We start from the raw sequence: 72,089 nt of genomic DNA on the forward strand, positions 1-72,089 counted from the left end.
CATTTCATTTTATCTAAAATTCCTTGACTAGCTATACTGTCAAGAGACCTAGGTGACCCGTTTTTACACAGTAGACATCTCTGTTTATATTCCGGTTTTTTTTTTTTTTTGAGTTGCAGTCAGTTTACAACGTTGTGTCAATTTCTGGTGCACAGCACAGTGCTCCAGTCACACATGAACACGCATAGATTCATTTGCATATTCTTTTTCACCAGGAGCTACTACAAGGTTGTTGAATATATTTCCCTGTGCTGTACAGTATAAACTTGCTTATCTAGTTTATATATATACCGGTCAGTATCTGCAAATCTCGAGCTCCCAATTTGTCCCTTCCCAACCCCTTTTCCCCTTGCAAACACAAGTCTGTACTCTATGTCTCTGAGTGTGGTCCTGTTTTATATATAAGTTCATTTGTCTTTTTTTTTTCAGATTCCACATATGAGTGATAGCATATATATTGCAGTTTTATTGAGATATAATTGGCATATAACACTCTGTTAGTTCAAGGTGCTCAGTGAAATTAGCCAGTCACACACACACACACACACAAAACCAAAACCCCAAATACTATGATTCCATTCACGTAAGTTCCCAAGAGTCATCAAATTCATAGAGACAGAAAATAGCTGGAGGTGGGAGGTGCCCGGGGTGGGTGGGGTGGGGCAGAGGGCTGGGGAGCTGCTGTTTAATGGGGACCGAGTTTCAGGTTTGCAAGATGAGGAGTTGTGGCCATGGCTGGTGATGGTGGCTGCCCGGTAATGTTTATGTCCTTACGTGTTACTGAACCATCCACCAAAAAATGGTTAAGATGGTAAATTGCACGAGTCCTTTAAAAAATAAAACCCACAATTAAAAATAAAACCTTAAGAAAGAAAATAAACAAAAGTAATATGTAAATAATACACACATAATCCTATAAAAATATCAGTAAATACAGACTATTTAATGCAACCATTCAAGGAATCAAAGCAAATTTAAAAAAACAAAGAGATCCATGATGGAAACGGTGTCAAAATGCTGAGTAAGGCAGCAGCCGGGTTATTGTCTTTCCAAAGGCTTTAGGTTCCAGGAGGACCCAGGATAATCTCCAGTTGCATCTCTGCTGGCCTCCAAGGACAGCTTGGCTTCATTTTAACTCAGCGATCCCAGAGTGGGAGCAGTTTTGTCCCCTGGGGGACACCTGGCAACTTCTGAGGGTATTTTCAGCTCTGGGAAGGATGCTCCAGGCATGTGGTGGGTGGAGACCAGGGACGCAGCTCCACACCCCATGGGGCACAGGACGCCCCCAACAGAGCAAGTCCTCCAGCTCCAGTGTCAGCAGTGCCAGGGCTTAGAAGCCCTGGACCAGCCTGAGGGATCCAATCTGTCTCTCTCTGTCTCTATCAGTCATCTATTATAATTCTATTATTGATCATTTATCCATTATCTATCTATCTATCTATCTATCTATCTACCTACCTACCTATCTATCCATCCATCCATTCTACCTGTTTGTCTGTCTGTCTGTCTGTCTGTCTATCCATCCATCCATCCATCCACTCTACCTGTCTGTCTGTCTGTCTGTCTGTCTGTCTGTCTGTCTATCTATCTATCTATCTATCTATCTATCTATCTATCTATCTATCTACCTATCCATCCACTCTACCTGTCTGTCTGTCTGTCTGTCTGTCTGTCTGTCTATCTATCTATCTATCTATCTATCTATCTATCTATCTATCTATCTACCTATCTATCCATCCATTCTACCTGTCTGTCTGTCTATCTATCCATCCATCCATCCACTCTACCTGTCTGTCTATCTATCTATCTATCTATCTATCTATCTATCTATCCATCCATCCATCCACCCACTTTGTCTGTCTGTCTGTCTATGTATCTATATATCCATCCATCCACTCTACCTGTCTGTCTGTCTATCTGTCTGTCTGTCTGTCTGTCTATCTATGTATCTATCTATCCATCCATCCATCCACTCTACCTGTCTGTCTGTCTGTCTGTCTGTCTATCTATGTATCTATCTATCCATCCATCCATCCACTCTACCTGTGTCTGTCTGTCTGTCTGTCTATCTATCTATCTATCTATCTATCTATCTATCTATCTATCTATCTATATCTGAATGATAGTGGTTAGAAAATGAAGAGGACTCTGCCCCTAGGAGACACTTGTCACTGTCTGGGGGCATTTCTGGTTGTTCACCACTGGGGGAAGGGATTGCTCCTGGCACGTGGTGGGTGGAGACCAGGGATGTAGTGCCACACCCCACGGAGCACAGGATGCACCCCATCAGAGAGTCCTCCAGCCCCGGGGTCAGCAGTGCTGGGATGATCCCATTACATTCAAGGTTTTACTTCTGCAGCAGTTTCCCCATCCGGCTTGGAATCTCTGGCATGTTAGGTCTCTGCCTCATTTGTCTCCAGACCCCACCCTTCCCACCTGCGCTGCCTGGAGCACATGACTTGCTTGTGGGGTCCTGATCGCTCACAGCCAGATCAATCCGCAGGACACAGAAATGGCCAGCTACCACGGAGCAAAACCTCCAGCCCACCAGTCAATATTTACATTTCTTATTCCTGTTTTCAGAAAATATGTATCTTACCACATGATGTCACTTGTATGTGGAATGTTAAACAAACAGAAAAGACAAATGAACTTAGCCATAAAACAGAAACAGACTCACAGATACAGAAAACAAACTTATGGTTACCAGCGGGGGAAAGAGGGTGGGAAGGGATAAACTGGGAGTTCGAGATTTGTAGATACCAACTACTATATATAAAATAGATAAACAACATGTTACACTGTACAGCACAGGGAACTAAGAATATTCAATATCTTGTAGTAGCTTACGGTGGAAAAGAATATGAAAATGAATACATGTCTGTTCCTCTATGACTGAAGCATTGTGCTGTGCACCGAAAATTTACACAACATTGTACACTGACTACTTCAATAAAAATATATATATATATATATATCTTGCCATCTGATAATGTCTATGCATGATACACATTCACTAGACTCCACGCAGGGAGGGCAGTCCATTTCATGGGCTCCTGCTGTTCCCTGCAGCGGTTTATAGAGGTAAAACCTTAGAAGACTGGGTCATTTGGATAGAAATACCCCAGAGGCACTGGTGAGGCAAAGTCTGCCACGCCTTTCTGCTCCTGTTGTAATCCTGCAGGAGCGGGTGAGAACACACCGTTTAAATGCTAACCGTGTTTACCGTAAAGTTCAGCGTCAATGTTGTTAAGGCATGTCACCCTGAATCAGATTTTGCCCTCCTGGGGAGAAACACACACACAGAAGAAAGTCTGTGTGTGAATTCTCTGCCTTAGAAAGCACGGCTCGGTGAAGGAATCGCACCTTGAGCTCCCAGGTTTGTATCACCTCCAGGTCACAGACGGCTGATCCTGTTAGATCTCTTGTGTGGTTTCGAAACAGAAGAGATGGAGTGTCTGTACCCTTGAAATAACCCACGTGCGCGTGTGCCCTTGAGAGCTCTGCTGTCGTTCACAGCACGGCAGAGCGTCATCTTTATGAGTCATCGGCGTAACCTGCAAACTGACGATCCCAAATTAAATGATTGGTTTCTGGTACCTGAGTAATTTGCAGTACAAATTCACTACACCGTGAACAGTGAAAACGTTTGTTATATGTCATGTCAAGAAAAAAATTACATTGCAAAACGTTGGTTGGAAATTTTAATTAGTTTTATATTGGACTATCATTTTAAACCAAGACAATCTAGCCAAGCCATACTTGCGACCTTTGAGTCCTTAATAGTAGACATAGACAGTTTATTTAGTACAGCTAATTGCTTTTTTTTTTTTTGAAGGAGGGTAATTAGGCTTTTAATTATGTATTTGTTTGTTTTTGGTGGAGGTACCGGGGATTGAACCTGGAACCTTGTGCGTGCTAAGTACGCAGCAGTCTTCCACTGAGCTCTACCCTCCTCCCCACAGCTAATTTCTCAGAAGGATCAAATGATGAAAGAGATAAGTAAGACCCTCAAAGAAGGCAAGAAGCAACGTCTCTTGAAAGCTTCTATTAAATCATTGTCGACCTGGGCATCGTGGTGAATTTCAGGCTCCCAAGCGAAACTTCCCAATGGGCATCCAAGGCTCCCCCAACATGAACTTGGGGTTGGGCTGTTCTTTGATTCTCACCCAGAACCTACAGGCCCATCAGGAGTCAGGAACCAGCCTTGAATCAGAAGCCCAGCATGGAGAAGGTGGTTCACACAACACCTGGCCAAAGGTCAAACAGCTACGGCACAGTGATGAAAGGTGTCATCGTCGACAGGTCAAGGACAAAGACCGAGAGGATGCCAACAGCACCGGACGCACTCAGGGAACTCGGGTTTGAGTAGCCGTGGTCCTAGGGTGCTCCAGAGAAACAGAACCAATAAATCTCTACGTTCAGAGAAGGAGGATTATTATGGGGACTGGCTCATGTCGTCATGGAGCCTGAGGGAGTCCATGACCTGCCCTCTGGAGCTGAAGGACCTGGCCAATCAGAGGGGTCAATTCTCATCTGACTCCAAAAGCCTGAGATTCCAGTCTGAAAGCAGGAGAAAATGGCTGTCCCACCTCAACGAGGGAGGCAGAAGGAGAAAGAGATAGAGACAGACTGATCAATGGATGAATAGGTGATAGCTAGAGAGACAGATAATAGATAGATAGATAAGTAGCTAGTAGATAGATAATAGCTAGATAGCTGGATAGGATGGATGGATAGATAGATAATTCTCCCTCCAAGTTTTTGTTATATTCTCGTCTTCCTCTGATTAGATGAGGCCCACCCACATGGAAAGGGCCACCTGCTTTTTTCAGTCCATCAACTCAAACCCTCACCTCCTCCAGAAACACCCTTTCAGACAAACCCATAAGTAATGTTTAGCCAACTTTCAGAGCACCCTGGGACCCAGTCATGTTGACTCATAAAATTAACCATCAGAACTATTTATCAAAACATCTACCCCTCATCATGGTCGATCTGAAATAGGTCCCCAACACTGTCAAACCCATGTGTATACATCAGGGTTTCTCAGCCTCAGTGCTGTGGGCACTTGGGGGCCAGAAACTCCTTTGTGGCGGAGGCTGTCCTGTGTATTGTGGGAGGGTGAGCAGCAGCCCTGGTCTCCACCAACCGAATGCCAGGAGCACCCTCTCCTCTCCAATGCAGCATCCAGAAATGTCTCCAGACCCTGAGGTTTGCACATGGGTTTGACCACTGGAGGTCAGAATCATTCCTGGTTGAGAACCTCTGGCACTGATGAAGAATAGAACATCAGTGAAAAACATTAAACATAATATCACTGATAGTTGGAATCTAAAAAAAAATGACACAAATGAACTCACTTACAAAACAGAAACAGACTCACAGACACAGAGAACAAATTTATGGTCACAGGGGGAGGGATAAATTAGGAGTTTGGGATTAGCAGATACAAACTACTATATATAAACAACAAGGTCCTACTGTAGAGCACAGGGAACTATATTCAATACCTTGTAACAATCTATAATGGAACTGAATATGGAAAGGAATATATAAATACACACATGACCGAATTACTGTGCTGCGCACCATAAAGTTAACACCGACACTGTAAATCAAACACACACACAAAAAAGGTAAACAAAGTTACGTCTGCATGGTAGGCTTATTTTTAATTTTATTCTCTATTTCTTTGAGGAACTCATAACATGTTATTTTTTAATGAATACATACACCTTTAATTATATAATCACCTAGAGGCAATTATGTAATATAATAATATAATCACGGAATGTGTGCAGCATCTCTGAATGAGTATTAAACAATTGCTTAACTGTTTCACAGCCAGTCTGAGTAGGACAGGCGTTCATTCTTTTAGCTTTCCGCGGAACGCTCTCAGTTTCCGCAGACTGAGGGCTGAGATCCTGCTGGTCCCCAAACCGCTTGCTTTGATTGGGTTTTCCCTACTCAGGTGTGTCCGCCTGGCTGACCCTGAAGCCCCAGCAGCATTGCCCAGCACACTCACAAAGCGTTCTGGGGGCGGCCCGGACCCGGAGCACGACGCTTTCTAACCTAAACATAGTGAGTACCCTCATGCGTGCTACGCCTTACCGTTCAGGGCAGCTTCCAGAAGCTTCTTTCCTGGCCAGAAACGCAGAAAAAGGAACACATTTGATTTTGCAGTCCGCAGGTCTGCCAGTTACACTTCTCTCTCGAAACGCAATCCGTTTACCCCGTGGCTTCATTAACCCACCCGAGCCTCCTTCCTCGCTCGCAATCGGTATTTTGACTGGGTCAGCGTGAAATGAACTGCTCTTTGAATCATTTCTAGAGCGGCCACTCGAAGGAGGGGACTGCTATTAAAAGGCTTCACTCTTTTTTTTTTTTTTAAAGAAAAAGAGGAAACAAAAGAGCATCGTTCTGTCATGATGTTCTCTGTTCTCATGCCGGTGGCCACAGAGGAATGGACACGTGGACGTCAGGAGACCCATGGACCCCCTGAGATGGTCAGCAGTGCTTGGCGATATATGTCTAAAGTGGTTTTTGCTTGGAAGACGGGCTTCATCTTTCATCACATTCTCAAAGGAGTCAAAGACCTTAAAGTGTTAAGCTTCATCCATCCATGCATCTGCACACTCATTTGCTGAGAAGTCACTGTTATGCTGCAGACGGTGTGGAGAAATGGGAACCCACCTCCAGTGTTGCTGAGAATTTTACTTGGTGTAGCTACTATGAAAAACAGTATGAGCTTCCTTAAAAAACTGAAAAAGAATTACCATATGAGCCAGCAATCCCACTCCTGGGCAAATATCCAGAGGAAACTGTACTTCAAAAAGATACATGCACCCCAGTGTTCATAACAACACTATTTATAATAACCAGGACATGGAAACAAGTTAAATGTCCATCAACAGATAACTGCATATAAAGTTCTGGTATATTTATACAATGGAATACTACTCAGGTATAAAAAAGAATAAAATAATGCCATTTGCAGCAACATGGATGGACTTAGAGATGATCATACTAAGTGAAGTAAGTCAGACTGAGAAAGAAAAATATCATATGATATCACTTATATATGGAATCTAAAAAAAAAAAAAATGACACAATTGAACTTATTTACAAAACAGAAAGAGATTCACACACATTGAAAACAAACTATGGTTACCAAAGGGGAAAGTGGGAGGAAGGATAAATTAGGAGTTTGGGATTAACAGATACAACTACAATATATAAAACAGATAAACCACAAGGTCCTACTGTAGAGCACAGGGGACTCCATTCAATATTCTGTAATAACCTTTAATGAAAAAGAATATGCAAACTAATATGTCTGTGTATGACTGAATCATTTTGCTGTCCATCTGAAACTAACACAATATTGTAAATCAACTCCACTTCAATTAAAAAAAAAAATCTGGAACCTGGGTTAAAAGATTTTTTTTTTAACCCATGATTCACCAGCTGTCACGTGCGCAGCAGAAAATGGAGCACAATCAGATGCTAGAAGACCCTCAGTGTTGTAGGAAATAAACAGTTAAGCATGGCTAGGGCATATGGTTCCAGCTGGAGGGGGGTGGTGGGAGCAGAAGATGAGGGACGGGGAGAGCTTGGACCAGACCATGAAGACCCTTGGCTGCTGCATGAAAGTGTCTGCACTTGGTCTTCAACGCCCTGTGAAAGTTACTAAACATACTAAGACCTCCGATAAATGAAGCAGGCATGGTCTTTCTAAAGACAGTCAGGCCACGGGCAGACAGCTTCCGAGGCAGCTCTGCTGTTGCCATCCAACCTTGGCTGTGGGACAAGTGTTGCTGGCTGTCTTCTCTTCCTATGCCCCACCCCCTTTATAAACATAGCCACACACATGTCTTGCAACATGAGGCTTCCTATGCAGCTAATTCTGTTACTGATGTAATTTCTGGTGCACAGCATAGTAATTCAGCTATACATATATATTCTTTTTCATTATAGTTTATTACAAAGTGTTGAGGATCGTTCCCTGTGCTACACAGCAGGTCCTTGTTGTTTATCTATTTTATATACAGTAGTGTGTATCTGCGAATCTCGGAGTCCTAATTTATCCCTTCCCACCCCCTTGCCCCTTTCGCAACCATAAGTTTGTTGTCTATGTCTGTGAGTCTGTTTCTGTTTTGTATGTAGATTCATCTGTATCTTTTTTTTTTTTTTTAAGATTCCACGTATGAGTACTTTCGGACAGTATTTGTCTTTCTCTGACCGACTTCACTCAGTATGATCGCCTCGAGGTCCATCCATGTTGCTGTGCAGGGCAGCATTCCATTTTAGGAACGCTCTTAAGCAGCGCTGAATGGCAAAGCCCAGAAGTCAGCATTTCCACAGGCACCCACGGACAAGGTGTGAAAGCACATATTTTTCACACACATTAAAAGGCCCTTTGTGAGAAATGCAGGCGCCACCTTCCGCACCGCCTTCTACCGACCAGGTAGTTAAACTCTTCCAGTGCTTTTAACTAAACTCAGGACGGGACATCTTCTTTATTCACCTGGAAAAATTTTTCAAAAGTCTGCAGTTGTGCTTAATAATAATTTGCACCCCCAGGGGTGTCGACCTCCAGACAGTCATGTTTACTCCTTTACAAAACAAGTCCTTCTTTCAAGTTTCTAATAAAAAAGAAGCTCCATCAACTCCCGTCTTAATGAAGGTGGATTTCAACAACGCAGCAAATCGATCATTTTCAAGTGTTCCATTCCCAGGGCTGTGCAACCACCACTCCCAACCTGATCGCAAAACATTTTCATCAGTTGATGCTCTCTGGACACCATGCGTTCTTGCACGAGTAGGTAACCACATAAAATTGCATACATTTTTGAACCGCAAAAAAAAAAAAAAAAAAAAAAAAAAAAGAGCATTGAAAACTCAGAAAAGACACTGTGCCTTAAATCTCTTCCACAAAGACACAGGAGAGGAGCGTTAACATTCCCGCCCCCTCCTCTGTCCCACGTGTCCGCACGCTCCTGTGCGGAAACCAGAAGGCCTGCTGCACAAATGTCACAGAGGCCACGGGGAGCCCCGGGCCCGCGCCAGCTGAGAGCTCTCTGTTATTCAGCACTGCTCCGAGATCATCTTTTCAACTGCTGTTTTCTAGGGAGAACCCTCAACGCCGAACCTGAAAAGCACACAGGCCACCTTTACTCGCCGAGGACCACTCTCAGTTAAGTGACTTTGACCTTCATCCGATGGGACCCTGGTGCAGAGTCTGAACCACAGGAAACAGAAATATTTTCCTGCTGAGAACTTTCAAAGGGTACCTCTCCCCGGCCATACAAGGCCCTAGAATCCATGCAGAAAAGGAGAAAGACAAAAGCCTCCTGGCATCAAACTCACGCCTCGACTGGGTCAGAAACCCTGGGGGTGGGTCCAACAACCTGCAGCATCCTGAGCCCTCCAGGTGGTCCAACACGTGCTGAATGTTGAGAACAGTCACTCCAGAATGTGGGTCTCTTTCATTTTCTTAAGTGTATAAATGAATCCATCGCCCTGTCTCCATTGCACTTAATCTCCACAGGTTTCAGGCTGTAGGAGCTTTCTGCAATTACACTAGCAAATGGTCAATAACTTATTGGTTTAAAACAACAGGAACTCATCCTCCCCCGTCCTGGAGACCAGACGTCGGAGGTCAAGGTGTCCCAGGGCCACGCTCCCTCCGGAGGCTCCAGGGGAGGGTCCCTCCTGCCTCTTCCAGCTTCTGGGGGCTCCAGGCATCCATCCCTGGGCTGCTGGCTGCCTCCCTCCCGTCTCTGCCTCCGTCTCCACGTGGCTTCTCCTCTGTGTCTGTGTCTCTCCTCTCCTGTCTCTTCTGAGGACACTGTTCTTGGATGCAGGGCCATCTCCTCCAGGAGGCCCTCCTCTGAGATCCTCCACTTACATCTGCAAAGACTCTATTTCCAAATAAGATCTCATTCAGAGGTTCTGGGTAGACAAGAATTTTGGAGGGGACACTGTTCAATCCATCACAGATAAGGCTGATTCGATGATTTGATTCATACTTACTAGGAAGACAATAGCCAAGAGAAATTGGGAATGGGCCCAAAATAGCCACCTTTTAAGACTCGGACGCCATGGTCAACTGAGTCCACCTGCAACACAAGAGATCCTCGTCCTCCCCGGGAGATCCCTTCCACAGGGGCAAACTTCCACAACCAGCTGAGGAACGTCACCTGCTTCTCTTGCTACCTCAGCGCAGACGGGGTCCACCCATGCGTGGTACATGACGTCAAGTGATGCTCACAGCTACTAAATGTCTTTAAGGCAAACAGAACAGGCAAAGGATGGAGGAATTCCATATGAGGGAGCTCAAAAATTCTGGTGTCTTCCAGTCAGAATGGCCGTCATTCAAAAATCCACAAATGACAAATGCTGGAGAGGCTGTGGAGAGAGGGGAACCCTCCTGCACTGCTGGTGGGAAGGCAGTTTGGTGCACCCACTGTGGAAAAGAGTATGGAGATTCCTCAAAAGACTAGGAATAGACTTACCATGGGACCCAGGAATCCCACTCCTGGCCTTATATCCAGAAGGAACCCTACTTCAAAAAGATACCTGCACCCCAGTGTTCATAGCAGCACTATTTACAATTGCCAAGACATGGAAACAGCCTAAATGTCCATCAACAGATGACTGGATAAAGAAGATGTGGTGTATTTATACAATGGAATACTACTTGGCCATAAAAAAGAATAAAATAATGCCATTTACAGCAACATGGATGGACCTGGAGAATGTCATTCTAAGTGAAGTAAGCCAGAAAGAGAAAGAAAAATACTAAATGAGATTGCTCATATGTGGAATCTAAAAAAAAAAAACAAAAACAGAAAACATAAACAAAGCATAAATACAAAACAGAAATAGACTCATAGACATAGAATACAAACGTGTGGTTGCCAAGTGGGCGGGGGGTGGGAAGGGACAGACTGGGATTTCAAAATTGTAGAATAGATAAACAAGATTATACTGTATAGCAGAGGGAAATATACACAAGATCTTATGGTAGCTCACAGAGAAAAAAATGTCTCAATGAATATATGTTCATGTATGACTGAAAAATTGTGCTCTACACTGGAATTTGACACAACATTGTAAAATGATTATAAATCAATAAAAAATTAAAAAAAAAAGTTTTGGTGTCTGGATGTCAGGTTCTAGAGAAAGAGAAAAAAACAAACAAACAAAAAAAAACAAGTGATTTCCACAGTCTTCCATCTCCCGCTGGCTTTACAGGAACGCTTGTACACCAAACATGCGACGGCACGTTAATATTTACTGTTTCTTAACGGCTTCAGTGTGCGTGGCTCGACGGGAAATGGGGGTCTCCCTCCTGCCCTGCGTAACACCGAGGTCGGAAAGTGATTCCTCCTCACTGGTCCTCTGCAAAATTTGTACAACTGGATTTAGTCACCGAGGACCGTGCGGCAGGCGTGCCTGGTGTCCAGCTGGCAGCAGTGGACAGAATCCATCCCTTAAACCACAGGGGATCGGGTGCCTGTCCTCTGTTGGTTTTGTCAGGCAAGGCTGGATGCCACACCTGGTTTGACTTAAAAAGAAAGTAAGCCTTTCTTAAAAATATATATATTTTTATTGAAGTCTAGTCAGTTTACAATGTGTCAATTTCTGGTGCACAGCATATGCTTCGGTCATATACGAAATACATAAATTAACACTTGTCCTTCATGGCAGGCGTATTATGAGCCACCTCTTGAGATAACAGAATTACCTTCAGGAAAATGGACAAATAATCAGACTATATTCTCAGTCCAGAATAAGCATTTTTTTTTAAATCTTTTTCTTAAGATCATTCACAACAATCGTTTTAATTCAGAGAGAGGAGCACTTGCGTTTAGTTTGACATGGTTCCTCATATAATTAACTAATTTAATCTCCTGTTTTCCCTCTGCCTCCTGAAAAAAAAAGTTCTTTAATATTCGCTTGAGAATGAAAGCAGTGAATAATCATTGCACTTCTTAGCATCAGTCTAACACGAAAACAACAGAACCGGGAACTTCTTTGATCTTCGATATCCTATTAGGACACTCAAGAAAGGATTAAGTTACGAATAATCAGAATATTATTTTTTTTAAAAAACCCTCTGATTTGGAATCGACGATAAAGATACAACATCTCACCCAGCTCTGTGAAGGAGAAAGGTGGTGAGGAATAAAGGCAGTTGGAAGAAATGAAGTGCTGATCCTAGGACCCAAAACGGACCAGTCGTTTCGGAAACCAATTTGACATCGTCTGTTAAGTCGGAAGAGACATGACAGCCCAGCCGCTCTGAAGGCTTTGGGAGACTCGCCGGACAGTTTGCCCAGTAGCTCTATCTGTAATAACAACGTAACAGGAACGGTCCAGGTGTCCACGGATGGCAGGGTAGGCAAGCACACTGTACACATATAGATTCATTGTATAGATATTGTATAGAGAGATAATTTATAACTGAAAAATTGTGCTCTACACCAGAATTTGATACATTGTAAAATGATTATAAATCAATAAAAAATGTTAAAAAAAAAGAATATTAAAGACAAAACTCAATACACTGTTATGTACCTAAAAGTAACATTCATTGCAATCATGCAGACGTGATAAATGAAAACATTAACGTTTGTTCTGAACATGGTATATTAGGGGTTTGGGCGGGGAAGGCTGGGGAGAAGGTTGAATTCAGCGGGAGCCCAGAAAAGAGGTCTGAGCTGGCTGTAAAAATTTGACAGGCATCTACTGAGCTTAATTTTTAAGGCCATGGGGCTATCTGAGACCACCCAGACAGAGAAAAGAAAAAAAAATTCCTTCAGGTTAAAAAAAAAAAAAATGGGGGATGAAAGAAAAATAAAACGGAAAAAAGTTTGCCTTAGGATAAATCCCTTGGCACCCCCCTCATAGAAACTTTTTATAGTTGCAATCATTCCTTTTTGAGGAAAAAAACCTTTCAGTAATCAACATTTTACTCCAGCAGCAGAGTCAGGCACAAAGGAATGTGGAAGACTTCTTGAGGGCGGGTGAAACCGTATTTTTAAGTGACCATTACATTCGAAGATGATTAAGCAAAACTCTTTTTCTTCCCTTTTGCACGTCAGCGTTTAGACTCCGTGTGAAGACCTTTACCGTTTCAGCTGCCGTGAAAATGCATTTTTTTTTCACAATTTACACCCAAACCCAAAGCTAAAAGGAAAAGGGAGGTATATCTCACGTAAAAGAAAGTTTTCTCTGGGGAAAAAGGCAATATTTAAAGTCGTAGGAGGAGAAAAATCAAAATGTTCAAGACTAATGTGGTCACCAAGGAAACTCTTCAGGGCCAGTTCTCAATGTCTTTACATCAACAGGACGTCCAACCACTGTTATTTTGCATTTGAAGATGTTTCTCTTCTGGGACAGATGTGGGGATATTTGCAGTCATTTACTGAGGTTCCAAGCATTTCCCATATTTATTTCTGCCATCAAAACGCTTCATGCAGACATGAAACCAGCTCTACTCATGGACTTGGATTTAACAGTGTTTTTTTTCTTTTCTTTTGAGTTTTTCAAAGTTCACCATACTATAGAAGGATTTAAAAAAATAACCAAAGAAATGCAGAATGCAAAACGCAAAAGTTTAAAATTCCCCAAGTAGTGCGATGGAGGTAAACTACACTTTAGCGAGTCCGTCCTCACCAGGTCAGCTGGAGCGGTGATGTCTCTGCCTGAAAATGAAGTAAGAACTCCTTTGCATCTCACATTTAATGACTGCATAGCTTGTCTCAGTTTCTGATTTGGATTTTTTTTTTTCAGCTGTCCTCCTAAGTATGATAGAATATTCTAGGCTTTTTGTTTAAAAAAAAAAAAAAGTAAACTATACTATACTAAAAAAATGAAGCAATTAGAAAAATCATTTTGAGTCACAACTTTTGCTTTTGAGCAAATTGCTCAGCGTGATTGGACCCCAATAATTTAATGCATACAAGGAATAAATAGATCTGTATGTAGAATCTCTTGGGTCACTGTTATGCTTAATACGATATAATTCTAATATTAAGAAAAAGTTTAGAGTGGAAGGAAGACAGAGAGGAGCCAAAATATCTTTATATTTAATACTTGAATCCATGCTCCTTCTATTGGTTGAGATCTTTCTCATTCTCTGTGTGTGTGTTTTTAGTAACAATATGAAATTTAATTGTGTCTGTACCTTAGTTTCATCTTTAGCTCAGTGGTTCTGAGACGGGCTAACTTTTGCCCTCCCTGCCTCCCTCCAGGACACCCTGAGTCACTTCTAGAAACACGGTTTGAGTATCTGAGATCGAAACTCCGTGGGATGCTACTGGCACCTAGCGGGGAGTGCAAACCTGGGGGCTGCAAACCTCCTACAGTAACCAGACAGCCCCCACGCCCTCCTCCATCCCTAAATCTCATTTGTGCCAAGCTTGAGAAACTCTGGCTTGAGCGAGATAAAATTAAAAACGTACGCTGAAAAATGGGGACCAATTAGCTCCCAGAGACAGTCAGGTAGACCTCTCAGTCTTGGTTAAGATGGACTCACTTTGCTTAAAATCTTGCTTGGCGTCTTCCTTCAATAATTTCTCGATGGCTTGGAAGGTGACTACACCCATGTGAGCACGTGGTAAAGATGTTAAGTTTAAATCCGTCGTTAAGCAAATTGTTAAGCAGAAAATGAGTGGGGAACGGAGGACCAGGATGTGAGTCAGTCTGAAACCACATTGTGAGCGTCATCCATGACCGTAGAGACGGTGAACATGCGGGGATGTGGCTGTTCTTAGCCTAAACAATGTTCCTGCGGGAGGAACCTTGAAGACATGGTGCTCAGAGAAGCCAGAGACTGAAGGCCACATGGTATTTGATTCCATTCATGTGAAATTCTCAGAACAGGCAAATCCACAGAGAAAAAAAGCAGGTTAGAGGTTGCCAGTGGCTGGAGCAGATGATGGGGGGTAGCTAATAGGTACAGGGTCTCCTTTTGGGGTGACAAAAATACTCTGGGACTAGAATATTTGCACACTATTGCAAATATAATCAACGGCCGTGAATTGCATGCTTTAAAATGACTAAAATGGTAACTTTTACGTTATGTGTATCTTTCCCCAATTAAAAAGGAAATGAATGAATGGTGGTTACTGGTGGCTGGCAGGTGGGAAGTTTGCGGAGGGGTTATTTACAGTCAGAACATGAATAACTTCTGGAAATAGATCGAATGCAAAACATTGTGATTCTAGTTGACCGTACTGTGTGATGCGTCGCTAAGGAAGTAGATGTTAAATGTGTTCATCACACAGAAAAAGAAATTATAATTACGTGCACCCCAGATACGGTAGCAATCCAGCTTTAAGCCAGATTAGAATTAATTTTTAGGACATAATGGGGTTTCATTCTGAATAAACAACATGTTATGAGAAAAAATATACACATTAATCTCATGCAGTCAGTCTCCTTATAATAATATTTTAACTGAAATGAAGTGGAACTAAATACCGGATTTATTTTTAAAAAATGTATGAATCTCCTGGACGTCACGTCATTGCAAAAAGATTTAAGGTGGTTCGTTCACTGGCTAGCGGCCAATTCTGCGCATGAACATGTTGTGAACGTGTGATCTTCCTGTGTGTTTTTCTTTCCCGGAGGTAAAATTGTTCATGCCTTTCCCTGAGTCACACCGGGTACCGTGTGACTGCACACTGCATGACAAATGTGTGAGAAATAAGACCAGGACAACCAATGCATATGTTTTTATACTGTGGAAGTAAAATCTTGTCTGCATTTGGTGTTCCCATAGAAAGTAAGAAGCTTTGGGGTGAAATTCTGGCCACTTTCCCCCTGAATTGAGAAGATTCAAGGCAACTAGTTTTGTTTTGTTTTTAATTCCAAGGCTTAACCTATCATGGCATTGATGGACAGGTGGTCTGCATGACAATGACATGGTCACAGCTGAAGGTGAGACTCAGGGTGGGGCCAGGGGGCAGACAGCCTTCCCTCCAGGTAGAGCTCCCGCCTAGGTGCTGTGTTCCTTGGAATAAGGGAGATGATTCTTTGTATCACGGGAATGAGGGTGGGATTTATCAAAGTATCTGGGAGGGAGCCGGGGTGGCTGGTCCAACCTCCAGGGAGTTGACCTTTGGGTCTCTCTTATCAGAGAAGAAGGATGGGATGTCCAGAGCAGGGAGCACCATCTCTTTCTACAGCTCATTTTACTCCTGGGGAATCTTAAAGTCACGTTAAGACAACCCACCCTCGAATTTATTTGGTGCAGCCACCATGAAGGTGCCCTTAAAAAACTAAACATAAACTTACTCTATGATCCAGCAATCCCACTCCTGGGCATATATCCAGAAAAAAAAAACCCTCTAATTTTAAAAGACACCTGCACCCCAATATTCAGAGCAGCACTATTTACAATAGCCAAGACATGGAAACAACCTAGATGTCCATCAGCAGGTGACTGCATAAAGAAGCTGTGGTCTATTTATACAATGGAATACGACTCAGCCATGAAAAAGAATAAAACAATGCCATTTGTAGCAACATACTAAGTGAAGTAAGTCAGACAAAAACAGATATCATATGATATCACTTGTATGTGGAATCTATAAAAATGACACAAATGAACTTATTTACAAAACAGAAACAGACTCACAGACATAGAAAACAAACTTATGGTTACCGGGGGGGGGGGGGAAGAAGGTGGGGAAGTGATAAATTAAGAGTTTGGGATGAGCAGATACACACGACTATATATAAAATAGGTAAACAGCAAGGATCAACTGTATAGCACAGGGAATTATATTCATTATCTTTTAATAACTTACAATGGAAAAGAATGAATATATATATATATATATATATATATATATCTGAATCACTTCGCTCCATGCACACCAGAAACTAACACAACAGGTTATATCAACTATACGCAATAATAATGAAAAAAGAAAGAAAACTTGCATTCCTTTGCTTCTGTCCTCAATCATTTTAAAGCGTACGACTACAAACTTTGCCCAAAAGGTGTCATAGCCATAATCCAGTTTGGGCTGGGAATCTACCTAAATGCCAAGGTCAGATATTAGCAAGAATCCCATGTGATCCAGCTAACAATGAGAGAGAGGCTCACGCCTGTGGGACATAAGGAAACATAAAAAAAAAAAATGAAGGATGCCAAATCTAACTCACTTGTTCGACGCATTTGCTGAGGGCTGTGTCGTCCTGAAAAGATTGCATTACAGACAATTACCCCAAGTACTTTTTACTCCCGGAAGGTTTCATACCCGCAATCTCCCAATATTCAAATGCTGTGATGTGGATAGCTTACAATTTCTTCTCCTAGTTGAAGCATCCAAAAGTCTGCGCGTATTTTAATTTTTGAACTTATGTATGTACCTTCCAGTCTTAATCTATCTTTTAAATTCCATATTGTGTCCTTAAACACAGCGCACATGAAATCCTTTCGCGTATCTGATAAACCCATTGCGTATTTTACTTTTAACGTGCAAGAAGTTATTCAACGACGTTCTTTTTAATACTGGAGGAAAGAAGACCTTGACAAATTTATTAACAAACATAAGTTCATTAAAACAGTCCTGTGGCTGCATAATTTATGAAGTAATTAATTCCGACTTAAACAATTATTTACTTGAAACTCAAATTTGCGCCGAAACTCAAAGCAGTGTTTTCTTGGCACGACATGATAAAGTTCGTATGTAATTACTAATTAGTCTCAAGCATGACAGATATTTTAATTAAAGCCACCAAAACTATTAAGCATTCATCATTCTTTTTTTTCCCATCTCTCCAATTTTTTTTTTTTCTTTTGATTAACTGTGCAACAGTCACCGAAAGCCTGGATGGATGGAACACGGACATCCAGGCAGCAACGGCAGGATTTTTCTGGTAACTGGGAAACGGGGAACAAAACCTTCTTATTTCAAGATATTTTTACAAAGCATTTCTGGAGCTCATAATGAGGGCTGAGTCGGTCACTCCATTTCAGAGAGGCATGGCGCACCTGTGCCGTTAAAGATGAATAGCGCCCGGAAGGTCAACCCAAGGAGACTGAGGCACCGAGAGTCGCTGAGAAGTTGTCTTGCATAATCTGCAACTCTTGCATTCGAGATCTCCTCTTGTGCCTGCAGAGCCTGCGTGTCCCACCCCAGTCTGGCGTGGCGTGAATTCTCTCTGGTCGGCCACCTCTGCCCTGGCTTGGGAATGGACGGGTCACCAAAGGTCCTCAGCTGTTGGGCAGTGTTTGTGCCCTCGTGTGGGTCAATTATGAAATCATTGAAGGCTTAGAACATCCTTGGCTGAATCTACCGTGGTGGATTCTGGGCGATGTTCTGTGCACGGCTCCCAGGTGGGTCCTCGTGGCATGCCAGCCTCCACTCCAATGGCAAGTGGAGCTTCCTTGCAGCTCCCCACATCCCTCTCTGGTTCCTTTCCTTTTTATTTTATTTTTTTTTCTTCCACTTGTGATAGTTCTCCTCCCTCCACTTGAAAATGGATAGCGTAAATCTGTACCTATTCTAGTCTGTCTGATTTCACTGTATTCTGTCAGGACACCTGTCTCGCCCTCCCAAAACACATGGGAAAAAAAAGATGGTAAGCATGTATCTTAATTGCAGTATTCACAGGGAGGGAAAAAACACTAGCATTTGCTTTGGGTTGTTGGATTATTTTGTTTTGTTTTGTTGTTTTCTCTTCTGGGTTTCTTAACTCACTGACAGAAATGCTGCCTCTAAGTGATGATCTCAACATCACGTTTCACATTTGGGGCAGTTTGCACAGCAGAACTGTTTTGCTTGATTTTTTTTCCCATTTTTTTTTTCTCCTGAGTATCTCCCTTGATGCATATGTAATTTCCTTGAAAATCCTAAGCTGATTAAAGCCACGGAAGGATGCTTTTATTTTTTTTCCCCTCTTCATTGGGGCAGGAGGCCATGACCTCAGGACCTGGGGACTTCAGCTCACCTCCGAATCAGACACAGACCACGGTTAACCCTTCGCATCCTGCTTTTAACTTTTACGTGTTTCCACCTCATATCCTGGAATTCGTGTGGCACCCTGTGGCCACTTTTGGAGTTCAAAAATAGTTTGCCTTTTGGAAATTTATGTTTGTTTAAATGTTGGAAGTGTTAACAACGGAAAAAGAAACTAAGGTATTTTGCAGTCAAGATTTCACAATTTGGTGATTACATCCTGAGAAGGGGAGTCATGCAACAAGCAGATAACGTGCGTTTTCGGTGCAGAGAACAGAGGCCCAACAGCACCAAGTCTTTACTTAACCACCGGTCGTAACTTCTAAGCATGTATTTGTGGTTTTCCTTTACCATACATCAACTCTCTGGATGGTCCAACTCCTTGAACTGCTTTTTTTTTTTTTAATTTCTCCTCCGTCTATGCTGTTTACAGAATTGGCCAGCAGGAAAGAGGGAGAGGAAGAGGAGGTAAAATAATGGGAGAAGAACCAGGAAGAAGAGAATCAGAGAATCAAATGGATACCACAATGGCAGAAAAACTCCACATGTCAAATTTAACCCAAAACATTAATAAAAGTGGAATTTAATCTGAATTCTTGCCAAATTTCTGGAGAAGGGCATATATTTTTTTCTCCCTGCTATTGGGTAAGTTTGTTTGAAACTTGGATTCGCCTTAACTCTGAGAAGATTCATGAGTGTTTCCTTTTTTATTCTTTTTCCAAACTCATTCACCGGAGATTTTTAGTCCTTGCCCAACAAGTTCATCTAAATTTCCCAGAGGAAATTAGAGCTTTAATTAAGCTTACAAGAGCCTGCAGTCCTATAAAAACTGAATAATTAAACGGTCTTGAGAACCAGACACGGCAAGGATGCAATTGTAGGAACACGCACCTGTCCGTTTTACAGGCCAACGTAACACGTCCCCGTTCTGCAGGGAATAGGTGTAACTGGGAAGGAGAGAGAGAACCTGGAAACTGCAAGATAATGGCCAACATTAATAGCTCAGTTCTTTTAAAAGTACATCTCTTTTACCGGTTAATCTCATCAATCACCTGTTAGCGTCGCCTGAGGCTGACCCAGCACAACACCAAAGGGAACACAAACTCAGCCGTCAGACCTCCCCTTTGCTTTGCCTTCCAATGTCCTGTCTGCTCCCTGCTCCGCCCGCGTCGCTCCTCTGCAGACAGACCCAGGATGTCCTTACTTCCAACTGACTCTGAACGTGTGACTCATGTCCCCCTTTTTCTGTGATTTCGGTCTCACAATTTGAGCGTGAAAAAAAATCCTTCAGTTTCACCTCTTCCTGCATAAAACCACACAGTAACAAACACCCCAGACAGGGCAGTTTAAACACCAGACATTATCCGTCCCGGTCCTGGAGGCTGGGATCTGAGATCAGGGCGTGAGCAGGGCTGGGGTCTCCTGAGCCCTCTCCCCTTGGTGTGCGGACGGCCGTCTCCTCCCTGTGTCCTCCCGTGGGCGTCCCTCTGTGTGTGTCTGGGTCCTCATCTCCTCTTCTTATAAGGACCCCAGTCCTCGGATCAGGACCCACCTAGTGGCCTCATTTACCTTAATTATCTCTTAAAGACTCTAGCCCCAGATACAGCACATTCTGAGGCTTGCGGGGTCAGGACTTCAGCACAGGGATGTTTGAAGGGGCATAAACATTTCTCATCACAGACTCAGGAACATGTGTGCCTTCCTTTGTGGGCACTCACTGCAGTAAAAGTGGCCCAGCTGGAAAAAGAAATGTGTGGCTCAATAAGGAAGAGATTTACATTTCTCTGCTTCCAGTCAAATAAGAGGAAATGATAAGGAACAATCCTTGAAACAATCTTCTCAAATCATCTCACCTCAGCTGCTGCTGACCTCAGGTCTCTGCCCTGAGATTAAGATTTTCCAACTTTGCAGGAGGTTCCAACCTGTGTTCAGTCCCAGGGTTATAAGATATGGTCCAAAATGACATTCTTTTTGGAACCATCCTCCTGCCATCTTCCTCAAGTTTTTAGTTTCGAAAATTTTGCCAAAAAGATGTTATGCAGAGCCATTTGTTCACATAAATGTTTCCATAACCTCATTCTAATTTGCATATAATCTAAACAAGCATCCAGTGTCGGTACACGGATCCTGTTCAAAGTCAGCCATAAAAAAAAGAATGAAATACGCCATTGGCAGCAACATGGATGGACCTGGAGGTGATCATGCTAAGTGAAGTAAGCCAGAGAAAGACAAATATTGTATGATATCACTTATATGTGGAATCTACAAAGATGATATAGATGAAATTACTTACAAAACAGAAACATACAGACGTAGAAAGCAAACTTGTGGTTGCCAAAGGGGAAAGGAGGGGGAGGGATAAATTGGGAGTTCAGGATTTACAGATACACACTACTATGTATAAAGTAGATAAACAACAAGGACCTACTGTACAGCACAGGGAACTATATTCAATAGCTTGTAATAACCCATAACGAAAAGAATATGAAAAGAAATTATATGTATACAACTGAATCACCATGCTGTGCACCAGAATCTAACACATTGTAAATCAACTATCCTTCAATAAAATAAATAAATAAAAGTGCCCTACACTTTACATTTTTACATACTACATTTCTGAGACATTTTCCTTTTCCCATAGCAGGAGAAAATGAGCCTAACAAAACTAAGACACAGACACACACAACACACAGACCTGAAACCGCTCAGTACAGAAGGCGTCCACCGACGGGACGGAGAGCTGACCTGAAAGGTCAGGGTTGTGCCTGCAGCTTTAATTACCGCCTGCAGCAATCACGCAATTATGCCCGCAGGAAGCCCGAGTTAATATATTAGAGATGTTCTGAAACACTTGAAATGTTGAGTCCTCGCAGCAGTTTTCCAAGGCGCAGGTACAAGCCCTAGTTTTAGAACAAACGTGCGGTGGCACCTCCACGCCATCTCACGCCACCTGCCCGTTGTGACAAACGTATCCGTCCCTCCCAGTAAACAGCTGAGTCATTCTCCACGCATTCCAGCACCCCTCTTGACCTGCTTAATCATCTCAGATCCTTCCTGACCTTTCAAGTCAGCATTCCCTCGCCTCACATCTCTTATTTTCTCAGGGCCAACAGTCTATGAAACCAGAGTTCAAGAGGATATTGCAGGAGGGGACGGTCTAGCTTACAGGTAGAGTGCATGCTTAGCATACATGAGGTCCTGGGTTCAATCCCCAGTGCCTCCATTTAAAAAATAAATAAATAAAGAGTACTAGCATTGTAAATCGACTACACTTCAGTAAAAAAAGGAGAAGAAAATCAATTAAGATTTAAAAGTCAAACAAACAAAAGGGTAGGAGAGATTTATCATCACCCAGGCTTGAATGTTGTTCCTACAACTACCATTGCCGGTTTTAGGGCTATCTCAGCCCCAGGGTGAAGGATAGAACTTTTAAATTGCAAAGGAGGCTCAGGAATGCAGATCAAGTCCTCGGATCAGCCAGAATGCCCCATGCCTCCTTATAAATGATAGTTTAGGAAATCTGACGCCAGCCCTGGCTGACAAGAGCAATTAAGAAAATATAAAAGTTGTATTTACCTGAGACTCCGAGGGACCAACAGATCAAAGACGCCATGCTAATCTCCGTTCTTTTGAAACCAGACTTGAACAAGGTTTTGAAGGAAAAAAATAATAATAATTAAGCCTGAAGAGAGAATGGGAGTGTTTTGCCTGCTCGGAAGACAAGGCTCCCCTTCAGCCTGGGTGAGCAGGATCATGTTTCAGCACCTTGTGCACAGGTTCGAAGAATAAATGAAAAGAAACGTGTCCCTCTGAGCCATGGGGGTGGGAGGGGCTTCAGATGGCAAGGGAACAGCTATATTCAATGTCGTGCTTGGAATAAATTTACAGAAACAGCATTGCTAGGTTGCTAGGAAGTTCTGGAGGGAAGGAAGAGGAAGGATGCAATTTGGCAGGTGGGGGTCATTGACTGCTGCTGTGTGACACCTTCTCGCCTCGTTTATCCATCTGTATAATGGAGCCAACTCTCTTACTTTCTCCATAGGAATTTTCTCAGGAGCTACATGGAAAGTTCTTTGTAAAGCAAAGCATTGTCTACACACATGTATAATGTCTACACGTTTTCATTTGAGATGCTTAATTTTTGAAGCAGCTGTGGTGGCTGGGGTGTGTGTGTGTGTGTGTGTGTGTGTGTGTGTGTGTGTGTTCAGACGAAACATGATTTCTAAATGTGTCTGTGAGGGGGTTTCCAGATAAAATTAGCATTTGAACCAGTGGACCAGGTAAAGCAGATTGCTCTCCCCCACGTGGGGTGGGCCTCGTCTAACCAGTCGAGGGTCTGAATAGACCCAAAGGTGGAGGCGGGGGGAGAATTCACCTTTTTGTCTCTGCCTCATTGCTGAGCTTCTCCTGACCTCAGACTGGGGTTTACACCTTCAGCTTCCCTCGTTTCTCATACCTTTGGGTTCAAACTGAATGACACAACTGGTCTTCCTGGGTCTCCAGCTTACAGAGGGTAGGTTGTGGGACTAGCCAGCCTCCAGAACTGTATAAACCAGTTCCACATAATAAATGTCTCTGTCCGCCAACCCAACTCATGTATAAATCCTTACTATTATAAATAACACCCTATAGTATACTTTTCCATAATACTCATAAAACTTATGTCCCCATCCATCCTAAATTGGAGGCATGGGATGGTCAGGGGCATGACAGAACCCTGCTTAGAATTCCTCTCCGTGTAACCAAGTCCGTCCTAGCCCCCAGGTCCACGTGCAGCTGATGGTGGGAAGCTTCATGCTTGAGTTCCCACTGGGCCTCCTGCATTGCAACCCAGTTATAACTCTATCTGGTGCCCAGACACATTTTCTAGTCTTTCCCTCAGGCCTTTGCTGAAAACCTCCGACCCCATCAGCCTCTTCCTCCTTCCAATGCTCATAATCCTCATTTCTGCACCAGGAAATTGCCACGTAAATATATGCGGGGTTGCCCAGTCCTTTAGTACATCTTGTGCGTATCCTATTTTTGAAGGGAAGACTCGAAATCTTATTCCACCCTTTGCGACGCATCAAAGAACTTGATGTGTGACTTTGAAATCGAACCCAATGGCCATTAGGTCTGAAAAAATAATCATTAAAATGGCAGATTATCGGACATCTAAAGTCTGCCCTATCATTCTGTTTCATGCATGCTTTGTGACTCGGTTGGAGACGGTCCCGCGGGAAATTAATGAAGCCTGTTTATTATGAACTTTCAGACTTGGAAAGCCCACGGTTCTATTTTTCATGCTGCTGAATGTCTGTAATCACTGTTCTGCCTGTTTACATAAATAAACTACTCCTTATAATTACAGAATGGTCTGCTTCACTATTCTATTCATTATCTTCCTCGTTTCTTCCATGAGAAATTATGCTTTCAAAATTTTTATATGCCCTATCATGTATATTTGATTATTTTCTTTTAGAGTCAGAGAGATGAACAACAAGGTCCTACTGTAGAGCACAGGGTACTATATTTAATACTTTGTAATAGCCTATAATGAGGAAGAGTATTAAAAGGGATATATACATATATAAATGCATAACTGAATTGCTACCCTGTACACCAGAAATAAACACAACACTGTAAACCGACTTTACTTCAATTAAAAAAAAAATAAAGGCAGAGAGTAAGCTTTCCCAAACCCTATGTCATTAACCCAGAATCTAACACCGTATCCTACTGAAGATGGAAATAGAAACGTTTTATTAAATCACTCAGTATTATTTTGTGTAACAATCCACTAAACTGGAAAGGAAACTAAAAATGTCCTATACAACCCCATTGTCCTGAAATCTGAGCTCAACTTCTAAAAAACTTTAAGGTAATTCATCCTTGAAGAAATGATATTCAAACAGGTGTCTTATTCATTCAATACTTGTTGAAGCCTCAAAGCGAGCAAGACAGGACATCCTTCTAAATTATTGGGAAAGCATATTTGATAACCTCAGGTATGGGGCTGAATTCTTGATTAGAACAAGTATTTCCAGGGAGAGAATGAAGACATTTGGGTAGACAATTGCTCCAAGATTCTCATGCAAAACAAGGGGGGAAGAAAAAACCAGGTAGAATTATAGAGAAAGAATGAAGGGAAACCAATAAAATTAGTTATCAAAAACATAACAATATCTGCCTTACAATATATGCTCTACACCCATAGATTTGAGAATCCTCTAGAAGATTTTTAGCTATCTACCTGAATGGAAAAGTGATAAAGAATGTGTATTTCTTTTTTTTTTTTAATTCTTATTTTTTATTGAATTATAGTCGACTTACAATGTTTCAGGTGTACAGCAAAGTGATTCAGTTATACATATGCATGTATATATTTTTTTCTGTTTCTTTTTCGGTATATGTCATTACAAAGTATTGAATATAGTTCCCGGTGCTGTACAGTAGGACCTTGTCGTTTATCTATTTTATATATAGTAGTCTGTGTCTATTAATTCCAAATTCCAAATCTATCCGTCCCCACCCCGTTTCCCGCCTGGTAACAAGAATATGCATTTCTGCTATAAATCAGAAGCTGACACAATATTGTAAACTGACTATACCTCCATAAAAATATAAAGATAAATAATAAATATAAAAAAAAAGAATGTGCATTTCTTATTCAATTATGCCCGATTGTCTGCAAGATCTTCCTTCAAATTGCTCCCTTCCCCTGAGCCTCAAGTCACACTCAAGTACGTGGTTGAGAACCTACTGGGATCTTAGGGAGACCTTATAATATGGGAACAGGTGAGATGCCATGTGGACGTGTGGACCTGAAGGGGACCGGAGATTCACAGAAAACTGGTACTTCTCTTCAGTTTCATCATGAGATGTTCAAGTCCAGGGGGAGAGGCTGTCTCCTTCCGGCTCAAATCATTCAAGCTTAGAGTCGAGCTTTCGAAAACCTTTGGGTTTCACTGAAAGCACTGAAGTCCTGCGTTTTATCCGTGTCTTATTCCAAGTCTGTCTTTCAAGTTGTACGTGTGCTCCACATCTCCATTTTAATCATTCAGTTATTTGGTCATTTAAGGCAATGTCCTTGTTACGATGCTGATGAAATCACGATGAAGTTATGGAATGCAGCGATGTATTTACAAGTTAAGGAATACAATGTCTTCGGTGTACACGGATGGCTCAGAAGAAGATATGTGTGTATGTGTGTCGTTGGGGGACATACAGAGGAAAAGGAGAGACAGAGGGTTTCATAAAACAATCAGGACAAAATGTGGGTAATTACTAAATATGCATATAGAAATCTCCTCTTGTTTTCTTGCAGTTCTTATTAGAAGTTCAAATCTATATGCATATAAACAGTGACAACCACAACAGAAAAACTCAGAAACTATTTTGCTGGCTTTCACCTCATTTAGAAGTTCCAGTGCATTTTATTTATTTTGTTCTTGGGTGCCATGCCTTCACATCTGGGAATAACTGTCCACTCCAAGAATTTAATTCTCTGAGCATCCGTGCGTCAAAAAAGCCAACCGGAGCTTTAACCGGTAACCCTTGCAACGTCTTTGTCGTCCAGATTTCGCAAAGGATTTCTGGAGAAGCACAGAGCTTTAACTCTCGAGAATATTTCATGCACTAGAGCACAAAGTATCGCCCTTAAAATTGACCTTAAGCATCTGGGTAACCCAGTATTTTTAAAAGGAGAGAGATGCTAGGAACAGAACTCTATTTAACTGGCCATTAATGATAAATGCTGTTTTCCTAAAGAGAGAAGTGTCCTTATGTTTTCATCATGACCGCTTAAAACGGACATCACTTAAAATAGAAATTTCTAATTTCCCCAAAGTTCGGTTTCCTGAATTTTTTTTTTTTGTCCCCATGTGACATAGACTTCTGTCTTTCCCACCCCCCACCCCTTGTTCAATTCTGTGAGTACAAGTCACATTTTTAATCCAGAGAAAGTGACAGTGCTGATTTGGTGAGCTTTTAGCTTTTATCATATACCAAATCATACAGCCTACGGTAAATTCCCCTTTTTTTTTCCCAAATGGAGTTAAATCTTTTTTTTTTTTTTCCAAAGCAATCAGAAAGAATTTCCAGAGGAAATTTCAAGGAGCACTTTAGTGCATTAAAAAGTAAAATTACAAAACCCATTCCTACACTGAAAAGAGCCGAAGTGTTTTTAATACAGGAAGTCTTGCTGTCTTATTTCCTACAATGTCCGGGTTGCCTTTGAAAAGAAAGAAAGAAGGAAGGGAGGGAGGGAGGGAGGGAGGAAGGAAGGAAAGAAAAAGAAAGAAAGAAAGAAAGAAAGAAAGAAAGAAAGAAAGAAAGAAAGAAAGAAAGAAAGAAAGAAAGAAAGAAAGAAAGAAAGAAAGAAAGAAAGAGAAAAAAAGGGAGAGAGAAAGAAAGAAAGAAAGAAAGAAAGAAAGAAAGAAAGAAAGAAAGAAAGAAAGAAAGAAAGAAAGAAAGAGAAAGAAAGAAAGAAAGAAAAGAAAGAGAGGAGGGAGGGAGGAAGGAAGGAAGGAAAGAGGAAGGAAAGGAAGGAAGGAAGGAAAGAAAGAAAGAAAGAAAATGCTTTTGCTATTTAGGTAAGTGTGTTCCAGGAAATGGAGTACGATTGCCAAATCCTTGCTGTTTAGAGACCATGATTTTTGTGCAGGATTTCAAGCCTCTAGAGAGAAGTCCGATCTTTATGCCCCTTCTGACCCTTCCAACGTTAGAAATTAGCCTTTCTGGTCATTTCTCAATACATCCGTCCAAGCTGTTACTGAGGAAATAGCCATCAGACTTGGACACGTGGCCCGAGGTCTTGGGGTAACAGGATGAACTGAGGCATAACATTCATCACCAGATGCGAGCGCGGCACAGGAGAGGGGACGCCTGCAGCCAGCGTGCTGCTTCTCAATTTGCGGCAATGGCCCGAAGACACAATGTCCTTGAGGCTGAGCTCCTCGTTACTTTTCCCTTCCTCCAACTCTGTAGCAGCTCTTGGAGAAGAACACACTGAGTTCGTGTGTGTGTGTGTGTGTGTGTGTGTGTGTGTGTTTCCAACCTATATGTACAACGTAGGCACGTTGAGCTGAACCCAAGTGAACTGCCGGGTGCCAAATACACACCCAAGACAGCGGAAAGGGTCCAAAAGTTAGAATCCGATTCCCTGGGGGTGGGACAGTGTCTCCGTAGTAGAGCCATAGAGAAGGAATGGAAGAGGCTCCTTTGCAAGCCCCGATGATCCACCTGGCAGGGTCTTGGTTCAGTGGAGCCCTGGGCAAGTTGGAAAAAAAATTAAAAAGCTAAAGTACCAATGCAGGTGGTTCCACTGGCACATCCGTGTGAAGGGCTGTCCTGCTGATGGAAGATGTAACAGGGCACCCTAAGTGCTCAGTGGGAACACGCTTGAGTCCCACGCGGGGAGGTACCCGAGACCCAAAACACCATGCCGCCATCAGGAAAGGTCTAGGAGCATCCGCCCTCCTGGCCAGCGCTAGACCAGTGCGAGAAGCAGAGCACGTTTTCAAGGGGGGTGGCCGAAAGGCTGCTCTCGTGCCTTCCGAGAGAGGGGGCACGCCAGAGGCTCAAAGTCATCGGCCCCCCCGCCCCCGACCCCCTAACGAAGATCACTGCCCACGCACCAGCCCCGCCACGGACCTGACGAACCCCATCTTCCAAATCCCATGAGGACAGGAAATCTAATTCAAACCCATCGACATAAGCACTTAGGAATGAAACAGCAGGGCTGGAAAACCTGATTCGCGGACTGCGGAGGTGACAAAGGAAAAGTCCAGGGTTACCTGAGCAAGAAACTGCAAGCAAAATGAGGAGACGCCGTCTTTATGGGGGAAGACGTCACGGGAGAGAAAGGCAGACCCCTTTACTGCAGCTATACAGACAGTCAATACAGCTCTCTTTTTATTTGGCTGTGGAGAGCGTCAGACTATTCTTTTCTTGAATTCTCATCTTTTTTTAAAAAAAAAGGAAATGGAAGCTCCCCTGGGAGGTATTAACATCCAACCGTATGAAATGCATACAATACGTACCGCCTCTCGATTTGCAAAATCTGAGTTACAGTTCCTTTTAATATTCTTGGAAGGGTCACGAGAAGGAGCTTGTGGGGTTTACTGAAAGCGAGGTTTTAGGAACTGGTTCAGAATTTCAGTCCCCACGGAAAGCGGAGGCTTAGTGCTCGACGTGACTCCCTTTTTAATCTGGGGAAACGGTGCGCTCTGCTAGAAAAAGGCAAGGGAAAAAAAAAAAGGTGGCGTCCAGCGCCCTGCCAGGACTCCTCCGAGCATTCTCATCTCAGCTCCCTTGGAATCAGGGTAAATCCAGCCTCCTGGGTCCTAGTCAGAAGGAGCTTTAGAGATCTCAAAGCCTGAGACCCCAAGCTCATGGAGGATTTGAGATCGCATATAAAGACCTCTTTACAAGCCATTTTACGAGCTGTTCTATTTTGTGCTGGGGCGGGAGCTGTTTTACACACATCATGCAAGTTCTGGTTTCAACCCAGAAGCATCAAGATTGGGTTGGTGGCAATTCTAACCAGTTTACACCAGCGGAGTTGGGGTGAAGATCTGAAACCAACACAGTCTGATCAGACAAGGGGGCGGGAGGGAGGGGAATGCAACTGTCCTTACCAAGTGTGTGTCCTGGGCATTATCCTAAGTTCATCATCCCTTTCCTCCTTGGCTCCAAAACCCACCACCACAACCACATTGGCTAACAGTCCCGGTGGCTCTCCGTGTACCCGAGATGAGGTCTCCATGTTATACCTCCTCCTCCAGCTGTGTTCACTGCTCCAACCTTCCTGGGACTCAGAGCTTCTTCTAGAAAAGTCACTGACAGCCAAGTATATCCCCCTTGACCAGTCCAAGAGCCTTGCCAAGTCATGAATCACATCATGGCACTGACAAAACCCAGGTGAGCCTTTGCTACCTGCCTTTTAACCTACTGCCTTGAAGCAGGTGTGTCCCCACCTCCATCACCCTATTGGAACACATCACTATCTCTTACAAACACCTCGACCCATCTGACCTGCACAGCCACAAACATGTGTTCTCACGATGCCCACGTGCAGAAAAGAATTAACTCAGCAGGCTGGGAGTCGCTGTCCTTAGCAAGGTCAACGTGCAAGTTTGGTTCCTGGCTGGTGTCTTAATCAGCTTGGGCTGACTCTGTATTCCACTTGGGTGCAATGATGTACCAAAACATCTCTCCATAGGAAGCAGGATGTCATTAATGGTCTGAGGGACACCTGCTTCCCACAGTGGAATGAGAGTATCTTCATGGATGAAGATAGATAGAGAGATGATGGATAGGTAGGTGTTGATAGATAGATAAGTGATTGATAGATAGACAGACAGACAGACAATAGATAAATAGATAGATGGATAAACGATAGATATATAGATAATAGATAGATATGGTATGGTATGGTATGATAGGTAGATAGATGATAGATACATGATAGGTGATTAGATAGATAGATAGATAGATAGATAGATAGATTAGATGGATGGATGGATAGATAGATAGATAGATAGATAGATAGATAGATAGATAGATAGATAGATAATTAACAGATAGACAGGAAGCTGAGAGAGAGAGAAACCCCATCTAGGAATGCACTATACATCAGCTGAGGAAATATCAGTTAAAACTATGGCAGGAACATACTTGACACAAAGTAGGTTACCCATGTTCTGTCTGTCATCTTTCCTCCCTCTGCTTCTCATAACCTGAATAATCTGGTGAATCATGTTGGCAATCCATGTCTGTTTTTGAGGAGTCAACCTACCACACACACGACCTCACTCTTTAAATGGTGCTAATAACATGAGTTTAAAATTTATCCTTAATAAACAAGAACTCAGAATATTCTTACCTCCAAGAGGTGACTCCATTCTGCAAGGTAGTAGGTGTTTATTTTTTTCTGCCATGTATCATTCCCAAAAGTGAGCTAAAGGAAATGGCACTATAAGCTCAAGAGAGTTACAAAAGGCAGTAGTGCATTGATAAAGCTTTACAATGTAACAGCTAGTCACAGATGCCATGTAACAACCATCCTCCAGGACTAGGAGTTTCAAAGCAGAATGGTTTTAAAGACATTCCTTGCAGCCATGGACTCTACTCATCCTCTAGTGTTTAGGTGAGAACCTGCTTCCTGGTGTGCTGAGACATCCTCCATTAAAAAATTGCAAATGACCTGTTTTGTGAGTATTACACATGTTCTATCAGGTGCTGCTCTTAGGGGGACAAAAAAATATTTGCCTAAACTCTCAGGTAGATACTAGAAGAGATACTTGCTCACTCAGATTCATAGCAACATTATTCACAGTAGCCAAGAGGTTGAAGCAACCCAAGTGTCCATTGATGGATCAATACACAAACCAACTGTAGTCCATCCACACAGTGGAATATTACTCAGCCATGAAAAGGAGTGAAGCACTGAAACACGCTACAATGTGGATGAACCCTGAGGACATGATGCTGAGTGAAATCAACCAGACACAAAAGGAATGTGGGACTGCATTCAATGAGGTCCTTTGAGGAGTCAGATCCATAGAGACAGAGGGTAGGGTGGTGGGTCCAGGGGTGGAGAAGGGAGATGGGGAAGTCAGTGTTTTGGTTTTTGCCAGATAAAAAAGTTCTGGAGATAAATGGTGATGATGGCTGCCCAACAATGCAAATTCTGAACTCTGCACTTAAAAATGGTAAACATAGTACATTGTATGGCGTGCATATTTTACCACCAAAAAAACCCCACAAACATCTTTTTAGAAAAAAGAGCTTTGCACCCACTTCTGCTTTTAGGCCAACAATGAGTAACCATGAAAGATTCATGGATCATTACTTAGCTGATAAAATGTTAACGTGTGTGTGTGTGTGTGTGTGTGTTAGAGTCCACTTGGTGGACCTTTTGTAAACTTCTGAACTACTTGGAGATGGTAGGTAATGCAAAGTGGCATCATTATCTTTAAAGCCCGTACTCGAAGACTTTCCTCTTTCCCACAGCATCCCCGGGTTTGCATTTAAATATGAATGTGCAAGCTTTTGCCGTTGCCGAATGCTAAGGTTTTGTCTTGTTTTGTTTTCCCCGAAAGGCACCTTTTAGCCCGTTGCTATGGTGGAAATTCCATATCTGCACATAGTTTATTTTTATGCCAGTAAATGGAATGCTACTTAAAAGCAATAACGAGGAAGCCATCTCCATTTTTATGTTTACGTAAATAAGTGTCTGAAATCCACCGACACGAGTCTCTTTGTCCTGCCACCGGAAGATGCCATCGCACCATCTGGCGTTTACCTCCATGTTTGTACATATAGGATTGTCTGCTTCCCTGACACCTCCTGGCTTCCTAAATCATGAATATTTTTTATTTCCCTCTCCATTTCCTCGGTGAAGCTTTAAAGTTTCATTTCTTTATTTTTTTCATAAACTTCTCTGGCAGGGTTATTTACTGTGAGGGAAAAAAACAAATTCAAAAATAAACTAAGCTGCAAACCTTACACTCTCCTCATGGGGGAGGGAAAAAAAAGCCATTTGGACAATCGCTCACCCTTACTTGCTATTGTAAATATTAAAGTGTTGACCCTTTGACTTTCAAGTACATACGTCTATGTACTTACTTAAATTATTCAAACCGCTGAAGAGGCGGTTTTTGAAAACTCATTTCTGAAAGGGGGCAGAAACTGCCAAGCAGGCACGTGTCGCTGTTAGAAAGAACACAGCTCGCCTAACAGAGGGGGACGCCAGATCAGCCGTCAGCTTCCAGTCCTGCAAGGCTCAAGGCACCCTCACCTCACCTGCCTTCAAACCCCCCCGCCACGGGGCACACACAGGGGGAGCTCTAAGACCCTGGCACGCAGCCCCGGATCGTGGGTTCCTGTGTCTGCCTCTCACGAAGCGGTGGTTCCCAAGAAAGCCATTAGCACGGATTACAGACAATGGATGGAGGCTTTGCTTTAGAACGGATTTATTCCGCCAGAGTTCTGGCTGTTCTGAAATCCTTGGACAAATATTTCCAAAAGGAAAATCGTCTATAGCTACCGGGCTCCCCGCTAATATCCAATTAGAACCATTCAGCCAGCTTGCTTTTATTTGCTCAGACGAGGGAAGTCGTAAAGAACCAGTATTGGCAATCTGCACCCCAGCCAGTGGGAAATTTAGAGCGGGATTGCCTTCACAGTCTGGACTGGACTGTCCTCTGGGATGTTGATAAAGTGCTGTGGAGCATTTTGCAGTAAACCCTGCCAGCCTCCGGGACGACCCTCTCTGTTTCATGCCTCCGTCTTGCAGAAGGATTGCAAGGCAATCCCTCGAGATGTAGGTTTTCTTAAGCGTGTGGGTGTTGATACAGCTTGAGCAGGGGTCTCAAATATCGTGCAAGACTCTAACCACACCATAATCACCCGCGGCCACTCGGTAACAGGCTAGCTGTCATCTTCAGGGAGGCTGGAGACAAACGCTGCCGTGTTTTCATTGCTTTGCATGAATTACACACCCTCAAGAAAACCCACTTCCTTTCAGTTCAAACACTTTCTGGAAGAGCTGTGTTTTTTACCCACCTCGCCCACATTTTCCCTTTTTGATGTCATGTTACATCTTCATGTTTATCCCTGAACTGTTTTGTGTAGTGACAGTTGCTTTCATAGTTTGTTCTTGTTGTTGTTGTTGTTGTTTTGTCTTTTAATCTATGGAGTGGCTCATTTCTTTTTGGGTGGCTTTCCTATTGTTGAATTTTTTTAGTGTTTGCTCATCTGACAAGTTCTTTCTTTTTCTTTCTATTTTAAATGATAATCTCGTTGGATAGAGTGTCCTAGGTTGAAGGGGTTTCTCCTTCCTGAACTTCAAATAGATCGTGCCACTCCCTTCTGGCCTTATTGCTACCTAGGTAAGCATCGGAAAGATAAAAAAGTGTATTAATAGCCAGATTGGGGGTCCCTGTGGTAAAAAAAAAATATTAGGGACGGAAGAGGTGGGAGGGGTTCACCGGTGAGAAAGCCTTGTTCCATGCTTGCTACAGGGGTCTCCTTCTCAGCATTTCCATCGTTACAATTTCAGCACCTGTCACCCCCAGGAACGCTGCCTGATTTTCTTTGCTCTCCGTGATTGGATGCAGAATGAAAAGCCGCCTTTCTCCGCGGACTGACTGCTCTCTCCTCTAAACATCTGTATGTGTTGAATTCCAATGACCCACTTGGAGCTTGGATGAATCTACCTCAAGGATATTAATTTAATGCTTGAATTGTCGGCAGATAGAGTGAAGGCATCGTTTCAGGCCTGGCTTCGGGACGCCTCCACTGGGTAGATGACTTTTTTAAGGCAGAGTCCCACCTTCGTCATGGAAGCAAGCGCGGCATTGAGCCTTAGAACAAAGCCAGCTAGGTCAAGCCAACCTTTCTGTGCTCATCCAGACACTAAAAGCTTGCATGAGAGAGAAGAACCAAGGGAATGTTGGAACAAGCCACGTGCAAGAAAATGTTATGGGCATCTCAGGGACTTCAGGAGGTTTCTTCAAAATGAGTTCTGCTCTTCTTTTCTTTCCTTTATTTTTAAATTTTTTAATTAATTAATTAATTAATTAATTAATTAAAATGTATTTTAATTTTAAAAATTTCATGTATTTGGGTGGAGGTAATTAGGTTTATTTATTTATGGAGGAGATGCTGGGGATTGAACCCAGGACCTCATGCATGCTAAGCAGGCACTCTACCACTTAAGCTATACCTTCCCCCATCTTTTTTTTTACTGCCTGGCTTTTATTCCACTGAGGACAACGCAGACGTTTGCACCATGTTGCAACAGCGTATCTGTCTACCCGTGTGGGTTTACCCCTGGTGGTTCCTGTAGGCATGTACAGGTCTCCAGTCTCCAATCTTTAGCTTAGACCGTCATGCATCAGTTTCGCCTGCCTGAGATGTGCTTTCTTAGAAGCTTCCCTGTCTCCTTGCTAACTTGAACCCTGAGGCTTCTCATCCTGCAATCTCTCCTCCGGCACTTACGCCCTGCACTGCTCCCAGTAACTCAGGAGGCCCCAAGTGGGTTCCAGATCCTCTTGCCCAGGCCCTCAGGCATACCATACTGCAGTGAAGCACAAAACAGCGTGTTCTCTCCCAATGGAAACCAGCTCTGACACCCATGGGCACTGTATATATTTGCAGTGAATACATATGTGGACACGTACCCATCCGTGCACAGACATACCTGGGCTGGAGGCTGCATTCCGTCAGCTAAACGGTCTCTTGGTTTGTTCTCCCTGATATAAAATAACATTCCTTGCTCTAGGAATACTTGTCAACTGCATGCCTCGGTTCCGTTCTACCTAACTCGGTTGGCTATCTCAGAATGTTTTACCCCAGTGTGGCCATTTTGATAATGTTGATTCTTCCAATCTGAGAGCACGCGATACCTTTCCATTTCCTTGTGCCATCTTTAATTTCCTTCCTCAGTGTTTCACAGTGTTCAGAGCATAGGGAACCTCCTTGGCTAAGTTTATTTCTAGGTATTTCGTTCTTTTTGATGCAACAGAAATGTTTATGCCAGTTATAAAATTCTGGTTTTTGAGGTGAAACAAAAAAAAGTGAATGAACGGCCGCAAATAGCAAAATACCCTTCTTTCTGATGGGAGAGTTGTGTTCCATTACATACGTATATGCCGTATCTTCCTTATGCATTCATCTGTTGATGTGCATGTAGGATGCTTCCATAGCTTGGCAATTATAAAGAATGTTGCTGTTAACAGCTGGTGTATGTATCTTTTTGAATTAATTCTTATTTTGCAGTTGGCTTTATCCCTTTGGTAACTATGTAAGTTTCAAAAGCTAAAGCTCTAAACGTTCTTAGAAACAATGAACTGTACATATATGCAAATTAAAAAATATGTGCAGTATATTGTATATATGTATTTACATGCAATATATTATATATTGCAGTCAAATTATAACAATTCTTCCTAATAAAATAATAAAAATGAAAAATGAAAAAAAAAAAACGTTTTACCCCAGCAAACTCACAACATCATGGTACTATTTAAATAATTTCACAAATGTTAACACATGCTACAACGATCATGCTTGCCGCTTTTTAAGAAATGAAAATACAGGCGTGCACAAAGCAGGTCCCGATATGTTCTTTGCCTTCTGTTTAATCATTCCAAAAGCCCCCCCAGACCGTGAACCCTTCAACAGCATGCTGTACCGGAGGTCTCCGAGATCACACTTGAGGCCCCATGATTCGCTAGAAGGACTCACTGAGCTCAGAAGAACTGTTGCATTTATTTCCATCCCTGGGATTATGGTTTATCACAATGACAGGATCCAGGTTCAAATGAGCCAGGGTACAAGGTGCACAGGGAAGCGTCCAGGACCGTGAACTTGTAAGTAAGTTCATTTATGTCTTCTGTCGTGAACTTCAGTCCTTCTGTCAGGGGAGTTGGGCAGACAGCTCTTAATGCTTCCAGCAAGATTGTGCAACACCAGATGTAGAAGGCTGTCAACTGAGGGAGCTCAGCTGAGCCGTGCTGGACACAGTTTTTACCGGGGGAGTCAGTCTCACAGGCACAGACCGTGAGTATGAAGACCTTCGTTACTCATTATCCAGTCCTTCCCTGCAGAGGTCAACAGGATGCAGCAGAGCCCAGGGCTCTCGGCAGACAAAACTGTGCTTCTGACATCAAACACGTGGTTAGTTAAGCTATCTGACGTAGCCCAAAGCCCCAGGGATACAAAGACACGCTTATCAAGAAGGATATTCCGTGGCTCATTGATGTTTCTCCCAGGGGCCAGTCAAGGGCCATTCCTTTTATTGGCACACGCAGGGTTGAAAGACCCCAAAGCTGCTGACTTAGGCCTTTATGAACCTGTACCTACTTCCAGCCAAGAACGTAGGACTCATAGAATCAATAGACATTTGTCGGAAAAATGCTCAGTATTGCTAATTAGCAGAGAAATGCAAATCAAAATGCAATGAGGTATCGCAGTCAGAATGGCCATCATTAAAAAGTGTACAGATAAATGCTAGAGAGGCTGTGGAGAAAAGGGAACCCTCCTGCACTGCTGGTGGGAATGTAATTTGGTGCAGCCACTGTGGAGAACAGTCCAGAGATTCCTTAAAAAACTAAAAATAGACTTACCATATGATCCAGCAATCCCAGTCCTGGGCATATATCCAGAGAAAAATATAATTTAAAAAGAGACATGGACCCCAATGTCCACAGCAGCACTATTGAACAACAGCCAACACATGAAAACAACCTAAATGTCCATCAAGAGATGACTGGATAAAGAAGCTGTGGTATATTTACACAATGGAATACTACTCAGCCATGAAAAAGAATGAAATAATGCCATTTTCAGCAACATGGAACCTGGAGATCATCATTCTAAGTGAAGAAAGTCAGAGAGAGACAAATACCATATGATATCACTTCCATGTGGAATCTTAAAAAAAAAAGACACAAATGAACTTATTTACAAGATGGAGACAGACTCACACACACACAGAAAACTTATGGTTACCAGGGAGAACGGGGGTGGGGAGGGATAAATTGGGAGTGTGGGATTTGCAGATACACACTACTATATTTAAAATAGATAAAGAGCAAGGTCCTACTGTAGAGCACAGGGAACTATGTTCAATATCTTATAATGGCCAATAATGAAAAAGAATATAAAAAGTATTTTATATATATATATATATTTATAACTGAATCACTATGCTGTACACCAGAAATTAACACAACATTGTAAATCAACTCTAGTTCAATTAAAAAAGTGAAAAAAAAAACCCAAAAGTTATTACAACCCAAACTTGAAGATAAACGTTGTATCACGATGGATTGGGATCAGAGGCAAGGACCCCCCCCACCACCACCATACTTATCACTGCAAAGTGCGAAGACAGCTTTGTGTTATAACGGAGCAGAATCAGAATTCTTTAACCCCCGAGTTCACACGGAGCCATCCTGACCCGTTCAGCGGCGCCGTGCCCAAGCACGTCCATTACACCTCTCCGTAATATCTTATTCAAAAACCAGCTGTTGGGAAGACAATCATAAAAGCATCCAGTTTACAAGAGTTTATTATGTCCGCCAAGTGGCTTCCAGGATTTTAATGCCTTTGTCGCACCTCGGGACAGATTGCTGATGAATTTCAAAGTACAAGCCCTACGCGGGATTTTCTCCCTACGAGAGGTTGGGGCAGTCAAAGCTAGCGGTGCATTTTATCGCACCGTTTCTCCTTGAGGGGACGCATGTTTCACTGTCACATTTCCAGAAGGTACCCCTGTTGGCAGCGTCAGGAAAAAAAAAAAAAGTATCTAATAAAATTTAAACAACATGCCTTTCTGAAAAAACTGATGACAGTGAAAACATTTAAAAAAAAAAAAAAACAGAAAGAGAGAGAAAGAGGGTGACATGAATTTTGACTTTCCAATGTATCATTTAAAATGAAAATCAGAGCAAAAGGACAAGAAAGTGTGTTCTTGCTTCTCGTTCTGGGAACCCCTCGCCCCCTTTGCTTCCAACCAAAAGCAAACCCGTCCTTGGAACCCTTCCGGGTGCAGATAGATCTTGGGGCCATCAATCGCGTGACGACCTCAGAAAAACTCGCATTGTGTATAGACTGCCAATGCGTGTGTTTCTCTGACAAGTCGTTTCTGAAGACTTGTTACAACAGCCATGACACGGATCGCTGACAACACGAAAATCACTGAGACTCCGAACTTGACCTGGACCCGCTTATTCACTGGGAAGAGGAACTTGGTCAGTCACAGAACAAAGTCGAAGGTAACACAGTGGGGGTCATCATGTCCAAAGGAAACACACCGCAGCGAAGTTCTTTTCACGAACGATTGTCCCAAATCCTAAAAGACACTGGGGTTCCCACGCGCCCAGGGCCGCCGTGCGGGGCGCCGGCTTCCATCTGGTGAGGGGCGCGCGGGGAGTTCACGCGGTGGGCCACCACCTCCCGCGCCACCCCCGGGCTCTCCCCGCGGCTGTGGTCCCCTGACGGCGGCGACCCCAGGGGCACGCGGGGCCAGGGCGCGCGGCCGGACGGCCGCAGCAGCAGCAGCAAACGCACGCAGCGACTCGCGGTCTTTCTGCGCAGGCAGGCGCCACTGCGCCCCAGCCATGGCCGGCTCGTGCTTCCACGCCATCGCGGGGCTGAGCCATTTATTAATTGTCTACTGTCTGGAGCTCCGCTCTCTTGGTCCTCACGCTTCCTTGGCAAGGCGACCCCACAGGGCCGAGACCTCCTTTGCAAACAGCGTGCAAAAGTCTCCACAGCCTGCGGGTGAGGGAGCTGGTGACCCCTGGCTGTCTGCCGCTGCGGGGGCTCCACGTACACTCGAAGCTCACCCAACAGCTTCTTCCCCCTTTCCCTTTCCTTCTTTCACTCATACCACCAGCCTTTTTTTTTTTTTTTTTTTTTTTTTCTTCCCTTAGCACAGAAGGAAAGCCACCCCGTCTTGTAAGTTTGACCAGACAAAAAGCGAGCCATGGGAAGGCCGGCGTTCATCCTGCTGACTGGAGCCCCCGTTCCTCTGCCCGTGCCCTGTCCCCTCCCCACGTTCCTCACCGGCCCTCAGGAAGGTCCTGCGGGAAATCGTAGCTCAGAACACGACTCTGTCAGCGCGGGCCCCTGAACACAGAAACCATCTCTGCAACTCCGCTCCGGGCAACCTAGAAAAACAAAAACAAAAACAAAATGCTGGTTTTAAAAGGCAGTGTCTGAGCTTCCTCACGAGAGAAGGAAACTTGACAATGCTGCTGTCGAATGAAGCAGGAGGGATGACACATCGTTCGGAGCCCCTGAAAGAAAGGTGGACGTGCCTTTGTCTGCCGGAGCATTAACCTTTGTGTGAAACATGAAGCCTGATGAGAACGTCCCTCGCCTCTGGAAGGCGGAAGAGGGCCACAGCAGAAGCATTTCATGCCAAGGAGAGACAGACAGAGAATTGCACACGGCAAAAGCTAAGTTTAAAGAACACAGAGGGATACGTGCATCCCCATGTTCATAGCAGAACTATTTACAATCACCCAGATAGGAAAGCAACCTAAATGACCATCGACAGACAAATGGGTAAAGATGCTGTGGTATATTTACACAATGGAATACGACTCAGCCCTAAAAAAGAATGAAATAACGCCATTTGCAGCAACATGGATGGACCTGGAGGGCATTGTGCTAAGTGAAATAAATCAGAGAGAGAAAGACAAATACTGTGTGATAAAACTTATATGTGGAATCTAAAAATAAAACAAACGAGTGAATATAACAAAACAGAAGCAGACTCACAGATACAGAGAAAAAGTTAGTGGTGATCATTGGGGAGAGGGGTGGGGAAGGGCAAGATAAGGGGAGGGGATTAAGAGACACAAACTATAGTGTATAAAATAAATAAGCAACAAGAATATATTGTACAGCACAGGGGTTGGAGTGAATATTTTATAATAAATTTAAATGAAGAATAGTCTATACCAAATGCAAATCACTATATTGTACACCTGAAACTAACATAATATCACAAATCAACCATACTTAAATTGAAAAATGAAACTGGAAATGTCAAGAAGGACATTATTTCTTATCATATAAATCAGCATTCATAAATGCATACAGTTAAAAAAAAAAAAGCCGGAAACAAGCTTTCAAAAGAGTCATCATTTTTTTTTAATCAGGAAACTGTTTCAGACAGAAACCACTCCGTAAATCCCATTTGCAACCACCGTTCTGTTGTCACCAACTCAAACTCCGTGAATGGTCTTCCAAGTACTTAAAAAGCCACCAGGGTTAGCAGACCACACCCTGGAGGAATAAGTTGCAATAAACGATGCATTTTCATAAGGGAGCTGAGAGGCTGTCCCCGAGCACAGCGGCGCTGCAGACTGGCTGCAGGTTTTGTTTGTTTAAGCGACCTCAGGCTGAGTGTGGCCGGATGGCTCCTTGCATGCACACCTTGCATGTGCCTTGACACGGGTTTGCGTGTGTTCAGTCTGTGCGCGTGCTGCGTCCCTGCATCCAGCGGGCACCCGGGTGCAGGGCTGCCTTCTCACCGTTGTAATGATGAGCGCGGAAAAGCGGGGCCATCATTTAATGCATCATTTGCTATGCAAATTGTATTTCACAGAGAATTGTTTGCTCTGACCTTTCTTGGACTTGCTGTTTCAAAGTGCTCTGTTCTTAACCTCTCAGAATGCAGTTCAAGTGTCTGAGCTGTGACTTGCGCACGTGCAGGGATGGTGGAGAGGACCCGCTGTGCGGCCATATCCATTTTAAACTCTGCTGTGTTTACTCTGCGAAGGCAGGAGCTCGGCCTCCCCGGGGAAGAGACAGGTTGGTGGGTGGGAATGCATCCTTCTGAGCTCCACACTTACCTGCACCCCGTGGTCTGTAAACCTTTTGGTCAGAAACTATCCACATGGCAGCAGGCACCCAATAGTTGAATATCATTCTACTTACAGAAGAAGGCAGGGGGCTTCTGTCTCTTTCTTAAAGATGGTTCTATTCATCTTGCTTTGTCCTTGGTGCCAAGCACAGGTCAGTCCCAGTGGGCGTTGGAAAAAGGAAATGGAGAAAAGATGGACAGAGGGAGGGAAGGAGGGAGGGACGGAGGAAGAAAGGAAAGAAGAAGGAAGGAGGGAGGGATGCAAGGAAGGAAGGAAGGAAGGAAAGAAGGAAAGAAGGAAAGAAGGAAGGAAGATAAGAAGGAAAGGAAGGAAGGAAGGGGCAAAAGAAGAAAGGGATCTTATCTGCTGTCTTGATTATTATGAGCCAATTTTTCATAGACCTCCTTTAATTCCTGTCACGGTTAGTAGTAAACTTTATCGCAACTCAAGAGCATTTTATTGGTAGATGCTTGAATGAATTAGGGGCAATATCTGCATGACATAAGAGTCATTCCCTCTCTTTTTATAGCTCAGCAAAAATCCTAAATCTAGTGGAACACGGTGGTGAAATATGCTTTCCATCCTTCAGCTCGGCCAAAAATATATATATATATATATATATATTTCAGGAGACAAAAATAAGGTTAGCAAAACCTGCCGGAAATTTATGTTTTCCACAGCCCTTCATCAGCGGCAGAATATTTGCAATCCTGTTTGGAGCGTCATTTACAAAGAGACGCGGACAAAAACAGTAAAATTCAAAATAAACAGCCGCTCTGGCCCTGTTGCAGACCTCCAGCTGTGTCCCAGGGCTTCACGCTAATGGATTATTAATTACAACGCCCTCTGCATATTAAGTGACACCATGAAAATATTTTCCTTGCAAATGGCTTGTTTGTTAAAAAGAAGAAGAAAGAAAAAAAAAAAAACCTGCAGTACCGTGATGAGATGGTCTCATTTGACAAGAAAGAGAAACTTTCTCATCTCCGGTGATTTAATCAAGTCTTCATATTTAAAGGAATGTGGAGAAATGTGGCTCCGAGAAGACTCAGTTAATGCTCTCCCCGAGAGAGACACCCTGTGACTGCAGATCCAGCGGGAAAGGTAAGAGGCCGTTTTGTGACCACCGTGCAACCCCCAGCGTCATCACTCCCTGTGACGGCCGCATACAGTGTCCCCCGCCCAGTGTGGGACCAGAGCCTAAGCTTTGGGCTCTCTGCTCCCCCTCAACAACCTCACCGTCCAACTCAGTAGCTGAAGCATTGAAAGATCACATAAATCTTAAATCTCTCAGTAGAATTAAGGACTCTGCCTCCCTGGCATATGGCGCCCATGGTTTGAAAGACTGACTTACTGGTGTTTGACATTTTTTCCCTAAAATTTAATCTAAGCGTCCTCTTTGGGTTGGGGGGTGGTGCAATTGCGTCTTCTAGCATGGGTTTCCAAGAACTCAAGTGACACCCGAATGTGCCATGCTTTCAGCAGCCTTTTCGTGAAAGGAAGTAACGCCGTTGGTGGAATTTGAGCAGAAGAGGCTCCACAGCCATTTTGGGAGGATCTTATAGGTTCCCAGGAGTGAGCCTGTTTTCCTGGAGGAATTGAGAAGCTGGGACCCGACATGTGTGAGCAATCAATGCTGGAGGCCACTGCAAAATTAGAGATCGTTTACTCTGCAAGGCACTCCGTGGGTGTCCTCAGAAGAAACCTTCCTGCGCCTGAATCTTTGAGCGATTCCCTTTCATGGCTTCCGTTGCTGGGTTTGGCCGCCATATTGGTCTGGCGTTTTCAGAGCAGCTTGTCCTCAGCGCGGTGGGGAGATACTGCAAAAATCAGCTCTTCAGTGCATTTTCCCCCAAGCTTCGGATTTGTGCCCCCCAGCATTGGTTCCGCACTGGGGAATAATTTTACCCCCCAGGGGACATTTGGGGGTAGCTGCACACAGTTTTGGTTATCACAATGGGAGAGTAGGACTCAACGTAAACCACAATTTAAAAAACAAAATATTTTCACCAAAAAAAGGAAAACAGGAAAAGAAAAGAAAACCCAGTGGGGGGATTGTTAACTGGCATCTAAAGGAAAGCGTCTAGAGATGCCATAACGCACTGCACCAGATGATCTGGGGCCAAAATATCATGTAGTGCTGAGGTTGAAAAAACCCTGGTCCAGAAGAGCATTCCATTGCAAGTGGTAATTTGTCTTTTTTTAATACTATGTTTTGGTATCTTTATTACGGCAGTTAGGATTTTCTTATCCGGGGCAGCATTTCAAGCCATATAAACTTGACTGTCTCTAGAGGACTACTGCTCCCTTCTTGAAGTGGAAATGACAGTATTTTTGTTAGGAAAGGGAGTTGCACTGTCTCAGCCCATGATACCCAGCAAGGGGACGGAGGGGTAAGTCCCCGATTTGTGAGCTTAAATGGGTAGCTATGGGGGCAGGGGGGAGGTACAGCTCAAGTGGTAGAGCGTGTGCTTAGCACGCACGAGGTCGTGGGTTCAATCCCCAGTCCTGCCTCCAAAAAAATTAAATAAATAAATAAACCTAATTACCTCTGCTCACTGTCCCCAAAAAAGTATATTTTTATTTTTATTTTTTAATTTATTTTATAAGTTATTTTTTTTTAAAGGTAGCTATCTAATCTACCTACATCCAAATCTGATGGCATATAAAATAAGTCTCTTGCAGAATATGCTGAGTTTTGAATGCGGTCAGTCTGGCAGATGCCAGGACAAAATTGCTCTGTCTTTGCCATGGATGCACAAAGAAAGAGGATAGCTGTTGGCAATGGGTTAATTTAGAAAAGTAACATCATTTACCAAGAAAGCTATTACTAATAAAAATAAATGATATTATTAACCAAGTTAATTTAAAATAATGAAATACGTTTTTTTTTTTTTAAATGTTCCTTAGCAAAGAAAAGATGCCTACAAAGTCTCAGTCCCAATTCCTCGTGGCCAAACAATTATTTTATAAAGTTACAGTTGGGGAGGAGGGATAAATTAGGAGTTTGGGGTTAGCAGACACAAACTACTGTGTATAAAAGAGATAAACAACAAGGTCCTACTGTACAGCACAGGGAACTCCACTCACTATGTTGTAATAACCTATAATGGAAAAGAATCTGAAAAAGAATATATATATATATGTATAACTGAATCACTTTGCTATACATCTGAAACTAACACAACATTGTAAATCAACTAGCCTTCAAAATATAAATACATTACAAATAAACAAGTAAATCAAAAAATCTAGAAAATAGTAAAATTATAACCAACTTCTTTGAAGTGGACAGAAGCAGACAGTCACCACCACGGACATGTTTTTCTTAACTTAAATGTCTTCATCTCCCCTTAGTTGTGCAGATGAGGAGACTAGAAGTTACCCTATGGGCTGAGCTGAATCAGTCTCCTATAAGCCCATGTCAGGGTAGCAAGAATGAATTTGATCAGTGGGACCCAGTCTTTCGTGACCTCATCTTTCCCCAGTTTAGTCCCCAAATAGAAACCCCAGGGGCTGAGCATGAAGTGTATAGACAGACACTAACCCCGACGTCAGCTGCGTCCTCTCGATATCCAGTCTCACTAACTGGCCCGTGAGATTACGACCATATGGCGTCTCTTCCCAAGGAGCCGGTCCTAAAGTGTAGACCTATATAGAATATGGACTGAATGTTCCTTCATTTACCCTCCACGTGCATCGCAGGAAATCAGGCTCCCCCGTGACTCTCCCTGCCCACAGGGTCATTTCCACAGATCTTAATGGTTAGTTAGATTAATTAATAGTTAGATTAATGGTCAGTCCTTTGCTGAGTCCATGTCTATGTTTTTTTTTTTGAATAGGAGCATAAAGCAACGAACATCAGATTCTCCCCAGATCTGTTTCCACTTGATATTTGGAAACAACACAATTAAACCCTTGGGACTAGACCCAAAAGCCCTTGGGTTCTTGGAGAATTCCAACTGGGGAGACCCAAGAATGCAATGTGCACCTTCAGAAGGTTTCTAAGATGGCCCTCCAAGATCCCTGCCCCCTTGTGCACACACAACTTCTGCAAGATTCTCAAAACACTTATCTAGGAACCTCTATGAAGTGATTTGTAGATGCAATTAGAATCCCAAATCTTTTGACCTTGAGACACAGACACTGTGCTGTTCTGCCTCACCTCATTGCACGAGCCTTTTAAAGCAGAGAGTTTTCTCTGGCTGGTGGCAGAAGAGGAAGCAAGGGACTTGAAGAATGACCAGCACTCCATGTGCTGTTTCCCCTTAAAGATTAGAGAACGTCGCATGAAAAGGAATGTGGGTGTACTTTAGGAACTGAAACACGTCCCCATCTCATAATTAGTCAGCAAAAAAAAAAAACAAAGAAAAAAAAAAGGACTTCAGTCCTACAATTGCAAGGAACTAAATTCCACCAACAGCAAGAAGGGAGCTAGCGCCGGACTGATTTCCCCCGAGCTTCTGGGCGAGAACCCAGTCTAGCCAACAGCTTGATTCCAGCCTTGAGAAACCGCGAGCGGAAGCGATCCAGCCACGCCATCCTGGACTTCTGACCTGCGGGACCCGTCGACGCCATCTGCACATCCAGGATGGGTGCTGTTCTAAGCTGTTCAGTTTGCGGCGATGCGTGACACAGAGTAGGAGACTTAACACGGGTGTGTTGTGAGCATCACACATGTGCCTTGGTGAACACTTTGGGGAAAAACAAAACAAAACAAAAGCTCCGTCATTCAGTAACGTGAGTCAAAGTGTCACCCTATTCCCAGGGAAATATATCCCCACGGACAGTGCAGATTCATGCAGCCCATGTCACGGATGGCTGCTCTTTCTGTAGGTTTTCAATTATTTGCACACAGAATTTGCTCCCGTCGCTACCAGTCTAAGCACAAAATTACCTCGTCTTCCAAAAATGAATGAAGGTTTATAGCTGTGCCTTGGGTTCACCGTGGTCATCGCCTTGGATGCACAACTTAGAGAGAAATTCATCAGTAATCATTAAGCATTTCGAGGCAAACTTCCCACGATACAAACAGTGCTCAGTGGACGAAGGCAAAGTTTTAATGGCCGCGGCTCCTATTCATCAAGCGGATCCCACGAGTTGGCGGCGTGGTAATGGGGAAACCGACGTGAGTTACTGCTTAACAGGAATATTGAATCCTTAAATGAACTGTGCACTCTCATTTTTAATAGGAGCCAGCAGTAGCCAGGCATAATAAAAATAATTGAAATGAGGGTTCGGATCCATTAATCTGCTGAGAAGTGCCTTATAGAATAAGTGAGGGAGAAAAAGCAGCAAAATGTATGTGAGCGCCCGGGAGAGATGTCACTGGTGGCTAACGGTCCCAGCGCCCATCAGTAAGAGACTGAATGGTGTGGATAACGCAGAATAAAACTGGAAGACAAATTTGTTCCCTGGAAGGACAGAAGAGACGATGGAAAGATGTGTCTCTCCATTACTGGTGGGAGAAAAAAAAACTTACAATCATATGTACCTAATACACATCATTAATGAAGTGACAAAAATTCCTACTGAATGAACAGAACTCTTTTCTGTCCCCTGCCCTCATCCGTTCATGCCACGTGGAGCAGTATGTGTGGCTCTGTCGTAGGGTGAACACCTGCCATTGCCCCAGGTTGCATCTGGCCCTTCCTCCTGGGGTGTGAGAGGTACCATCTTCACAGGTGGGTGAACGGTTCACCTTCCCAACTCCGTCCCGTCACCCTCTCTCAGCCCTTGCCAGGTTCCAGGTGGGCTTCTCCGAAAGGGGACACTGAGACGGATCCGGGGATCACGCAAGATATCTGTGAAAGCCAGAACGAGGGGGCAGGTCCGCCACATCTTGGCCAGCCCAGCGCGGAACGCTGAAGCGAGCTCTCCGCGTCTGAGCTGAGCCCCAGTGTTCTTTCCCTTTGCTTCTGGGGGATGTTTACAGGCCGTTAACCCGAGTATTGCTACGCGGCTCAATCTGCTCCACTGTCTCATCTCCTGGTGATTCATTAAATTCTGCTCGTGGAGTGAACGCTTACCTGCCAGAGTAGGTTCAAGAGTTAATTCAGGGAATTGTCAGTTAAACAAAAAAAAAAAAAAAAAGCAAAAACAGAGTGGAGCCTTGTTTAGACGTTGTGTTTAACAAATAACTCCTATCAGTCTTCTGTGTATTTTCATTCTCATGGGAACAAAAAAGCCCACTGCGCGTACTGTTAATCCCCTTCGGGGTCACACGTCCTGAAGCCTCTGGGGCTCATCTCTTTGAACACCGTCATTGAGAGCTTCAAAAATAATGTCTGTTATTGAAACGCTTCAGCCAAGAGGCTGTTAGCATGTCCCTCAACCAGTCCTTGAAACTGGTCCTTGAATCCAGATTTCCCGGCTTAAGTGTGACCGTGATCTTCCGTGATTAATACACACCCTGTGTTTAACCCCAGGGTCCTGAAAATAGAGATACTTCTTGACCGAACACACCGGGCGCTGGACGTCTCCACGAACTGGGGGATGTGAACGTGCTTTGTAAACTTGAGCGGCTTAATCAAAGTGTGCGAGGACCCTGGAAACACTGGGAATGGAGCTGCAATTCTGGTTTTCCGTCACGCCAGCTACACAAGACTCCAGCTCACAGTCCTGTTAGGACTGGAGCCTTACAGCATGTTCCTTCACATTTGCTCACCCACAACCAGGACTCACAACGTGTCGGCGGCGGGAAGGTTGTGTGATTGGCGACAGAACCTGCTCTCCAAAATCTGCCCTGATTCCTTCCTGAGAGCAAGCTGTAGTCCTGTGCATTTGAGGCCGTCTGATTGTGTGTGTGTGTGTGTGTGTGTGTGCGCGCACGCGCACATGTGTATGTGTGCAATAGTTAATTTTAAGTGTCAACTTGCTGGGGCCACGGGGTGCCCACAGTAAACCTTATTTCTAAGTGTGCCTTTAAGGGTTTCTCCAGATCAGATGAGCATTTGAATCAGCGGACTGAATAAAGCAGATTGCCCTCCCACCCCCACCGTGTAGGTGGGCCTCGTCTAATCAGTTGAGGGCCCGGATAGAACAAATGTAACTAATATACATCAGAGTGACATATATATGCATGTGTTAGAATATTTAATAGGTGTTACCTGTAAGGATACATATCCCCAGGCAATGAACCCCCCCCCACAACGCCTACATGCCTGTCTGTCTTTGCACTGTTCAACCCTGAGGCACCACCAAAACCCATTTGCGCATGGAGGAGGGGGCTGCCCGCTCACGTGTGCCCTTCTAAAAATGAGGTCTTTGGAAACAGGCACTCAGCAATAGGGGCCACCCCAACTTTTACATCCTAATGAGAGTCGCACTCCAGCTCTCAACGCCAGAAAGCAAAGTCAGTTCGAGTATGAGCAAGGCAGCGAAGCTGGGCTGCAGGAGCGTCCCGCAGGGGCACGGTCCAGCCACTCCCGGGGCCGCGGGCGCGCCTCACCCGGAGCACGGGCGCATCGCCACGCGTGTTTCCTCACTAGTTAGGTCCCACGTTGTCTTTGCTTTTTCCTGATTGCACCATCCTTTTGATTATTATGCCCTTGGAAGCAAGCAAGCCTGAAGTGTGATCTAGAAACCGGAAAAGCTGTGCTTGAAAAAAAAAAAAACCCTGCTCTGATCGCTCATTGTCAATCCAATTGCCAGTGGTCATCTTAAAATAAAAATAAATTTAACAGGGCAACTCACTTTGCGCTGGAAGGTGACCCGGTGGCCCCAGCGATCAACTTACAGGCAGTTAGCACCGTTGTGTGAGTTGCTTTGATGACTGAATGCCGGGACTTTGCGGTCCGCTCACTTCGAACCCTCACCCACCGCCGACATCTCACTCACCAGCCATTTCTGTCGCTGGTCCTGTGCCTTGTCAACTCCACGGAGCAGAAACGTTTGTCTGATTTGCATTCCTGTGTTGAATGGTGAGGTTGAACATTTTCAATAAGGAACTCATAGTTCCTTTGTTTTTGTGCAGCGTGAGCCCGCCTGGTTACAGGGTGTGAACTCGACAAATTATGCCAGAGATGACGCGTCTGATTAAAGGTGAGCCAGGCAGGGCTGAGTAAAAACAGCAGAAAGGCCTCCACGTCTGTCCTTTTTTGGCATCTTGAGAGGAGAGATGCATATCCATCCGTAGGCACGGACGAGGCCAAGAACAAAGTTGCGTTAACCGTCTTCCACCCGATCATCGTGACAGCTGGTGCCGACAGCCCCGAATGTCTAATACGGAGCACGTGGGAACCGGCCCAGACTCTCAGCTTTAAAGGGAATATTCATCATCTCCGTAATGAAGCTCTGAAGACCAGCTCACTGATCAAAGAATCATAAAATAAGAGAATGTGAGAGCTTGGAGGCCGTTCCTGATCGCATCTTTTTCAGCCCCTTCCTTCTTGTAGATGAGAAGCCCTTTGACTTCTCCACGGGCGGATTTAAAAACTTCCTGAACTCTTGCAGATCAGAGTCCTGAGATGGACATCGCACCCTGCAAGGGACTCGCACACACACACCCTTCTGCCACGACAAAGTCCTGCCTAGGCGTCGACTGGCTGAGTTTTCCCCACAGACGATTGCAGGAAGAGATGGGTCTTCCAAGTCAGGGATGTCGGTCGGGGCGACCGCCTGTTCAAGGTGATAAAAAAAATTTGCAAAACACCCTGCTAGCCTTTTCTCATTCAAAGTTCCAAGCGCCTACACTCATAACTGCTCCATATCACAAAGACGGAAGACGGAACCTTGTGCGTAAGTTACCACCGCCCGTTCACAGTGTGTAAGAACCGACGGGACGGTTTCTTCCGGATTTGCAGATACTAACTAATACATGTATCAAATAAATAAACAAGTTTATACTGCACAGCACGGGGAACCGTATTCAGTATCTTGCAGCAACTTGCAGCGAAAAGGAATTTGACAATAGACATACGTTCGTGCATGACTCAAGCCCTGCGCTGTGCACAGAAATGGACACAACATTGCAAACTGACTGTACTTCAATAAAAATGTATTTAAAAACTAGAGTTTCTTCTGGATATTTCCTTCCACCTAACCTTGCTTGCATTGATCTAACACCTCTGTATTTATTGCTCATTCTTTTGTGACTCTGCATATAACCACACACCTAGCAATTAAAGACATGGGTCCCGTCTCCACATTCGCCCGGGGGACCTCAAATCCCTAACTTTCACCTGCATAGTCCTCATTCTCGCCATGTTTCTAGCTTTCCACAGTAGACAAAGGAGACCCGCTCGTGTGCTTGGAGCATTTTGCTGTGTTTCTTCAGTACCGAACGCCACAGTTTACCACCACCCTGGCCTCCAGCCCTCCGCAAAACGGAAGCTGATTTTGTTTTGAAATGACAAAGCATCCACGGATGCGTTCGAACAGCCCTCTCCGCATCCGAGCTCAGGAAGTTGTCTTAAGGAAGATAAATGTCTCATAGGGGAACAAAGTAAAAAGTGGTGGGTTTTTTTGTTTTTTTTTTTGTTTTTTTTTTTTGAGTTTTCAATCTACACCACCGGAATGGCAAAGGAGAAATGAAAGAGAGATAGAAATCTACTTGCTTCTGTGGACCAGAGGATAAAAATCAGAGAGCTGCTCCACATCCAGCCACTACGGGGCCAAAGTCCAGGTAAAGTCCAATGAGATGTGTCCCTTTTCCAGTTAGAAGGAATACCCTCGTTACCATAAAGGTTAAGCCTTCACACCCATCCAGCGTCACGGCTTCCCCGCAGCACCCTGAGCCGCCAGGACGCACTGCTCTCCTTCCTTGCCGGGTCCAGCGCGGGATCGGTTACCTAGAGTCGCTGACGGTGCACAAACCCACATGGTTAATAAAACCAGCTCCTTGCACTGCAAATCCCGAGAAATTATTCATCATGTAGGACTGAAATTCGGTACTTGTTGAACAAGAAATTCCCGTTTCCCGGAACCCCCTCTGCTGGCAACCATCCTTCTGGGGTTTTTATTTTCTTGCTTTTATAAATCTGACTATGTTATTTTATTGATTTTAATTGAAGTGCAGTCAGTTACAATGTGTCAGTTTCTGGTGTCCAGCACAGTGTCCCAGTCATGCATACACGTACATGTATTTGTTTTCGTATTTTTTTCCATTAAAAGTTATTACAAGATATTGAACATAGTTCCCTGTGTTATACAGAAGAAAATTCTAAAAAATCTATTTTTTATATATAATGGCTAATATTTGCAAATCTCAAACTCCCAAATTTATCCCTTCCCACCCCCTTTCCCCAGTAACCATAAGATTGTTTACTATGTCTGCGAGTCTGTTTCTGTTTTGTAGATGAGTTCATTAGCGTCCTTTTTTTTTTTTTTTTCCCCCACATATGAGTGATACCATATGGTATTTTTCTTTCTCTTCCTGGCTTAATTCACTTAGAATGATGATCTCTAGGTCCATCCATGTGGCTGCAAATGGCATTATTTTATTCTTTTTTTTTTACAGCTGAGTAGTATTCCATTGTAGAAATATAACACAATTTCTTTATCCAGTCATCTGTGGATGGACACTTAGGTTGCTTCCATGTCTTGGCTATTGTAAATACTGGAGCTATGAATATTGGGGTGCAGGTGTCATTTTTGCATTACAGGTCCCTCCAGGTATATAAAACTCTGGCTCCTTTTAGATGCCGCATGTAAGTGGAATCCTGCAGGGTTTTGTTCACTTGAAAACAATTGTTACGAGTGTGCATCTCATATTAGGTGTTCCTCCCACAGCAAAATGGAAACAAACGGATACAGGGAACTGTTTGGAGGTGCTGTGTATGTTTATGACCTTGAGAGTAGCGATGTCTGCAGGTATCCAGATTCCTCAAACTGTGCACGTTAAATGTGTGCAGAATTTTCTTTTCCCCAGTTATACGTGAGTAACCCTTCGGGCGGGTATAGGGGAGGGTGGGAGGAAGTTACTCAGGACATGACTTGGCCATTGTAAGAAGGGAAATCTTCAGTGAAGATGCACATTGCAAAAATGAATACATTGTCTCCTTATCCGCCTGCTTGCCTGGGACCACGTCCCTGGGGAGGAAGCTCTGCACGCTTGGCAAGAACAAAGATCTTACACTGAGGGGCTTTCCCCACAGTGTGGGGGATGCGATGGCTTCATTTGGCGCATGCACGTGCACACATTCTAGAAGCCGATCTGCAAACAAACACTTGCACAGGTCGCAGGACGTGTGACGGGACAAAGGCGCTGCCGGGAAGACGGTGAGACGGGTTTCCGCCAGGTGGCACTCGCCTTTGTCGCCAGGGCTCCGCCGTGCCCCTTTCCTCTGCGAGAGCTCCGCCGGGCACTCCCAGCCCGTGCACCCTTTCCCCCGCCTCTCTGTCTGCACACGCTTGGCCCCAGCAAGAGCGCACGTCTGCCTTTACCCTTACAGCTAACGAAGGAGCCAGAGGAAGTGGCAGCGTCTGCGAGGTTAATCGGGTGGCTGACCTGGGAGCTCAGCTAGGAGCCCTTCTGCCTTTCACATGTATAAGCAGCTTGTGCCTCCCGCAGCGCAGCCCCACTGCCCTCCCCCGCCTCCCCAACGGCCAGAACCGCAGGACCCATCCATCAAGACACCAAGAATCACCGTGGCTCTTTTTTTTTTTTTTTGGTTCAGTTGGGAAGGAAGAGCTGGACTGCGCACCCTGGCTGTGTGCCTTTCACGGGACCACAGCTCCCTCTGTGGTCCAGATGCCTCCCCACTTACCCAAAGGATGATAACCAAACTGGGGGAACATTTGCTTTGCTTCTTGGCACCTTGAAAACATGCACCTATCAGATGCGTCTGGTCGTGCGGCAGAGGAGCTGGCTGAGTTCAAACTTGTAAGTCCTCTGTGGGATTTTTCTGTGTCAAAGAGCTGAATGCCCCAAAGAAACACAAGGAGTGCTTCTACTTACAGGGCGATTAGAAAAACAGACATACATGAGTCAGTGTATTGCAAAAAAACCACACTGAACAAACGAGACCACTGTGAGTTGCGGGAGGGGTTGCATCACAAAGAGAATTTTCAGAGACGGGGCATCTTTCTAAGACAGGTAGGATTCGATTCCCAGGAACCTTGTGAGGAAGCGAATGTATCTTGGGTTTGGAAGGGATGTGAATATCTGGGTGTGGGGTGTGATCAGAAGGTGGTCTGGTGTAAGCAGGCTTTTCAAGATGACCTCCATGATTCTTGCCTCCTGGTATGGGTGCCCTGGGAATTTAATGAGCTAGTCAGTGTCCTAATTAATTTGCACTATATACCCAAGGGGAAGGGATTTTGAAAATTTAAATATGGACCCTCATCTGGTCACTGGGAGTTGATGGAAGGGAGCTGATCTTGGGTGGGCCTGGCCTAATCGGGTGAGCCTTAGAACACGGGTCCAGATCTTCCCCAAGAGAGAGAGTCAGTGTGGGGGAGATTCTCCTGCTGGACTTGAAAAGGCAAACAGCACAGCCACGAACTGCCCTTGGAGGGCGTCTAGGATCTGAGCATGGTCCCCAGCCAACAGTCAGCAAGAAAGCAGAGACCTCCTTTGTGCGACCCCCAAGACACGGATTTCCCAGACAACATAAAGGAGCTTGAAAGCAACACCTTCCCCAGGCGAGCCCCCAGGGAGGACGCAGCCAGCCGACATCTTGACTTAAGCCTTGTATAACCCTATGCACAGGACCCAAGCAAAACACTCCAGACCCCTGACCCAGGGTCTCAACACGTGTTGTTTTAAGATTCTAAGTTTGTGGTAATTTGCTCCGTGGCAATAGAGGACCAATATATAACAGGTTGATGTTTAAGATATATACATACAACTCAACAGTAAAATATCCAATTAAGTAATGGGCAGAGGATCTGAGCAGATATCTTTCCAAACAAGACATTCAAACAGCCAAGAGGCACATGAAAAGCTGCTCGACGTTATTCATCGTCAGGGAAATGCAAATCAAACTCAGAATGAGATGTCACCTCTCTCATGTTACAATGGCTGTTATCAAAAAGAACAGACGTAAGTGTTTGTATAACAAGCGTATGCACTGTTGGTGGGAATGTAAATTGGTGCAGCCAGCATGAAATATATATGTGGAAAAATTATACGTATTGTATATATGGAATATTACTCAGCCACGAAAAGAATAAAATCATACCATTTACAACAACATGGATGGGCATCGTGTTAAGTAAGAGAAGTCAGACAGAGTAAGACAAATACTGGAAGATCTCCCTTATATGTGGAATCTTAAAAAAATATTTTAAAAAACCCAAAAAACACTAAACATAGATACAGAGAACAGATTGGGGGTTGACAGAAAGAGGGAGGAGGGAAGTGGGCCAATAAGTAAGAAAAAAAAGAAGAAAGAAAGAAAAGAAGGAAGGAAGGAAGGGAGGAAATGAGACCCAGAGGAAAATGGAGGACTTGTTCCTGACGTGATGGGTGGTGACAAGGACCTAAGACTGGATGGTGAAGAAAGATGAATGACCAAGTGAGGGTCCAGTTTGCAGGCTTTGAAAACGCAGAACACGACGTTTCTTGGTGTAAATGAAAAACCCCTCCCACCGTATCCATGCAGCCATCAAGGCATCACGGCGCAGCCGCCCTCCCTCCCGACCGTGAGCCCTGAGGGAGCTGAGGATGGAAACAGGACACCTGCCATCAAACTCAGCCTGTGCATCCACCCCCATCAGTGCCGCCGAAGGGGACTCAGGACGGGAAAGAAGAGGACACTGGTCCTGGGGAGCTCAGGTGCACATAGAAGGAATGATTTCAAGGAGCCCAGACTTTTGCACCTTCCCACACGTAGAAAAGTGCTAAATTCCTTAACCTGAGATGCCTGGTTTTGTTGATTTAACAGTCATCTTTTGATGTTCCGACTACCTGGTCTTTGTTGCAATGACTTCGGTCTGTCCTGGGCCCCCCTCTACCTCTTCGGAGCCGTCCCTCGGAGCACCCTGAGAAGCTGTCTCCCGGGCTTGCAGTCCTCAGGAAGTCCACCGAGTCAAACATCGTTCTCAACCTTCACACTGTGCATATTTGATTTTTCAATCAACATTTGCATTCCCGTTTTTCTTACTGTATAAACTACCCCCATAGCATGAGCAGACCTTTATTGTGAGAAAGATTGAGTTGACAGCTTTATTTAATCTAACATTTTAGAGGAGCCTTGTTGGAACCACGTCTGATTTCGTTTCCCCGTCTGCAAGACTGGCTTGGGTGAAGTGCCCCTGGCGTCGCTGACGCTGAAACGCTTCGAGAGCCCGCTGGAGGGGGTTGCAGACGCCACGCACTTGGTTCTCAATCAGAACTGAAGCCCTAGAAAGTTGGGTCTACATTTGCATTCGTGATTTTAACTTCCTAGGAGCCTGCCCTGCCTCAGCTCTCACCAGCATCCATTGCACACACACACACACACACACACGCACACACGCCAGCAGCCCCGTGATAACATGACAACCTTCTAGGTCCTTCACAGAAGAGGTTGCTTTCCCTTCTGCTGGCTTCTTAAAAGCACCATCCTTGGGTTCTTCTGAAAATACATTGACCATCTAAGTAATGAAATTTTCATCTCAGGGAAAGCAAGTGTCTCCGTTCTTTTTTTTTTCTCTTTGACTGTTGCTCATGTGCAATTTTTTAAGACCCAGAAGAGGGAGCCCACGGCCATTGTTCTTGGCGTGAAACGTTCGCTGTACAGGAGACACGGGCTGTACTGCAACCGCCAAGCACACAGGCATCCATCACCGAGAATCAGTCCTACCTTGCAACCCGCTTCTGCTTTCAGAGCCTCAGGGCAAGGGAAGGCTCTCCTGTTGGTGGAACAAGAAAGCCCTCTTTAGTCTAGTCAGAAGCTGCGATAATTTTCAGGAAGACGTGGGCGCAAGGACGTTCCACTCTCTTGCAACAAAGGACAAAAGATGAACTCTTAAAGGATTAAGGGTTTTCATGAAACTCTTGATAATTTCCACGAAACTCTTAGTGAATTTCCAATGTCACAGAAAATGATTTAGAGGGTTGAATGTTCTCCCTTCGATAGCAAATCATCGGGCGTGGAAACTCAAGATTTCAAAGCATGTTCTCCAGTCACTTCAGTGATGGGCTGGGGTTTCATTTCACGCCAGAGGTGGACCTCCGCTGGCTCCTTGGAGTAAATCTTCGTCAGAAAGAGTCTAATTACTGCCATATAAAGTTACATGCCTGGTTAAATATATATATATATATTTATAAATATATAAATAAATAAATAAATATATATATATATAGTGAGAAAGAAATGTAAGAATTGTGCAATGCAAAGACAATGATGCACTGGATTTTGCGATGCATGGTCCTGTAAGGTGTGCAAACAGCTTTAAAGCAAAGAACGATTCCTCCCACAGGGAACACTGGGTCTACTTTTTATATATTTATGTCTCTCAGTGTATCCATTGACATCTCTCTGAAAGTTCTTTACATTCAAAGACAAACATGATGGAGGTATATGATTCTACACCATGAAAGTGCTCCTTCCGTTTGGGAAATAAAGCCTGCAGAATATTATTACATTATTACATTTTTTTCCCGGTGTTGAACTCTTGCGGCATCTTCTCTGCAGGTAGCTGGGTATAACCCTCGCATCTGTGTTATGAACCCATCTAGATGTAACTTCACTGTTACAGGAAGCTCACAGATCCTAAAAGGAGGTTGTGTTCTTGGGACCTGAGCGTTTTGCAAGGAATTTAAAATAAAACCTCTTCTACTTTTTTTTTTAAATTGAAGTATAGTTAATTCGCAAGATTGTGTTAGTTTCACAAAGTCTACAGCCAAGTGATTCAGATAAATATAAACATATATGTTCTTTCTTAGATTCTTTTTCATTGTAAGTCGTTGATTATAGTTCCCTGTGCTGTGCAGTAGGTCCAAAACCTCACCCGTAAGCTGAGGAATTTCCAGGAAGCCAGACAAGATATTACCTAGCTTAGACCTATTTTCAACTTCTTTATGCAAAAAAAAAAAAAAAGTGGAAATCATTCGTTCAGCAGAATTCAAGCAAACACTCTTCAGCGATGAACACAGAGAGGGCAAAGAATGGTTCCTAAATCCCGAAAGCAAAAACGAAATAAAACGAAGACAGCGTCCCAATTTCCAGCGTAGTTTACTGAAGGGCTGCATTTTCCATCTGACAGCATTGGGTGACGGGGAAGGACACAGAAATGCATTTATTTTCAATCTCCACGTCAAGACCTGCGTTTGTAACTCAGAGAGAATCAGAGATTGTGAGTTTGGAGAAATGCGTGCAAGTCGGTGGTGGGGTGAAAAACTCCAAAATACACGGGTGTTTTGTTTAAACCTGTGAGCGTAGGCATTGAAGGTCCGACGACTCCTTCCAGGTAAAGTTGGCGCCGCCCAGCTCTTCAGTGCCGCTGACCCTGCTCCGCCACATTTGGAATGTCCTTCCTTCTGGAAACGTTTTCACAGCCTAGACCCTGCTTTTATTTAATGCGTGATTAAGGCCATCTCAGCAGAAATAGATCTTCATCCTTTCCAGAACTGTTTGGGGTTCTGGCAATATTACGGGTCATTTTTCAACAGAGGGATGGGGGAGAGGGCACAGCTCAGGGGTAGAGTGAGTGCTTAGCATTGCTAATCTGAGGCGTCCATCCCCAGGACCTCTGTTAAAAATAAATAAATAAAAAGCTAATTAACTACCCCCCCCAAAGGAAAAAAACTAAACAAACAAAAACAATCGACAGGGGGATGGCTACAATGCCTTTGGGAAATTCAAAAATAATTTCCAAGATACATTTTTGACCCACGGCATCAGAGACCAGAAGGAGTAAGACAGGAGGAACTGACACAGCCATTTTGCATGTCGAATCTTCTTTGTAGCAACAGTGTTCCTGCAGCACATCTTCAGGTTTTATCAGCATGCTGAGGACAGACAGTCTCAGGGCAGCAATGTCCTCGTATTTGCCTTTGACAAATCACTTACCCAGTTCACCCAGTTAACATAAGTGGCTTTGGGAATTGCAACAGGAGAGCCAGCCGCATTTTACACATTTTGAGTTGTTCCAAGATCAAGACAACAGTTGAACTATTTACAGCAGCCAAGGCATGCAAGCATCCTAGATGTCCATGGACAGATGACTGGATAAAGAAGTTGTGGTGTATTTATACAATGGAATACTACTCAGCCATGAAAAAAGGATAAAATAACGCCATTTGCAGCAACCTGGATGGACCTGGAGATGATCACACTAAGTGAAGTAAGTCAAACAGAGAAAGACACATATTATCTTGTCAGATATAGGTGGAACCTTAAAAAATGACACAAATGAACTTACTTACCAAACAGAAACAGACTCACAGACATAGAGAACACACTTACGGTTACCAAAGGGGAAGGAGGGCAGGGAATGATCAATTAGGAATTTGGGATTAGCAGATACAAGCTACTGCATACAAAACAGATAAACAACAAGGTCCTACCGTACAGCACAGAGAACTATATTCAACACCTTGTAACAAACTATAACGGAAAAGAATAGAAAAAAGAATATATATATATATATATACGTATAACTGAATGACTTCGCTGTACACCAGAAACTAACAAAACACTGTAAATTAATTATAGTTCACCAGAAAAAAAAAAAAACAGCTGATCTGTCCAGCAAAAGATGTGGGTCTCGCCGGCTAGCCACAGAGGACGGAGGCTTTGGGAGTTACACGTGATCTGTTGCCCAGGTAACGCCAGCCAAGCGGAAATCAGCGAGTTTCCCCCCAGTTTGCGGGGGGTGGGTCATCCCAGGCTCACGGTTAGACCCCCAGCTGTCGCTGCTGCTTCCTGGGTGCCGCCCCACACGTCTCGACCACTTGCGCCAGAAGACGTCCTCAATTTCAAATGCGTGGTGACTGATGGCTGTGGGTAACAACATGCCACAGACTTAAAAGAATGCTCTTTTCCTGAGAGACTGAATATGGAAGTAGACTATGGATGGGCCATGTATAAAATGAGACCTGTGACCCACGACTTGCAGCCGCCAGCTCCAGACCCCAAGCCCTGATGCAGAGTGACCCGCCTCCCGTAAGTCAGACTTGCAGGAAACCTCCCTGGCATCTCTGGTCCCAATGCCGGAGGCTCAGGAACTTCTCAAACCATCAACCCCAAATGGGTAGGACTTCATCAATAGCACACAACTTCCCTGTGGTCTGCTTCTGCTTCTGCTTCTGACTGAGGACCAGGCACACCTGATCCTACCCGGGCACCGCGGTGAAGGTCCCCACCCCTCCGCCGGCCTCGGAGGCTCTGCTGACCTCGACGGCTGGTGGCCGACTCCCCCATTCCGGCAAACGCTCAGCCAACACGCTTGGCTCGCTCTCGTCTGGGTGACCTTCATTTATTTCCACACTCAAAATGCGTCACAGACTTAAAACGCAAACACTAAAACTATCAACTTCCAGAAGAAAACCCAGGAGAAAAATCTTACTGAATTCAGTGTCCACCAAGATTTCTTAGGAAACAGAAAGTGTGAACCACGTTAGAGAAAGAAAAAAAACCCTGATGAATTGGACTTGATCAAAACTAAAAACGCCTGCACTGTGAATCACATCGTGAAGAAATGGGGAGAAAGCCACACAGTGGAAGAAAATTCTGCATAAAACATTTATCCTGTTGGCGCAAGGATGGTGTATTCAGTATGCGTTCAAGAACGTGTAAACAACTCAATTATAAAAGGCAGACAACCCAATGCACTGTTGACTGGGTGTCTGAGCAAACACTTCACGCACAAAATATCTATAAATGGGGGCAACAGGCAGGTAAACCAAAGACACTCAGCACCGTGAGTGACCGGAGTGCTGCAAATGGCAGTGACAGTGAGCTGTACACACTTTTAGGTACGAAGTAAGCTGAGGACCTAGGGTGCAACACGGGGCATATAGCAAAATTTTTATAATAACACTAAATGGAGGATAATGTTTAAAAATGCCAAATCCGTGTATGGGACACCTGTCACTTATAGAACATCAGACAGCAACTACCCTTCAATTAAAAAAAAAACTAAAATACAGTCAGTTACAATGTGACCATTTCTGGCAAAAAAAAAAAAATTTTTTTTCAATAAATGAATAAAAATGACAGGGAGATACCAACACAAAACCAGGAGATTGAATAGAAATTTAAAAACCGGACAGTAATAAGCGTTGGATGTGGACCACAGCTACGATACGTCGATGAAAAGAATAAAATAGAATAATGACTGAAAAATCGTGCTCGACACGAGAAAAGGACACAACATTGTAAACTGACTGTAACTCAATAAATTTAAAAAAGAGAGACTTAAAAAACACACACACACAAAAGTAAAATAAAATAAAATAAAATTAAATTAAATTAAAATTAAATTAAATTAAATAACAAAATAAAATGACAGATAGCAACACCCAGCCACTCAAGAATAAATAAAAATTTAAAAAGCAGACAGTAGCAGGCATCGGATGTGGACCACCTGGAGTCCTCACACCGTTCCCTTTACAACTCATCACCAATTCACCCGCTCAATCGCACGTGAGACTTTCTCAGGAAAACGCTCAACGTGTTCAAAAATCATGTTTCTGCAGGGAAATAGAAAAATGCTGGTGTTTGGTGCCATCTAGTGGCTGCAAGTGTCCATTGCGCCTCAGAGCACCTCCGACAAAGGGAACAGACGGTCGTTTTTACCATCAGCGAACACGGAGAATCGTGTTTTCAGAAAAGACTGTGAACCCGCGCTCAAAATACTGAGACTTGTATTTTGTTTAATTTCAAAATCCTTTTTATGTATTTATTTGTTCATTTTTAATTGAAATAGAGTCGATTTACAATGACACCTGTATTTCTTTCTGAATACCTGACTTAATCGTGTCAACTGAGTTAAAAAAAAAAAAAAAGTGCAACGTAAAAGGTGCGAATTCTGTTTTATTTGGCAGACTTTCTGAGGCCGTAAGCCTGGAAGGCAGCCCCTCTGCACTGAAGAGACTGGGAAGGAGCCAGGATATATGCATTTTTGCAACAACAACAAAAAAATCCCAGGTAGTCGGAACATCAGGAGATGACTGGAATTTAAAGAAAAACCAGGCATCTCAAGTTAACAAATTTAGTGCTTCTCTTTGTGTGGGACGATCCAAGAGTCTGGGCTCATGGAAATCAGTCCTTTGCTGTGAACCTTAGGGCCAGCGTCCTGTGTCTCTCCCTCCGGAGTCCCCTCCGAGGGCACCGCCTGGGCAGCTGCAGTGGTTGCTGGCTTGAGACCCTGGGATCAGGGCAGGTGTTAGGCTGAGGCTGTGTTCAAGGGACAGAAATAGCAGCGACAAGAAGATGCCTTTCTCAGCACAGAGACACAACAGGGGTGTCCAGCAGAGCTGCTCAAAGCCGCTGATCATTCTAGCTGGCTGACTCCTCTGGATCGATCCAGAAGGACAGCCTTCGCCAAAGTGTTCATTTGTTTTTATGGCCAGTAGCAGACTCTTGCGGGAAAATGTCAACCTTCACAGCCACACGTTTCCCAGGAGAGATAGGTCCTTGGACACCCAGGTCCTTTGGCTTTCCCACTCATCCCGAAAAACCAGCTCACAGCCACCCTCGTCCTCCCCACAGTGCATCTCACGTGGGACGTGCCCACCTCAGACCTTGCGGCCTGCCATCTGTTGATCTGGAAAAAGTCGCCTGGAATCATGCATTATTTTGACCGGTAACTGATGAAGAGGACCTGACAGCAAGCTTCTCCTCTGTGTCTGTGTCTCTCCTTTTCTGTCTCTTCTAAGGACACTGTCCTTGGATGCAGGGCCACCTCCTCCAGGAGGACCTCCTCTCAGACCCTTAACATCATACCATATGCAAAGACCCTTTGTTCAAATAAGGTTGACTCCACTGGTTCTGGAAGTTACAGTTTGGACTTCTCTTTTTTGGGGGGTGGGAGGTCGCTATTCCATGCAGTACATCTCAGTAAGGAATTCACGCTCCAAATTGCCATAGAAGTCTCATATTGGGCAATATCCACTTTAAAAGCTGCAACAGTCACTCTCCCTTGCTTGACTGTATCACACGTTCTCCTCCTGTATCCCTTCGTCTTGCTCTCTTGCTTTGCAAGACGACACCATATTCTGTTTTTGTATAACTTTGTGTGTGCCTGACTCCAGATCCCACACACTTCTTTTTATTTAACTTTATTTTATTGAGTTATAGTCATATTACAATGTTGTGTCAGATTCCAGTGTAGAGCACAATTTTTCAGTTATACATGAACATACATATATTCATTGTCACGTTTTTTTTTTGCTGTGAGGTCCCACAAGGTCTTCTATATATTTCCCTGTGCTACACAGTATAATCTTATTTATCTATTCTGCACATACATGCCTGTCACTTTCTACAAATTTCGAACTCCCAGTCTGTCCCTTCTCACCCCCTGCCCCCTTGGCAACCACAAGTTTGTATTCCATGTCTATGAGTCTGTTTCTGTTTTGCATTTATGTTCCTTTTTAATTTTGTTTTTAGATTCCACATATTTGAAATCTCATATGGCATTTTTCTTTCTCTTTCTGGCTTACTTCACTTAGAATGACATTCTCCAGGAGCATCCATGTGCTGCAAATGGCGTTATGTTGTCAGTTTTTATGGCTGAGTAGTATTCCATTGTATAAATACACCACTTCTTTTTTATCCAGTCATCTGCTGATGGACATTTAGGCTGTTTCCATGTCTTGGCTATTGTAAATAGTGCTGCTGTGAACACTAGGGTGCAGGTGTCTTTTTGAAGTAGGGTTCCTTCTGGATATACGTCCAGGAGCGGGATTGCTGCAGACGTCACACACTTCTTAAGAATAAACCCAGACTTTGTTTCCCAGTGAACCCCTGCAATACCTCGCCCAGTACCCAGCACATAACGTCTGGCCATTTGACATGAATTTATCCAAACCATAAGCCTTTCATTCTTTCTTTCTTTTTTTTTTTTTTTTTAAGAACAATAGCTATTTTTTCCCCACATCATTTCAGACTCATTCTCCAGTTACGCATGCCCTTTAGGTGAAACCAGGGAGGGTTTCAAAACCTTTTCTCATTTCATACATCATTTGCCGAAACGCCCTTTAAAGTGGAACGGAACACGAGGCTTTAGGAAAACAAAATTCTGTAGAAAATAAATTACCTTCGTCCTTTGTCTGGGGGCCCAACGCTCTCACCGTGTTCAGGACGACAGCCGAAGCGCAGCTGCGCGGGGGCCGCCGTGACTCCCACGAGAGCCCCGGGGCGCAGCCCCGCAGCCAGGCTCCCTCTCGGGGGTCCCAAGGAAGGAGGAAGTTTTCATGGGGGACGCAGGGCCAGGGCGCATGGCACACTGTCACCTGATCTTGCTTCACTCAATCAAAATCAAGTTATCCTGTGTAGGGAAAAAAAAAAAAAAAAAAGAAGAAGACACATGTGCTGTCAGTTAGGGTTAATGCGAACGGCTTTAGTGCAGGAGTCCCGCACCCCAGCGCCGGGCACCGGGCGCCTGTGCTGCGCTGCTGCGGCGGGCCTGGCCCCGAGCCCTGGCCTTCTCGCTCTGGGGCCAACGCGCCTGCCGCGACCTGTCTCCCGGTTCATCAGGGTGTCACCGCGTGATCCGGGGGCAGAGGGCGGAGAGCGTGGGTCCTCCCAAAATGTGGGCTCGATTGCACCCACCCCCTGCGCCGAAGTCACTCGTCCCCGGCCTCCCCCAGCTCGGCGCCCCGGGGTCCGTGTCTCGGAACTGTCCCCAGCTATGGTCCTCAGGAAGTCTCTGAATAAAAGTAAAAGTCCCCGCCCTCATGCTGAACATCTTTTATTCCAGCAAGCAGAGTTTTGGGAACTGAATATCCCCTACTCATGCACTTTCCAAAAAAAAAAAAATGTATATTTTAATACTTTCCTCACCCTTAGAGCTGTTCTTGGCAGGGCTGGAAATGGCTGCCCTGTGATGTCTTGTTTTCACACACTTGACAACCTGCACGGAATGAGCGTGTAAAGTCACATCCGTGTGGGCTAAGCGAGCAAGACCCCAGGCCGGGAGTTGCTAAGGGTTGCCTTGCATGTCAGCATTTGCCCTGCAGACGACCTTCACAGAAAAGCAATCGCGCGTTTTAGAGATGGGTTTACAACGAACTCCCCTCGAGACCGGACGATCAGAACAAGACTTGGCAGCCTGGCCGTGAGGCAGCCCTGAACACGTGCACCCAGGGGCCCAGAAAACACTTCAAGTTCCTTTTCGTTCAAAGAGAACGGCTTGTACTTTGTATCGATATTTCTGAAGTAGTGGCTTCCCTTGTCGACTGAAAAAAAAAAAAATGTGCAGCATGAGAGCTGGGAGCTAAGTTTTATTTGGGAGCAAAATGAGGACTGTAGCCCGGGTCACTCTGGGGAAATACTCCGAACAGCTAAGAGGGCAGGCGAGTGTACGCGTGAGCTCGCTGAAGGGAGCGGCGTGCCGGCAAGCACACACGTTTTGCAGAAGGCTGCTGCCGGCCTCGTGAAGGCCACCGCTGGTTGCAAGGAGCAGATGACTCGGTTAACGATGTTTAGCGCTTCTCTCGATATGACACGTTGCAAGAATTCAGGCTCAGAAAAATAGTTGCCTGAAAATCTCTCACCGCCGCAAGGTCTGATCTGCTAGTTTGACCCAGAACTCAGAGCAACCCATTCCTGACCTCCACCCTGGACGCCTTTCGTTCGTGAATACCAGGAAAAGTCTCTATAACCAGCACCTCTGCACAGAGAATACCAAATCAGTGATAGGACGGAAAAAAATACAGAATTACAAAATAACAGAGCATTCAGAATCGAGAGGAATACCCCGGGGAAGCTTGTAAGCCTTTGAAATTCCTTGATAGTTCGTTGTGAGAGCTCGTGTAGGAATGGGGCCACTGGCGTAGCCAGCCAGCATTTATCAAGTCGGCTTAATTCTCCCCAAGGGGATTTTTAATAAATATTTAATTAATAATTCCATTCTCACCTTTTGTCCCACTATCTTCCCAAGATACATTTGGTGACAGGCACCACATGTATATATTCATATCATCTTGAAGCAATATTGTATTCTGAAGGCGTCTCTGAGCATTGCAACACTTTCTTGTGTCTCAGTTTTTCACAAATCATATTCGAGACACAGCCAAGCGTTTTTAGTCATCGAGGAGACACGAAACACACCCTGAAAGACGAAAGCTAAGAAAATGCCCCCGCTCTGATGCACGGTTGGCGGGAGCAAGACACTTAATAGTCAAAGAAGTGACTTTTCCCACAAAAAAAAAGACATGCACCGACATTGGTGGAGTCATTGGTCATTATCGCCGCGAACGGGAAGCGACCGAAGGTTCACCAACAGAGAACAGGTCAATACGCTGCGCTATTTTCATACACAGAAGTAGGTCCAAGCAATGAAAAGATAAGAAGTATTGAACGAACCTAGAACTGGACAAAAAGAGTAACCGTGAAGCTTAAGAACAAGCAGAGCGGACTGACAGTTGTAAAGACGGGGTTTTCCGGTGCTTCGGAGATCCCTGAGTTGCCAGAAATGCGCTGTATCTGAATCCGGGTGATGGTTACATGAGGGTCTACACGTAACGCTCCATCCATGGGTATGTCTCTCTGTATATGTCGCACCTCAATCAATACGTTTTTTAAAAACAAAAAAATACAGAAAAAAATGTATCATTTCAAATTTTTAAAAGGAGAGATGAGGATGAAAAAGATGGATTCTTCAAACTACAGACTACTGAATTTTTTTCTTTTTAATGCTGGGTCCCAGCAGAATTCTGGAATTATTTCATAAAAAAAATAATGTTTCTGAGAAATGGGAGTCATTCTGGATTCACTAGGAGCAGGTCACACTGAGGTAACGTGCTTCATGATATATGCAGTAGACTAGCTGCGCATGTCTGTTGTCGTGCGGTGATGGTTAAATTTATGTGTCAACTTGATGGGGCCATGGGGTGCCTGAATCGTTGGCCAAACACGATTCTGAGTGTTTCCATGAGAGTGTTTTGGATGAGGTTAACATTTAAATTGGTAGACCGAGCCGAGCAGATTGCCCTCCGTCGTGTGGGTGGGTCTCATCCAATCAGGTGAAGCAGTCAATAGAACAAAACGGCAGACCCTCCCCAAAGCAAACGGGAATTCTTCCTGCCTTTGAACTAAACTGAAACATCAACTGTTTCTGCTCATGAGATCGTCACAAGTTTAATCACAGAAATAGAATCAAAAACTCCTGGGGAAGCATGAGCAGACATACCAACCTTGCACCCAGAACCTTCTAGTGCATTGCCAAGATTAGCAGGGGGGTTGGGGAGGGGGGGTCCTTTGGAAAGCTGGTTGCACAGTGACAACAGATCCAGGACACGTAAGGTCAGCACTGGCCCCGTCACTGTGGGGGGACACAGAGGGAGCTGGCTGCATTTTCAGAGCCAACTCAGAGTACCCATATTCACTTTTCTAACTGCACGTTGCTTTGAAGCCCTGCGTGCCTATCACAGACCGCCTGAACCGTAAGTGTGTTCACGACCGTGACAAGCAGCCTCCACTTGGTATGGTCTGTGGGACATACTTCCTGCAGTTCTCTGAAGCACGGGGTCAGGAAGGCGGTATGGATGACATAAAACAGCGCCAAATACGTCCTGCAAAACTGACCCTGTTTAAATAAAATTGCATTCATGCCTTCAAGTGGGTAAACCTTTCTCTCATACACACACACACACACACACACACACACACACACAATCTGTATCCTTCTCCTTGGGAACCAGTCACTTTTGTGTCCTCCCTGGTTAAAACCTGTCGGCCAGGAGAGGTGGCTGCGTGTGGGGGGGACCCAAGGGGTGCTGTTCCCCCATGGAAGCCCCAGGCTGTCAGGAGAGCAGCTCCTTAAAGGCTTCATTTGTTTTCTCGCAGTCTGACGGCTCATTTCTTAGTGAAACCCCCTAATGTTTTGTCAGAGGGAAAAGAGGATGAATCCTGTTTGAGAGGAGCCTATGAAGGATGGTTATGAATTGAAAAATCATAAAGAGAAGAAGCAGAAAGCCAGGCAGTGTTCTTCACCCATGCGGCAGCCAGATGGCCCCTTAGGCAAATGCAGGGTAAGCTGTCTGCACACACGGGGCGGATGCATCCTGCGTTTACACCTTACATCCTGAGCCCCGGTGCCCCATCACACTTTGCATGGTTCATAATATTTGTCTTTGGCTCCCGAAACTCCTTAAGTTAATATTTCATCTCAAGCAGATCTCTTTGTTAGCCACGAGAAGACCTTCTGCAACTGGAGCACAGAAGTCATTTTCTTCGGTGAGTGGAAAAGTGCTTTTCTTTGACACTGGGTTGCAAGCTTCTTTGAGCTCTGAGCCAGGTGGAACCCCAGGGCTCAGACGACTGGGCGCACCTCGCCGGGGCTCACATAATTAACTCTCCGAGATGTGGATCTCTCCTGGGCGCAGGGACACTCTCTCAACCACCAGGAGGAAGAAACAGCTACGATTTTCCCTGCTAACCCCTCAGGGCCCACAGGCAAACTTTATGATTAACCTACGTGCAAAATAAACACAGTGCTTCCGTATCAGGAACCTATCTGCATACGGGGAGACGTAAAACATGATCAACCAATACTTCAAGGGTTCAACGATCAGATTCTTAAGAACGTGTTCACTTGACGTAAGAAAATACTCATTCTGTTTTTCTACTGTTGACTGAAAAAAAAAAAATTGCAAACCGAAAAGCTGAGAATTATGCTTTATTAGGACTTACTGAGGACTTCCAGCCCGGGGGGGACAGCCTCCCAGATGGCTCTGAGGGACGGCTCCGAAGAGGGAGGGGAGGAGCCAGGATATATAGGAGCTTTACAACCAAGACCAGGCAGTTGGAACATCAAACAATTACTGTTAATTAAAGAAAACCAGGCATCTCAAGTTTTAGCACTTCTCTGTATATGGGAAGGTGCAAAAGTCTGGGCTCATTAAAATCAGCCCCTTGACCTGCACCTTCGCTCTCTAGGGCCAGTGTCCTGAGCTTTCCCATCCTCAGTTCCTTCAGGGAAACGCTTGCCCTCCTGGGTGCCCTTTACCCCCCACCGGCTGCGAGAGCAGAGAGAGAAACTGGGGGCCACGTGAACCCAGGGAGCCGAGGGAGGGATGGCAGGCCCCCAAGTTTATCGTTTCAGTCCCCGCCTTTCCTGTCCGCGGGCTCGGGGTCGCAGCGGCCCTCCAGCGATGCTCTCCCAGCATCCTTCCCGCAGGTGCAAACGCCAGGCTTACCCGGGAAGCCAGGGGCTTTCTTCCTGAGGCCCCTTTTCTCAATCACACACACACACACACACACACACACAAATCCACCTAAAGCAAGAAACCCTTGCAGGCGCAGACCGGTGCCAAAGAAGACTCATTTCACAAGCTCTGCAGTTACCTGTCTCCCAGGGGCCAGGGGACCTCGCCCCGCCCCACCATCACCTGCAGAATCTCACTGGTTCCTTCAAAGCCCGGATTCGGGGGGTGGGGTGGGGAAGGGGAGGGACCCACCTGTCTGCAAAAAAAAAAAAGAATAGGGGGCCAGCCTTCTGCAGACAGATTCATTCAGGGCCTGTCTTCAAAAGGCTCGGCTTGAAAGGTGGGGTCACAGGTCCCCTTTCCAGGGCCCGTGTGGGACGGGACCGGGAGATTGGGTTCCATCCCAGGCACTTCTGCTTTGTTGGGAGAACTCCCCGGGGAGCCCAGAGGAGCCAGGTCCCTCCCGCAGCCCGACAGGCTCCCTCTTCTCTTCTTTCAGGCCTTTGGAGCGGCCTCCATTTACACAGCATCTTTGCAGAAGCCGGTGGAGAAAAACATTTGTTGGGCGGTGGGGGGGGGGGGGGAATGAGAGCTCTGCCTGCTGTTTCTGCGCCACACTTCCTGTGCACCCGGTAAGGGTGAAGGAGAAGTTAGCCCCGTGAGAGGCCAGACAGAGGGGGCCCCTCACCTCTGGGCTTCTGCAAGAGCCAAACGTGAGGACTAAGGAGCTCTAAACCTGCTTCTGGCAGCTGTTTATTTCCTACGTTGGGCAGGTGGCCAGCACGTGTGGGAAACTCCTTCGCGAAGCACCCAGCTCACGAAGGGGAACTGACGACGCCAGCGATGGTCGCCAAAGACCCTCTCTGCAAATCAAGCAACCTTTCCAGGGCCTGATGAGACGACTGTGGGGCACAAAGCAATTCTGGTCCCTGGTGCGCACTTTCTACAGGTAATTTCCAAAGCAAGTTAGTCTCTGATGGCAGCTCCCAGAAACTGCTTACCCGGCTGGATTTAAACAGTCTCTCCAACGGCTCGCATCTTGAAAACTGGGTTTGTCACGGGAGAGAAATCCTGCTTAAAAGCTTTGGTTTCCTGCTGTGCATTGAATAAGATTTTTAAAAAAAAAAATAATGACACACAATGGGGAGGGTATAGCTCAGGACTAGAGCCCCTGCTTAGCATGCACGAGGTCCTGGCTTCAATCCCCAGTACCTGCATTAGCAATAATAATTAATAATAATTATTATAATGCATGGATTTTTTTTATTCAGTGTAATTTGGTGCTAGCAGGATACACAGAAACTTTTTTTCAGCTTTGTGGAGATAAAGTTGACAAATAAAACCGTAAGATATTTAAAGTGCACGTCGTGGTGATTTGGCACATGCATACATTGTGGAAAGATTTCCACCGTCTAGTTAATTGACACATCCATCACCTCACACAGTCATCCTGTTTCTTTTTTGGGGGTGGGGGTGAGAACTGTGGATGAAAAATGTCACCTGCCGTATCAGTTAGAAAAAGGTGTTGCTGTCATGAAGCCGTCAGCCACTCCAGACGCCCAGACGGTGCCCTGTGGGGGATTCAGGATGGAGAAAAACAGCTCACTGGCGCCAGAGAGCAGAGGTGCATATTAAAGGAATGATTTCAATGAGCCCAGACGCTTGCTTCTTCCTATACATAGAAAAGTGCTAATTTCGTTAACTTGAGATGTCTGCTTTTCTTGCATTTACAGTCATCTTTTCATGGTCCAACTACATGATTTTTGTTGCAAAAACTCCTCGATATCCCGTCTCCTCCCTTACCTCTTTGGAGCAGTCCTTTATTGTTACGTGAGAGGCCACATCCTGGGCTTGAGTCCTCAGAAAGTCCACTGAATAAAACGTAATTCTCAACTTTCAGATTGTGCATTTTTTTTGAGCCAGCCAGTGGAGACAACATTCATGTAATTTAGTTAATATTCTTGTATCACTGTCCGTGCATTGGTCTTGCCCATCCAGGATGGCCAGGTGAGAGGTCACAGCGGAGGGAAGCTCATGGGATGGTACCCGGTAACCTCATCCTCTTGTTTGCAACACCTCGTGTGTCTCCTCAATTATTTCAAAGCAAAACGTTTTAAAAAAAAAAAAAAAAAAACCAAAACCTGGTGATGTTTTGGCTGGTCTACGCCCACACTTTAGAATCTGATGAAGAGAAAAATGCCACTTCCCTCTATTCTAAGCCTTGAAGGGACCCACAGGCACCAGCCCCACAGACCCATTCTCAACATGCCTTGAGTCTCTTAACCTCTCAGTTCAGATCTGGGTCCAAGTCCAAAGCTGTGTGAGTGTATGTGGTGGATGGTCGCAGGCCATTCTCATTCTCATTTGCAAAGTCACCCCAGACACTGAATTGGCAGAGACTGAGCCATCAGCCCTGGGGGGCATGCTCGGTTGGGTTCCTGAGAGCCTCTGCTCCCAACGTCTTCATCAGCTCATCAATACGTAACCTTGGTTTGGGTGCGTTTCTGTTGAACAGACTCCTGATTTAATCTGTGGTTTTGACGCATTCACATTGGACTCTCAACCAACAGCACTACGGCTCGGTACCCGAATGAAGCTTATCTGACACGGGTTCTCTGTTAGGCCTTCTTCTGCGTAGAAACTCTGAACAGCACTTCAGCGCTGCCTGGGGGGCACTTTAAGCAGAAATTTCACCAACTCAAAGCACAAAAATGAAAAAAAAAAAAAAAAACCCAAATTTGGCACTAAATGGATGAGGAAATGGGGGCAGAGGGTCACCTTCCTCAGCCTCAGCTGGGAGCTGGAATTTTTCCCCGGGGGCTGCAGGTCCACGAATGATGGGGAAGGTACCGCCATATTGGTTTGGTTTACAAAGGAAATTGTAGCAAGTAGTCACATTTGTGAACAGAGGACCCACAAGTAATGAGGACAGACTTTACTTCGAGGATCCCTGATAAACCTTGGCCCCTTGTATTCGTACCCCCACCGTAAGCAGCTTTTGGCAGGGAAGAGCTCTCTGCACGAGGCCCCTTTTTGACTGGTCACTAGTCTTAAACCAGGTGCCCCCATGCTCTACCATCCCTAGCCCGAGCACACCTTTCAGATCTTTTGATCACCCAATCCCTTGCCTAACCTGTTGGTTCTTTCCCAGATCAAAAAAAGTAGAAATGGAGAAGAAGTAATTAACAGATGACCAGATTCTCTCCCCTAGCACCCCCTCAGTAATCTCACAAACATACTGGGAGAACAAGGTCGCATCTAAAGGAAGATCAGGAGACGTCAACAAGCCTGCACGCAGGGGGAGGTGGCAGTAACTCTGACCCCCACCATCTCAATGGCTAACTAGGTCACGTCCCCTTTACCCTTTAAAACTTCATGGCAGGGCAGAATCTTCAGAGACAGTTTTTGTAGACACTGAGTCCAGCATCTCCCCAGATTGCTGGCGTTCTGATGAAAACTGACCTTCCTTTCTACCAA

This window comes from Camelus dromedarius, chromosome Y (genome assembly GCF_036321535.1).
Source record: "Camelus dromedarius isolate mCamDro1 chromosome Y, mCamDro1.pat, whole genome shotgun sequence".
NCBI lineage: Eukaryota > Metazoa > Chordata > Mammalia > Artiodactyla > Camelidae > Camelus > Camelus dromedarius.